Below are 72,089 nucleotides of genomic sequence, written 5' to 3'. Positions count from 1 at the left end.
CAGATGGCTCCAGCAATGGCCGTGCAGCCTTTGTTGTTGATAATCAGCCTACCACCTTTGACACTGCTTATCCATCAGCACAGCTTGTAGAATTGTTTGCTATAACACAAGTCTTTATGACATTTTTTGATAAACCTATTAATATTTATACAGACAGTGCTTACATTGCCCATTCTGTGCCCCTATTGGAAATTTCACCCGCCATTAAGGCTTCCTCCAATGCAGCCTTTTTGTTTAACCAGCTTCAACAACTAATTCAGGCTAGAAAACATCCATTTTTCTTAGGACACATTAGAGCACATTCTGATCTTCCCGGTCCCCTATCACGGGGTAATGCTCAGGCTGATGCAGCCACTCGGTCCCTTTTCCCAGTTCTTATTGGATCCATCCAAGAGGCCACAGATTTACAAAAACTTCACCACTTAAATTCTCAGAGCCTTCGGTTACTCTGTAAAATTACCAGGCAACAAGCAAGGGAAATTGTAAAAGCGTGTCCTGCTTGCGTTGTCTCCCTTCCTATTCAACATCTGGGTGTTAACCCTCGAGGATTACTGCCCAATCAGATTTGGCAGATGGATGTTACTCACTTTCCTGAATTTGGGAAAACAAAGTACATACATGTTTCCATAGATACCTTTAGTGGCTTTATTTTTGCATCACCGCATTGCGGAGAAGCTACCGAGGATGTCATTTCTCATCTTGTCTCAGCCTTTTCCATAATGGGAAAGCCAGCACATATTAAGACAGATAATGGCCCTGCATATACCAGTACCAAGTTCAAACAGTTTTGTGCCACTCTTCAAATCTCTCATACTACTGGAATTCCATATAACCCTCAAGGTCAAGGCATTGTGGAACGTGCACACCTCACCTTAAAAACCTGGCTTACCCGTCTTAAGGCCTCTTCCCTTGCATTTACCACTCCCAGGGATCGCCTTAATCATGCATTATTTGCTCTTAACTTTCTTACCCTAGACAATGAAGGACATTCGACCGCAGACAGACATTGGCATCCCTCTTCTAATTCTGCTCGTCCATCTGTTATGTGGCGCGATCCTTTAACAAATAAATGGAAAGGCCCAGATCCCGTCCTCATTTGGGGACGAGGCTCAGCTTGTATTTTAGATCAAGAACAAGCAGCCCCAAGATGGTTACCAGAACGCCTGGTGAAACAGGTCAATGATTTACCACAACCCAGGGACGGAAACCTTCCCCCTGAGGATGAATCTTCCTCTCTTATAGATGCAGCCGACAATCTATGCGAAAAATCCCCTGAATGACAGACCCTGTGACTGCACACCATTGCTTCTCTGGATAATGGCTGCCTGTTCACTGCTCTCCCACAGCCATGCAGGACTTGAGGACCCTGCTGCGGCTCGTGAGTATTTACTGGAGCTCAGAAACAAACCATGTAAGTGTGAGGGAGGATTTATATTGAGTACTGATGAGGCAGATCACAAGCTATCATACGTTGGTAATCTCCCGAAACAACGCCAAGAGATAGATTGCGGCAGTCACATCGCAGTTTGGGAAACGCATACTCAGTGGTCTTGTATCACTAAACCACAAATTATTCCCCCAGTTAATGGCAAACCTACACCCTGTTCTTGCACAACCTTTCACACTTCCTTCCATAGTTCTTGTTACTCCTCCGCTCAAACCTGTTCCTCAGGGGGTAAAATCTATTTTACTACCACCTTGTTAAGGTCCCATACAGGATCAACTGGAGGGGATTGGTCTAATACCCCTGGAAAATTAAGTGTTGCATCATGTCCTGCAGACTTAGTAGGGCAAACAGTTTGTTGGTCTACTATAGCCCCCCTACATGTATCTGATGGAGGAGGCCCCCAAGATTCTAATAGAGCCAAACAAGTCTATGAGAAAATTCAACAGATGTACGAGGAACTGCATCCTAGTCTCTTATATCACCCACTAGCATTACCTAAACACAGACCTTCTGAGATAGACCCTGCCACTTACGATATTCTTGAAGCCACTTATGCCTTGCTTAATCGGTCTAATTCTCCCTTGACTGCAGATTGTTGGCTTTGCTTGCAGTTAGGATATCCCGCTCCATTAGCTATTCCAATTGATTATAGAAATGACTCAGCTGCTACCCCTACTAGAAAAATTGCTGGAAATGTAACCTATCCTAATACACCATGGTCCAATTTAACCAGTAAAAATTGTCTACCGACTCCACCATTTTTGGTACAGCCATTCACATTTTCCAATACTACTTGCTTTTTCTCACTTGGCTATAATAATACCTGGGATTTAAATGTAGGGATTATGACATTTAGTGATTGCTCTGAGACATTCAAATTTTTACAGCCATTGTGCCCCCCTAATGGCACCGTATTTGTCTGTGGAGGTAATAAGGCTTTCACTCAACTGCCAGCCAACTGGACTGGACTATGTGTCTTAGCTGCCTTGCTCCCAGACGTAGATATTATTCCAGGAGATGAGCCTGTTCCTATACCAACAATTGATCACATTGCAGGACGAGCTAAACGTGCTGTCACCTTTATCCCTTTACTTGCAGGACTTGGAATAACTACAGCAGTGGCCTCAGGTACTGCTGGTTTGGGGGTCTCTCCTACTCAATATACAAAATTATCCAGACAATTGATTTCTGATGTACAGATACTCTCAAGTACCATACAAGATCTTCAAGATCAGGTGGATTCCTTAGCAGAAGTGGTCCTACAAAATAGGAGAGGTTTAGACTTTCTAACTGCTGAACAGGGAGGCATTTGTCTGGCTTTGCAGGAAAAATGCTGTTTCTATGCCAACAAGTCAGGAATTGTTAAGGACAAGATCAAACAGTTGCAGGAAGACTTAGAAAAACGCCGACAAGCACTGGCTGATAATCCACTATGGACTGGATTCAGTGGACTCCTTCCCTATCTCCTTCCCTTCCTAGGTCCCCTCCTTTGCTTGCTGCTTATTGTATCTATAGGTCCTTTGATATTCAACAAGATCATGGCTTTTCTTAAAGCTCAAATTGAGGCTATACAGGCGAAACCTATTCAGGTTCATTACCATCGACTGGAGATGATGGATCGCGATGGTGATCTTAAAAGACCATCACCCCTGTGAGCTGAACTGGACAGCCAATGACGGGTAAGATTCATGAGAGCTCATACCAACCTGAGACAGGAAATGAGGGCCAGAGCCTCATTATCCAATGACGGGTAAGGATGTTGCTCTGCCACGGACAATCTAAGACAGGCGAAGTTCCCGAGGGATTGTCACTCCAGCCCTATACCTGTTCAGGCAAGCTGTGCCCCCGTCTCGCCACATAACCTCTATCACCCCCTTAAAATATGGCTATCGAAAAATGGTCAATAATTTTATATAAGAAAGGGGGAAATGTCAGGGACCAAGAAGTTCTCATTCTGAGAACATTCTGACCTTTACAATAAGCAGCAGCGCCCCTCCCCCCCCCTCCTGGCTGATAATTCTGACAGTATGGCGCCTATGGCGCCCACAGCTTCTCTTCCGGGACTACACTTTCCCGCCGGCGCGAACTTCACCTTCCCGCCAGCGCGAATTTGCACCCTATCAGGAACCCAGCAGAAGAACACAACCAACCAGGCTGCATCTCGTCATACCCCTCATTCCCTCAGCATAAATACCCGTGAGAACAATAAAAATTTGCAGTTTGATCAGAATTCCTGTCTTGCTGTCTCTCCCTGCGTCTCTTGTCCCTTCATTCCTTCTCTCTTAGGTTTGCCGCCCGCGTTGATGTCCCGCGGGTCGGGACAGTTCTTCACCACTCTGAGCCAGATAGTTTTAGTGACAGGTTGCACTGCAGCAGCAGTCTGAGCACTTGGCTTCACTGGATCTGTCTGTGTACCAAGCATTTTCAGGTACAGGGGTCACCTACTCTTGTACTTCTGAGGTTATGGGCACTGGGCTGGACACATGAGGCAGGCAGACTGTTTCAGAGGTAACTGGACCCAACCCTGCAAGCTCAGGAGTCAGTGAGATATTGGAGAGGCACTGCATTGGCATCAACTTTCATTTCACTAATTGAGGGACAGATTGAGGCCCGCGAAGTAGGTTGTCTGCCACCCCTTTATAGGTAGATAAGGGCACACTGACCCGTAGTCTTGGCCAGCATCAAACACTGCTAGAAACTGCTTTTCTAAAGAGGTGTGTCTGTCTAGGTGTCTCTTCCAGACGTCTTACACCTAGAGGAACCTTTTAAGGCCCTTGTTCTTGCCAGAGAGCCCAGCTCTTGCCATCTCCTATGCTAACATCATCAGTTTTCATCGACACTCCTCAGAGAGTGCCCAGAACCTGTGCCTATGCCGTTAAAACTTTGCCTTTTCAAATTCTCTGTGCTGGAAAACATCCCCGGCCCATATGGCTCTGTTTTCAGCCAACATCGTAGATTTAGCTTCTGAGCTGGCTGAGGAGTGAAAGCCCACAGACTCCAGGAGTCCCGCAAAATCGTGTACATCCTTTAACTTGGGGGGGGGGGGGCTTGCACTTCGGTTTGCACTGTGCCTGGGATCCCATAGAGGGGGAGCAGAGGAGAGAGGCTGGAGCTGCTCTTCAGGCTATTGGTCATTTAGTCCCTCCCATAAGACCACCAAGATTACATTAGGTTGCTTGTCCTTTCCTTGGGGGTAGGACACAGATCAAAACATGCCACATCTTCTTTCTACTTATCAGGTTCCTATTTTATTCCCATTTTTCTTTGTTCCTTTTTTTTCTTTAGATTTTTGCGAAAAAGGCACACCCTGTCTGGACGATGCTCAATCTCTCCTAGGTTGGCAAGGGCTTTGCTTGCCCAAATCATGAACATCCTATCCAGCAATTTGAGTGAGAAGGGAGAAAAGAGAACAATACCATTCTTAAAAAAAAAATTTTTTTTTTAGTTGCTGATGGACACAATACCTTTATTTTACTTATTTATTTTTATATGGTGCTGAGGATCGAACCCAGTGCCTCACACACACCAGGCAAGTGCTTTATCAATGAGCCACAACCCCAGCCATACCATTCTTAAGGGGTATTTGTCCTAAGTTTGATTTTTAATCTATCCCTAAACTGACTTCATCAGGTCATTAAAACACCTGGGCATAGGTGGTTTGTTGCATGCTCAATTCCTGCAAAATCCTCTGGACTTCCTCTGTCCTTTTCCTTGGGTATACTAGTCCTGCAATGTCCCTGTCATGCCAAGGTGATCCTGTGAGGGAATGATTTCCTTGCATCTGGCGGGCCCTTAGTCGCCTAAGGGCCAGGTGAGTGGTGGTATTACTTACTTCCTTAGTTTCATTTCCTTGGTCTCCCATGTCCTAGACTCTCCCCGGCAAGTTGTTCAGAAGCTTTTGCACTATCTCGCAACTCTGCAGCAGAGTATTTTCAGCCATTGTTTCTTGAATGGAGGACACCCCTCCTGCCTCTGAATAGTTCATCCTTGGCTTTGCACGGCATTACTGGAAGAGAAGAAAAGCAAGGCTCACAGGTTGGGGTGCCCCATCCTCTCATTTCAACCCCAAGTTCTTCCCCTCCTCCCAGTGGTTCCAATCAGTTGCCATCCCGTTTTGGTCACAAGATGATTGCTCACGCCCGTTTTTCTTCTATTTCTTTCCACTCAGCTGCCCAACGCAGCATGTAGGGGTTTGTAGTTGGGTGTCTGGTCTTTCACTTCCTCCATCAGGTTAGAGGCTGAGAGAGAAGTGGAGAAATGTGTACCTCTTTCAAGTTGTGACTCTTGTACTTCACCTGTTCTTCCTCCAAAGCCAGCTGGACATCAGAGGCCAACTGAACGCTCACTGCAACAGCCACCCCACTGCAGTGGCAAGATGCCATCCTTCCTCCGGTTTGTGACATTTCAGCAAGCAGCTCCTTCAAACCCAGCAGTGTTTTCAGAGCCTCCGGAAGTGTCGAACATGGGGGCCGGGCTTCCCTACGGTCCCACGGCCAGCCTGGGAATCACCCAATGCGGCCGCCCTCCCCTGTTGGTTTCCTTAGTTTGGCTGGCATTCATTCTGGGAAATCCGTGCAGTGCGGTGAGACTGGCGGGAGGCAGAAAGATACCGGTTTGCACAGATTCATTGGGGACTTACAAAGGAGCGGTCAGAGGCGGCAGCAAGACTAGTGGATTCCCACAACCGGGGGCAAAAAGGCACTGCTTACCTAGTGCTTAGGACAAAGGTGACTCATCCAAACTAGGATGGACCAGTTTATCCCAGGATAACGCCAAGGCCCGTTCCTGGCACTGTAGACCAGCGTCTGGTCCAAAAGCTCCACATACCCTCTGAAGGTTTTATTTATTTATGCTGGGAAAACAAACCAGTTACTTATGGGCTGTCCTGCTGGTCACGACCCCAGGTGGCTACGGTCAGGTCAAGCCATAGCCCTGCAATTATGTATTAAGTCGAGTAGTGTATAAATAGAGGTAGGTTTACTCTTTCTTTTCCAAGGCGGATGCCTTTGCTTTCTTCCCTATTTACTCCAGGTGGAAGAACTTCCTGTACAATACAACTAGAAACCACATAAGCAGGCATCCTTGCCTTGTTCCGATCGTTGAAGGAAACGAACCTTTCTTGTGTGTGATATTAGCTGTGGGGTTTTTGTGAGTGCTTTTTGTTGTATTGAGGGAATTTCTATTCCTACTGAAGCCAGAATTGGGGACAGGTAGTTAGTGTAGAAATAGGAAATCGGGTCAGATCAAGAAAATGGAGGCCATAAAGTCATCTGCCCCTGGAAGAATGGAATGTCAAGGATCTCCGGAGCCCATTGATTACCAAATTTACCTGCCCTTGTCAGAGACAACAGGCAGGAAGATGCTAATTAATGCCCCCTGGGCCCTTGCCCATCTGGGTCACCTTGACCGTCCCCCTGCCACATCCGCTTTTCACTTTCTACATCTTACCTGCAAAACCAGGCCTAATCCGGAAGGCAGGAAGGGAGGAGACAAGGGGGAAAGAATGGGAGAATGAAACCCATAAAAAGGACGAGATTTGCTCATCCCACGGATTCCGCCTTTGGGTCCCCTTCTTCCACCCGGGAGAAGTCTGCTTTTCCTTTTCTTTAATAAAGCTGCATTCTCCACTCTACATTTGCCTCGGCGTGCTTCTCCGGCGTTATACTTCAACACCTGAGGAAGCAGGACTCGTCACCGGGTAAAAAGCGGTATCACTACTGTGTTAAATGTTTTTATATTGAAGGTGTTAGATTTGTCAAATGCATTTTCCACTTTGAGATGATCATGTTTCCTTCATTCTATTAAGAAGAAGTTTTACATTGATTTTCTTATGGTGAGCTACCTTGCATTTATGCAGTAAGTTGTATGTGGTCTTGGTGTAGACAATACAGATGCTCCTTGGTTTCATATGGAGTTATGGTCAAATAAACCCACTAAAATGAAAATATCATAAGTTGAAAACCCATTTAACATACTTATAGGAATTGTGCTCAGAACATACACATTGGGCAAAATCAACCAACAATGTCGAGTTTGTAATATACTGTGATTTTTATTGAGTACATACTGTCTTTTGACCATCATGAATTTGAAAAATCATAAGTTGAACCATCACAAATTGGGGACCATCTGTTGCTAGTATTTCATTGAGGTCTTTTGCACCTATATTCATAAAGGATATTGCTCTATGGGTTTTTTGTGAATCGTCTGGCTTTGGTTCAAGTTAAATTATGGAATAAATTAAAAAGTGAATTTTAGAAAAATTGGAGGATAACCGGTATCTATTCTTTCATAAAAGTTGGGTAGAATTCACCAGTGAAGCCAACTCATCTTGAGCTTTCTTTGTTGGAAGGATTTTAATTACATGATGTATCTTTTCAGATTTTCTTTTTCGTTATGAGTCAATTTTGTTAGTGTTTGTCTCTAGGAATTTGTTCATTTCATCTTTGTTATCTAGTTTGTTGGTGTATAGTTGTTCCTTCTGTCCTATTATTGTCCTTTTTATGTCTGTAAGATTGGTCCTAATGAAGCCAGAATTAAGGACAGGTAGTTAGTGTAGAAATAGGGGATCAGGTCAAATCCAGGAAATGAAGCCATGAAGCCATCTGCCTCTGGAAGCTGGAGACTGCCCCTGGGAGAATGGAATGTCAAGGATCTCCGGTGCCCATTGATTACCAAATTAACCTGCCTTTATCAAGGACTGCAAACAAGGAGCTGCTAATTAATGCCCCCTGGGCCCTTATCTGCCTGAATCACCGTGGCCCTCCCCCTGCCCATGGTTTTTCACTTAATGCAAAACCAGGCCTAGGGCTAGGGATATAGCTCTATTGGTTGAGTGTTTGCCTCTCAAGGCCCTGGGTTCAAATCCCCAGCACTGCAAAAAAAAAAAAAAAACAGGTCTAGTCACTAGGCAAGAAGGAGAGATAAGTGGGGAGAGAACTGGAGAACAAAAGAGACCTTAACCTATAAAAGATGTAGGGTGCGCTCACTTCTGGGGACTTTAGAGCATCAGCCATGGCCTCCTTCCCCCAGGAAGAAGTCTGTATTATTACCTTTAAATAAAACCTGCTTAATACCGTTAAACGGTGGTATCACTAATGTTCTCATTTTCATTTAGTTCCTTAAATTGGATAGTTAGGTTCCTGATTTAAAGGCCTTTTCTTTCCAGTACTGGGGTTTGAGCCCAGGGATGCTTTAATATTGAGCTATATTCCTAGGTCTCGCTAAGTTGCTGAGGGTCACGATCAATTTCTAGGCTGACCTTGAACTTGCATTTCTCTTGCCTCAGTCTCCCCAAGTCACTGGGATTACAGGCATGCTGCACCACACCTGGCTAAAACCATCTTTTTAATATAAATATTAAACAACTGTGAATTTCATGCTAAGCACTACATTAGCTGCATCCCATAAGTTTTAGTATTTTGTGTTTTTCTCTTCAGTATTTTGTTTTTGTTTTTAAGAGGAAGAAGAGTTTATTTGGGCTGTGGTTTCAGAGGTTCAGTCCATGGCTGACTGACTCCAAAGCTCTGGGCACAAGGTGAGCGCCAGGCCAGACCAGATGAACCCTGGACACAGTACGAAAGACACAGAGTTGTTCTGAAGTCGCAGGCCGACCAGCCGACAGGAGGAGGGAACACGTGTGAGGTGTTCTTAGGAACCCAGAACTAGAGGTAAGATTCAAACTCAGCATGAGTGCTGAGCTGCACGACTTTATTTCAGCAGGCAGGAAGTCTGGATAAAATCAGAAGGGAATGAAGTGGGACTGGGGATATAGCTCAGTTGGTTGAGCGCTTGCCTTGCAAGCACAAGGCCCTGGGTTCAAATCCCCAGCACTGCAAAAAATAAAAGAGAATGAAAGCCAAGGGGAGCCATCTATGCTTCCTCGTCTCTCCCAAGCCACTCTTGGCCAGCCTCAGTAGAACACCTTGTTTGCAGGGTTTTCCAAGGTCAGAAGTTTTCTGCTTCTCCAGCCAAGGCACCCAAGCAATCCCTTAGAACACCCAGAGCTTCCACAGTGAGAGAGAAGGGCATGGTGGAGGCAGGCAGCTCAGGACCAGGCACCAGGAAGCAGAGAAAACTCCACTCACCCAGGACAAAGCATAAACCCCAAGACACACCCCCCAGTGGCCTACCTCCTCCAGTCACACCCTGCCTTCCTGCAGTTACCACCCGGTCAATCCACATCAGTGGATTAATCCACTGATTAGGTTGTGATTCATGATTCATTTCTCCTCTGAATGTTCTTGTGATATCTCACACATGAGTTTTGGGAGGATATTGTTATATCTAAACCATAAGATTCTGCTCCTGGCCCCCAAAAGCATATGCCCTTCTCACAATTCAAAATAGATCTCGTCCATTTCCAAGAGTCTCCACAGTCTAAACAGTTCCAGCATTGCCCAAAAGCCAAAGTCCAAAATCTCATCTGAAACTCGAAGGCAAACTCTTAGCTCTGGGAGTAAGATCAAAAGCAAATTGCAAATATCCAACATATAATGGTACAGAGCAAACCTTTCCATTCCACAAGAGAGAAATAGGGGCATAGAAGGAAGGGATGGGACCCAAACAAGACCAAAATCCAGTTGGGCAAACACATCCTGAGTTCCATGTGCAGTATCCGGGCACACGGCCTCTCCAGAGGGCTTGTGGCTCTGCTGACTGGCTACAGCCAACATGGCCTCTCTCAGGGCTCGTCTCTGCTCAGTCCCTGAGCTTTCCTCAGACATTCCACATTATTTGCCTCTCTCAGAATCAGGGGCTCCACTGCAGCGTCGGCTTCCTTCTCAGATCTTTGTGCGCTGCCCCCTCGGGGGTTGCCCGCCGGCACACCAACTGCTGCACTTTGCGTGCTCTCCCAGGCTTTCCTTTGAAATCTTGGCGGAAGCTCCATAACCCCCTAACTCCAGCATCCTGCATACCCAGAGAACCAGCACCACTCGGTTGATGCCAAGGTCTGCCACCATCTTGAGCAGTAGCCAAATTGCCTGAGACCATGGCTGCAGCATCCTCTGGGTGCCTGGGCAGCCGAGCAAGAGAAACAACTTCAAGGTCTCCCTGTGCAAGCAGGGTGCCCCCATGGTCTCTTCTCAAAGGAAATCTGATTTACACCCTTGAGCCTGAGATGGTTGTCATCTTGCCAGTTCCTGATTTCCTCAAGCCGTCATTCTTACTGTTCCTGGGTAAAGTACTCAGCATTTCTTTAGCAACTAACATCTAACAACCCCAGCTTCCTTGACCTGAATTTTACTTGCACTTTTCTGACCAAACTGCAAGTATTTCAAATCCTTCTGCTTTGCTCTCTGCCTGATTATCACAGTAAACTTGAAATAAAAGCTGTCAGCAATAACCATGCCACTGCCTGAGTGCTGTGCATTTTCCCTACCAGAGAAATGAGTCCATCATCTTTATTTTTTATTTATTTATTTATTTTTTTTGCGGTGCTGGGGATTGAACCCAGGGCCTTGTGCTTGCAAGGCAAGGACTCTACCAACTGAGCTATCTCCCCAGCCCTCCATCATCTTTAAATCCAGTCTCACAGCACGTCTCAAGGACATGGCAAAACGTTGACAGCCTCCTTGCCAGAATGTGACACAAATGACCACTAGTCCAATTTCCAGTGGAGTCCCCTCCTCTGAAGCCTCATGAGCCCAGACTCCACTCTACACAGTCCTCTTGGCATTCACCAGAATCATCCTTTAAACTCTTCTTCAACATTCCAAAGCTCTTCCAACTTGACTCTCTAAACGTTCTGAAATTCATCCTCTCACAAACCAGCTCTAGAGGCTTCCGAACCACATGGTCAGGGTAGTCACAGCAGTGACCTCACTTTTTTGTTGCTGTGATTGAAAAGACCTGACAAGAACAATGTAGAGGAGGGAAAGTTTACGTGATGCTGAGGATCGAACCCAGGGTCTCACACATGCCAGGCAAGCGCTCTACCACTGAGCCACAACCCCAGCCCTCATTTAAATCTTATCAGTGATTAGCAATTTGCATTTCTTTTTTTTTTTTTTTTTTTTTTTTTTTTTAAATTGAACTCCAACCCGTAATCACTGAGCCACATCCCTGGTCCTATTTTGTATTTTATTAAGTTGCTGAGGCTGGCTTCAGTCACGCTCCTCCTGCCTCAGCCTTCTGAGCTGCTGGAATTACAGGCCTGCACCACTGTGCCCAGCCAGTATTCCTGATGGATTTTCTAACCTCTAGTGATTTTTTCCCTTGATCTTGTAGGAAAGTGGAATCCCCGTGTGTGTGAGACCCCCATGAACTTCATAAACTCAAACTAGCATACACTTGACCTGTTGCACATTGTTAACATGTTTTTAGTTCTAATTATCATACACTAAAAATATTTTGCTTAAAAATGTTTTTAGTTCTGTCTTCCTAGGGTTTTCTGTGGAGTTCAGTTACATCTTTTCCACAGAGCACAAAAGCAAATCCTGAGGCACCTCTTTCCTAATGGGATTTTTTTTTAAAAAGTGGGCAGGGGTGGGGGTGGGGGTAGACATTGTCAATGTGCCCGCTTCTGTTCTTTTTGTAAAGATGTTATCATTGGTCCTATCAGGTCTCTAACTCTCTGGTCTAAATCCAAAGCCACACTTATGATTTGAATTTTTTCTCATTGCTTCATATTTGGGGTTTTGTTTCAATATGCAAAGCAATCCAGAAAATTATATAATGCAGAGACCATGCATGTCATTAGTTCAGTTGGTAATCATGTCATTTAAGTATTTTTTAACTTTTTTTGTAGTTGTAGGTGGACAGTATGCCTTTATTTTATTTATTTATTTTATGTGGTGCTGAGGATTAAACCCAGTGTCTCACTCGTGCTAGGCAAGTGCTCTACCACTGAGCTACAACCCCAGCCCTCATTTAAATCTTATCAGTGATTAGCAATTTGCATTTCTTTTTTTTTTTTTTTTTTTTTTTTTTTTTGCGGTGCTGGGGATTGAACCCAGGGCCTTGTGCTTACAAGGCAAGCACTCTACCAATTGAGCTATCTCCCCAGCCCCAGCAATTTGCATTTCTGTGCATGTCAGAGTAAACGGTATGAGAGGTGTGATGTCAGATGAAACCATAGAACTCTACAATTGTAGTATCAAAGCAGCCAGATATAGAACAGACATAAATGAATGTATCTGTCTTCCAGTAACATTTTATCACACACAAAAAAAGAGTGGTGATGATGGTGGGGGGTGGTTTATTTTGGTTTGGTTTGAGGTTTTTTTCTGTTTTTCTCTCACTTACAAAGTAATTAACCATGGGCTGTATTTAATTTTTAGGCTGTGGTTTGATCTTACTTTACATCCCTATAGTGTTTCCAGGCTGTTGTCCTGTGAGTTATTGGGACTTGTATTAAAGTCACCAATTACCATCGTAGATCTGTTCCATTTCTGCCTTTTGCACGTATGTAGTCCCAGCTCTTGCTGTCCTAGTAGCAGTGCTCCGTGAGTCACCGCAGACACCGAGTTGGAAGCAGCTCTCGTCACTCAGAGTGCTCCGAGGTGAAGTTCCTGTGTGCCTCTGGCCCCGTTCTCATCAGCCAGTACATCGCTTTGTTTTCTGTGTCTTTATCTCTAAAGACATTTAACATTGTTCATTCATAAACACGACCTAATAGCCAACAAGATCATAGCTGAGGCCTGAACAAAGCTCCCGCCGCGTGGGCATTGTGGCATTAGGTGAATCACAGCCTCTGTAAGAACACAACCCGCCTAGGCATGATGGCCTGTGCTGGTAAGTCCACAACTCGAGAAGGCTGAGGCAGGAGGATCACAAGCTTGAGGCCGGCCTTAGCAACAGTAGTGAGGCCCTGTCTGAAAACAAAAACAAAAACAAATCATGCACGAGTGTCAGCCCTGTTGTTCAGGCCATTTGAAAAAGAGATCTTCACCAAAACAGCACAGAAGAGCAGGGGAAAAGCGTGGTGTTAAGTAAACTGAGAGAAAGACCTGTGTTCCTCACGTCACATCTGACGGACGACAGGACTGCACCTCCTTCAGCCTCAGCGGCAGGTGTGTGTCGGCAGCTCCAGGGGTTACCAGCTCCAGCTGTCCTCAGTGGCTGGACGCAACCGTGAATGTTGGTTTTGAGGTTGCAAGTTTAATGAGTTTGTGTGCGTAATCTGTGAATGATGAGATGTCATTATATTTGGACGCTGTTTTCACATGCATATCAGTTTAGATTTGTTCTCTTACTGAAGGACCATTTTTTAAGTTCTTAGGATCTTTTATGACTGTTACCTTAAAGTCTGCTGTTTTCGATATTAATACACCCACCTCACCTTTTGATTAATTATTGCATGATGAACCATTTTTTACTATACACACTCACATTTTTTAAAAAATCACATGTGTTTTTTTTTTTTTTTTTTTTTTTTTTTTTTTACTCTTTTTTAGTTGTCAATGGATCTTTTATTTTCTTTATTTATTTCTATGTGGTGCTGAGAATCGAACCCAGGACCTCACACATGCCAGGCAAGTGCTCAACCACTGAGCCACAACGCCAGCCCTCTTTATTTTTATTTAATTCACAGTTGCCAGAGATTTTTTCTATAAATAGTCAGGCAGTAAATATTTTCAGTTTTGACAGTCATAACATCTCCGATGATATTTCTCGGTACTGTGTTTCAACACAAAAGGAGCCATAGATAATGCAGAATGATCCAGTATGGTAGTGTTCCGGCAAAACTTTATTTATTAAGAGAGAAGTATGAGGGGCTGGGGCTGGGACTCAGTGGTAGAGCACTTGCGTAGCATGTGTGAGGCACTGGGTTTGATTCTCAGCACCACATATGAATAAGTGAATAAAATAAAGGTCTATGAACATCTAAAAAATATTTAAAGAAAGAAGCATGAACTGGGGTTGTGGCTCAGTGGTAGGGCACCTGCTTAGTACGTGAGGCACCATATAAAAATAAATAAATAGAATAAAGGTATTGTGTCCATCTACAACTAAAACAGAAAAAATTAAAGAGAAAGAAGCAAACCAGATTTGGTACATATGCCATAATTTGCTGATCCATGCTCCAGAATGTGCCCACCATAGTGTGTTGGGGTGTGGGATAAAATTAATAGGAAGTTTGTTTACCTTTTTTTGTCTATAGAAATATGAATTTTTTTAAAAAAAATGTCTATTGATAGTTCATTTGTTAACTCATAAACACACAAATTAATGATTATGTTTTTACTGTATGTATTATTTATATTCATTTGTTTTAAGATTTTAAAGTAAACAGTAAGAATTATTTTCATGGACCTGTCTGTTCTAATTCTGGAACTTACAAATGAAACAAAATGTGCTGTTCCAGGCGTCACTGTCGTTCAGGGACGTGACTGTGGAACTCAGCCAGGAGGAGTGGCAGCACATGGGCCCTGCTCAGAGGACCCTGTACAGAGACGTGATGCTGGAGAACTACAGCCACCTCTTCTCCACGGTAAGCAGATGGGCCTGACCCGCCCTTGCCACGCCATGGAGAAGCCCTGCCTTTCCACTTGCTGAGCAATGTGAACACCTATAGCGTCTCATGTTGTTGAGGATTTCCATCAGGAGTTTGAAGGAACTGAACCTTACAAAGACTAGAGAATGATTGTGTTGTCAGCTCCCAATGATGAATTCAGATGGGCACCTTCAGGATGCTGTTCCTGAAGCTGTACCTTCTTCCACTTTTGGAAGCCAGAATGGTCATATATCTGGCCTAAGCCCTCAATTATTCCCTATTCTTAGGGTACTGCATTTTCAAGCCAGAGGTGATCCTCAGGTTAGAGCAAGGAGAAGCACCTTGGTTCTCAGAGGAGGAGATTTCAAACCAGAATGACCCAGGTGAGTTGCTGATCACTTATCAGACAGAACTGTGTGTGGTAGTTAGACTCCAGATGGTCAGTGTACACGTGAACACCTTTTTATCACAAAACTTTGCGGAAAAGATCAAAGTTGTAAAAACAACCAGTCAAAGGGAAATGATTAATAAATCTCACTCCATTAATTTAAAACTTGACTGCCAAGTGCAGTGGTGCACACAAAACTTTGTTTAAAAGAACAAAGATGGGACTGGGGAGATAGCTCAGTTGGTAGAGTGCTTGCCTTGTAAGCACAAGGCCCTCGGTTCCATCCCCAGCACCACCAAAAAAAAAAAAGAACAAAGACATCATTTAAGAGAATAAAAGATGTACCGCAGAATAAGTACATAAGTACATAGTGGAAGTAACCTAGAAAAGGTAAGTTCCCTAAAAAGGTAAAGAACTTCTTTAAATCAGTGTGGGAAAAGGTAGACAACCCAATTGAAAAGTGAGCAAAAAACTTTGATCAGGAACTTTCAAAATGGACAGTAAATTTGTAAATATTTTCAATTTTGTTCATTTTCATGGAGTGTAAAAATAGTCAGTAATATATATGTAAAATAAGAGATACAATATCAGGTAAGAATAACAAGTTTGGTGAAGCCAAGTCTTGGTGGGAATGTGGATTATGAGAGACCATGTATCCCCTGACTGGAAATTAAACTCTTAAAAACACTATGGAATCAGGAGGGTATAGTCTAATCAAGGTAATGTTTTGCATTTGTTAAAACCATGCAGTTCCTTTGCTAACCTGTACCCAGTCAAAAGAGTAAGATTTTATTCTCAAGAGAGCATAACATAATATTAATCTCAATATTGTTTATACTTGCCTAACATTAGGCTCTTCGGCTATAGAATTCAGAAATAGTTGTATATTTTAAGGGAGAATTATTCAGACATATAAACGCTTTTACAGTAATTTGTACAGTAAAAAAGTTTTAAGCAAAGGAAGCCAAAAAATATAGGTATGCTTATATGGTAATGTTGAGAGCAGGGTGGTATCTGTGCTGCTAACTGTCTCAAGGACAAACAGGACTGCTGGGCCCCTGTGCTTACCAAGGTTGTTAAGAGATATTTGTCCAAGGAATGTGCGGTTGCCTGGAGACCTTATCTGTCAAGGATGGGAGCGGGACTTAGCCCCGACTCATCTCCTGCATAGTTCACCCCTTCCCTCCTCCCTTCTTCCACTAGGACCGTTCAGTTCTGGCAGGACCCAATGAGAATCAAATAGGTTGGCGGACCCAACCAGAGGAGGACTAATGTTTAGCTGTTCAAATGTTAACCAATTAAAAGAACACTGTAAAACTACTTGCCTTTCATTATAAAAACCCTGCTAACGAGGGCTCGGGGCCTCTCTTAGCGTCACCGGTTAAGGACGCAGAGGACCAGGCTCGAGCTTGCTAATAAATGACTCTTTGCTGCTTGCATTGATTGTGGTCTCTGGTGGTATTTGCGGGGTCTCGAGCCTTTGGGCACAACAGTAACATTTAGGTAAAGGTCAAAAACAGGTGAAACTAGCTATAGTTTTAGGAACTCATATGCTAGTGGTAAGACTGAAGAAAATCTGAAATTACTACAAGAGTGCTGATCTCTTTTAGCATGAAGAAGTTGGATCTAGGCAGGGTATATAGGGATGGTTGCATAGCCATTCATGTTTTTTTGGATGTGTTTTCTCATCTCAAGAAATCTCAGGTACCCCGATACCTAAAATATATATGCAGATATATGTTGTTTTCATGCTTTAAAATGTGTAAAGAGGTGAGCCAGAAGTGGCAGGTTATTCTTTGCTGAGTAATCAACTGAGGATGCGTTATAAGCTAAGCTGTAAACTTGATTTCATCATAAGAAGTTTAGTGGTGTTACAAATTTTAACTTTGTTAAAGATGGAAAAAAGGGATATCATGTTGGAAGTGTGTAGCCAGTTGAGTATTCTAGCAGTATAATCTAGGAGATTTCAGAACCCAGACTGTAACTTACTTGCTCTCAAACCAGACTATTGCCCTATTGGGCTTACTCAAGAATATATTTATCTTACAGTTTTTCTTGTTACTTTTTAAAATTTTTATATTCTTCTTTGTATTTGTCCCATTCTCTGATATTCCTCCTTGGTGAAGTAACTTTAGTCTTGTTTTCTGATGATATAACTAAATATCATAAATTGGGTCATTTTTTGATGAGGTTTCTAGTCACAGTTTGGAGACTCACGAGTCCCAGCTTAAGGAACTGCTTCTGGTGAGGGAGGCTCTGCAGCGTCCCAGGGAGGCACAGAGTATCTGGACTGGAGGATTGATACAGAAGACAATGAGTGCGTTAAAAACCTGATAACCTTTTTTTTTTTTTTTTGCGGTACTGGGGATTGAACTCAGGGCCTTGTGCTTGCAAGGCAAGCACTCTACCAGCTGAGCTATCTCCCCAGCCCGAACCTGATAACCTTTAAAGGTCCCACCTCATCTCTACTCTCATTAGCTCACAGTGGGGATTAGTTTTCAAAATGAATTTGGCGTAGGGGTTATTCACACCATGGCACCACACTTAAAAACTGTTACCTTTTTCTCACCCTTATCCACCCATTAGGAAAATACCTGTCACATGCCAAATACAGGAATGTACTCATTACCAGTTTCTTATCCCATTTTTCCTATATCAAAAGCATAAAGGTAGAAGACTGGAGGCTGGAGGCACATGTATCCCTACACTTACTTGTGGATTATATTTTCTTGTTTGTTTTTTGGTACCAGGGATGGAATCTGGGGTGGTTTATTACTGAGCTACGTCTCCAACCCTTATTATTTTTTATTTAGAGACAGGGTGTCACTGAGTTGCTGGGATCTTACGAAATTGCTGAGGCTGGCCTTGAACTTAGCCATCATCCTTCCTCAGTCACCCAGGTCATGGGGATTACAGGTGTGCACCATCACACTTGGCAGATTTTGTGAATCTGAGAAGCAAAGAATGAAAAGCAGCATAGGCTACATTGTGAACCCTACTTGAAGAGGTTCATAAGATGTTTTCACTTTTTCTCAGTTTTAGAAGATTACAAAGGTAATGACTTGATCCAAAGGAACAAGAGAATCGAAGACAAACACAGATAATACTCATCAAAAATAAAACATTGGGCTGGGGATGTAGCTCAATTGGTAAAGTGCTTGCCTTGCATGCACAAGGCCCTGGGTTCAATCTCCAGCACCCCCAAATAAATAAATAAATAAATAAATAAAAATAAAACATTGACTAAAGAGGAAGTTTCAGGTGTACATTTTAGCTGTACACAGCTCCAATTTGTTCAACTAAATTGTCCTGCAAATGTAGATCATGGGGAGTGAAATTGGAAAATCCTATGTGTCAGAGAGGACATCTCACTGAACATCAGAGAACTCACACAGGAGTGAAATCATAGAAATATAATGAAAGTAGAAAAACTTTCTCCCAGAAGTCCCACCTCAGCACACAGCAAAGATTTCACAGTGGAGAAGCTGTACATGTGTGATGAATGTGGGAAAATGTTTGTCTGCCAGTCAGCCCTCAGGGATCAGAGCATCCACACAGGAGAGAAACCATCTGAAGGTCCTGAGTGTGGAAGGACTTTCTACTGGCAGTCACACCTCAGGGCAGAGGGGAGAATTCACACAGGGGAGAAAGCCTTTCCCTGTGATGAGTGTGGGAAAAGATTCGTCTGCACGTCAGCCCTCACGGCTGAGCAGAGGATCCACACAGGTGAGGAACTCTGTCAATGCAGTGAGTGTGGGGAAACTTTTGGCCAGAAATCAAACTTCAAAATGCATCAAAAAACTCAGAGTAGGGAGAGATCTTACCAATGTAATGAATGTGAAAAATCCTTCTTGCAAAAGGACCATCTCATTCAACGTCAGAAAACTCACACAGGGGAGAGACCATTTCAATGTAACAAGTGTGGGAAAAGTACACAGAAAGCAATCCTTACTGATCAGAGAATTCATACAGGGGCTAAAACTTATCAGTGTCATGAATGCGAAAAATCTGGTGAAAACTGTATCTCACTCAACATCAGAAAAACTCGTATAGGAGAGAAACCTTTTAAATGTAATGCATGTGGGAAAATCTTTGCCTGGACATCAACCCTCAGAAGGCACCAGAGAATTCATATTGAGGAAAGAATGGATGCCAAGGCAGCCATTAGCAATCACAGAATTCATACAGAGAGGAAACCCTTCAAGTGTAGTAAGTGTGAGAGAACATTTGACCAGAGATTAACCCTCAGAATACATCAGAAACACTCTCCGTGGTGAGAAATCTTACAAGTGCTATTTATATAGCAAAGTATAAGGATTATATGCCAAATTATATATCGCAGATTTAAGCGTGGGGAGCCCTGCTGATAGGTGCCTCACAAAAAGATCACTTTTTTGACACCATAATACTCATGGGGGAAAGCCTTCCCCTTCTCTGAATCACAGATTGCACATGCTGCTATGCAGAGTAAGGTTATTCCTCACTGAAAATAAAGGACAGCTGACATTTCCTGTTTACTTGTACCTTTATCTGGAAACGCGCATGTCTTTCCATGGATAAGAGCCAAGGAAAACAGGGTATTTCATAATAAAGGACATTCCTGTCAAGACCTGCAAAAATTGAGAAATACAGTCTCAGTCCACATGAGAAACACCATTTCCAGCAGTTACTTCCCAAGACTTGGTTCCCATGGGAAACCTGTGCCCATATTGCCAGGGAGGACAACTGCAGCTGAGTGGCCACAGGCCTCGGGAAGTAGGGCTCAAGTTTGACCAGTGGTGACTGCCTCTAGAGGGCGAGACTAGGCAGCAGGAAGCACAGGTGGCATGTTCTGGGGGGAACACTGAGGAAAGAGCCACGTACAGGAGTCGATCGAGGGTGTTGGGCAAGCCATGGGCTCCTTCCAGGGGTGAGGACAGCCACTACCCTCGAGTTGACTCAGTAGCCCCAGAGAAGTTGGGTAGCCTTGGCCACTGGAACATTCGGCTCCAGTTCAGCAAATCTATTCTCATTCATTCATTTCTCTCTTCTGTCAGTCTCTCTCTCCTTCTCTCCTCTCCCCTCTCCCCTTTCCCCTCTCCTCCCTCCTCTCTCTCTCTCTCTCTCTCTCTCTCCCCCACCCCTCTCTGTCTCTCTCATGAACAAACAGGCACCAGTGCTTCTCTGGCCAGGTCTTGCTCCTTCATTCCTACTAGCATGGAGATTACTGTTTGCTCGATTAATTTCATCCTCCTGGCTCCATCTCTCTTCCCTATACCTCTGTCCCTTCCTTCTCCTTCCACTCACCTAAGTCTGTTGCCTGGGGGTACAAGGACCATAGCAAGGTAGACAAGTAGCTGGGTTGGGGTAAAGAGAGGGAGAGGTTGCAGGACTTTCTACCCTGGGTAAGGAGGTGAGCTGGACTCCTTCCCCCAGCACTGTGCTATCTGCAGACTCCCAGCTGCAGCAAATGAGAAACAGGGCACATCCTATGCCAGGACCGCCCCTCCCCAGCAGAGTTCCACCTTGTGCATCCTAACCTGCTGCCTCCTCCCTCTGATGTATGGCAGAGTCTCAGTCCCCTCCTTGATACTGCTGTCCTACTGGCCTTACTGCTCATAGTGATGCTACCCCAGACTACTCAGGGACCTCTGATGCATGCTGTTGGCTTACAGAAGGCACGTGTCCATGTTTAAAACGGTGTGTTAAAGTGCTGTGCAGGTGGGCTTCCCCCACTCCCCAGCCTTCCTCTCCCCTGTAAAATCATAGAAACTTCTACCTAATATGGAATCAGTTTGGTCAAAGAAAGCATTCTAGAGCCTAGAGATCATCTGACGAGCTATAGCTATACTGATTCTCGGCCATCTCCGCTTGTAGCTGCAGGTTGCCCAACCTTTCAGAACTGTGCAGAGACTGCGCTCGACTGAGAGCCTCATGGACTTACCTTGCTTGCACCAGCCATATCTTTCAGAACAATTTGGGTAACTGATTTCTGCCTTCCTAAACCTCAGCCCTTTGTTCCTTATTCAGAGCCCTCTTGGTTTCACTCAAACCCGTTTCTACATTAAAATTCCTAAGCTCCAGATAAGGCTCTTTTGCCTATTACAGCTTCGATATAGTTGCTGGCCAACACCCAACTCAGGAAATATGCAGTCCACCCCTTCCCCAACGGTTATGGCCGGGCAGGCTTGACCCTTGCAGAACATGAAGTCTGTGATGTTAGACCACCATCGTCACTCACAGTTTGGGGCAACTGCATTACACTCCTTATTGGCCCGTCTTGATCCAGAGCTGCAGTATCTCTGCTGCTCCTCTTTGTCCCTGAAATGAGCTCTCTGGGGCAGCTGGCCGCTGGTGCCGCTGTCTTACAGTCTCCCTGCTGGAGAGACCTTAAATCCCATCACCAGCCCTCTACTCAGACCTAAATTTGGGCTGGGAAGAGCCAAATTTTTGATAAAAAGAAATAGTTCTTCTGTTACATCTTCCTAGTCCTACATTAGAGCAGCTTTTCCAGCTCAAACGCTTTTCAGGTTTCTTACTAGGTAAACCCGTTTTGTTTTTAATTTCTGTTGTTTGCTTGTTTGTTTGTGTTTTTTTTGTTTTTTTGTTTTTTTTTTTTTTCAGTTTAAGAATGTAAGACAAACAGGGAAAAATCAAAGGAAGTTAATTCTAGACTAGATCTCCATAAACAGTCAGTGAACTAAACATTGTCTCAAAACCTGGAATGCACAATCACCCCTTGATTTGAAAACAAGATTCCTTTCTGCAGCATTTTGTTTTCCAAAGTAATAACAGTCTTTAGCTAAATGTCAGGATTCCAGATACGGAAACACTGATAACTAGAGTTGGTTTGTTTGTTCGTTTGTTTTGCTTTGTTTTGTTGGTCTCTCCTGTTTTATATGCCTTACATTTTCATTGACATTCCTTGTCAGCCCTCAAGAGGTCAAGCAATGAGCAGGTGAAGTCTGAAATAAAGAAGGTAGACACAGTATTGGTCATTTTGACTAATCATAATTGCTGCCTCTTGTGCCAGCTGAATGTGCGTTTTCCATTTTCAGAGGAAAGGGAAGTATCTGAAAGTGAACTGCTTTTCTCACCTGTGAGACACCCACTAATTACTGAGAAAATGGCTAGCCATTGTTGAATTTAACACCTTCCTGCTGAATGGGAGATTCCAGAGGTGATCATTAAATGCCCTGCTAGTCAGCTGAGTGGTTGACAGTAGGGTATGCCAGTTTCTGGTGGCCTCTGTGCAGAAAGGCTTTAAGATTTTTTACTCAGAATCTGAAAGGACCACATGTGACTTTAGCAGACATTTCTCCAGAGTGCTGTCGGGCTCCAGAGGTACCCAGCTTCTAACATGGAGGAATTCTCGCTCTGGTATTAATGCAAAAATGTCTTTGTTCATACACCTTCCTCTGGAGATACAGTTTTCTATAGTCTGAACTGTCAAAATGGCATTCTTCCAAATTTTGTTTGGAATATAGCTATACCTATTTTTAATTTGAGGCCCTAGGTCGTACACACAAATATCAGCAGTGAGATACACACTGTGCTGCTCACTGCAGCCAGAGTCAGCATCATTCTCTGCCCTAATGGGGTCCTGTTCCTTTTCCCTGTGTACTTCTGCTCTCCAGTGTCCAGAGACATCTGTTCGCTGGGACTGTAGTCCACACTGATGGCTGTATTCACACTTACTCAGAAAACAACATTTGTTGCTGAGATTCATATTGACTTTGGATACGACAAATATCACTAAGATAATAAACCAGGAATCTAATAAAGAACTACTTTTAAATGATTATTATCTATGGAATCAATGGGAGCTTTGCCATCTGGACTTCTCCTATAGCTATCCCTTTTGATTATCAATTAATAGTCATAGATTTAAAAGATTGTTCTTTTCACTATACCATTACATCCAGATGATTGTAAAAGATTTGCTTTCAGCATCCCGGTGTTGTGCCCAAAGGCTCAAGACCACGATCAATGCAAGCAACAAAGAGTCATTTATTAGCAAGCTCGAGCCTGGTCCTCTGCGTCCTTAACCAGTGACGCTAAGAGAGGCCCCGAGCCCTCATTAGCAGGGTTTTTATAATAAAAGGCAAGCAGTTTTACAGTGTTCTTTTAATTGGTTAACATTTGAACAGCTAAACATTAGTCCTCCTCTGGTTGGGTCCGGCCAATCTATTTGATTCTCATTGGGTCCTGCCAGAACTGAACGGTCCTAGTGGAAGGTGGAAGAAGGGAGGAGGGAAGGGGTGAACTATGCAGGAGATGAGTCGGGGCTAAGCCCCGCTCCCGTCCTTGACAGATAAGGTCTCCAGGCAACCGCACATTCCTCGGACAAATATCTCTTAACAACCTTGGTAAGCACAGGGGCCCAGCAGTCCTGTTTGTCCTTGAGACAGTTAGCAGCACAGATACCACCCTGCTCTCAACATTCCCCCCCTTTCCAAGAACATTTAGAGAGCCAATCTTGGGTCTCTATTGTTTTAATTCTTGCTGCTTAATGGGCTGATATTGGGCCTTCAGCACCATTAGCTGTACTGTATTTATTCTATCTTTGACAAAAGCAATTAACTTATTGATTACACAAGGTCCTATAGTTAAAGCTAGTAACAACAATATTAGGGGTCCCACTGTAGCGGACACCAGAGTAGTTAACCAAAGGGAAAAATTGAACCAGGATTCAAACCAGCTCTGACTAGCTTCCCATTCTTTCTTTCTGTTTGTTAGTCCTTCTCTGACTTTTGCCATGGATTCCCTCACTACTCCAGAATGATTAGCATAAAACCAACATTCTTCTCCCAGAGCTGCACATAGACCTCCTTGCTTACAGTCTTTAAAGGCAGGTAAATTTGGTAATAAATGAGCTTAGGAGATCTTTAACATTTCACTCTCCCAGGGGCAGTCTCCAACTTCCAGAAGCAGATGGCCCTCATGGCCTTTACTTCCTTAATTTGACCCGATCCCATATTTCTATACTAACTGCCTGTCCCCAATTCTGACTTCATTTACCCCTCTAATACTAGGAACTCCTTCACTGCTATAGGGAAAATGGACGATGACCAATCTGGCTTCTTCAAGCTGGAAGTGGGCAGCGTGGGGCAAGCAGTTTGGAGTTCCCTTTTTAGAAATCGGGTCAACTGAGGGGTCCAAGGTAGAAGTCTGGTTGGGGAAGAGCAGGCTGTAAAGGCATCTGGAGTTGGTTGCTTCTATGAGAGAAGAACAAAAAGACATGAGTAATGAAATGAGATTGATACAATATAAATGTTGTGGAATCTGGAACATGCTAATGAATATCATAAAGATGACAGAAGTCAATAATTCCTCACCAGGGGATGGAAGAACTGAGAAGTTGTTCCCATAACAAGGCCTAGCAAAGGCTGGAGGGGACAAGGCCTTTATTCGGGGACTTTAACATTCTCCAGGTTATCAGGAATGTAAACACAATATTTAACTCTTAATGTCATCTGATTTTTATACAATATCCCTTTATTGGTATAGCCTGTGTTAAGTAGAGATCTCTATATTTCTGTTACTTAGGGCTAGATAATCATACTAGCAAACATAGATAAAGCCTACCTGTGACTGTAGGCCTTAAACTGACTAAAATCTTCTGACTCTGGCAGTTTTCCTTGATAGTTATCAGGCACATTTGCCTAAGAATCTTTCTTTTGTAGCTTCCACTCTTAATTTTAGTGGGTTAACATAAGTGTACATCTTAAGTTACTTTTAACTATTATTTCTTTTAAATGCCCAAGAATGGTTATATTTTGGTTTTAACTGTTTTGCTGGGTGTCCAAGATCAAGCTGGTCAAATTGACCTGGTTCCTGTCTTGTTAAAGAGTCAGCTGAGTTTCCACAGGGGCCACTCATAGAGAACTTAAGAGCAGCTTCTTAGCTCCATTAGTGCCATTGGTTAGGCAGGGTCTTCTCGATGAGGTGGCTTTCTTTGAAAGCATTAGGGGTGTCTCCCTTTTTCCATGACCTCCTCTGCAGCAGATGCACTGAGCGATTCTCATCCTCTAGTCTCAACAATCTCCTTGATCAGGAGGTTGTGTGACCCAGAGTTGCAGCAGCGCTCCTTAGAGAAGTCCTCTTATTCCCTGGGTTCAGGCTGACTTTGAGGGCAAGATACTGTTTTTTTCTTGGCCTCTGTATTTAATTCCAATTTCTAAGTTTGATCTTAATCATCCAGCAAGCCAGTCTCACCAGTCATACAGTAAGAGTACTGGGCTTTAACTTTAATGTTCATAACTTTACAGTCATTTACCCTTTTATTAAAGTACTACCACATACTATCTGTTTTGAAGGTGATGGCCTATTATCACAAGTTACCTAGGTTGTATGTTCTGGAAGCAGCTCCTTCTGCAAAACAGTAACAGGCAACAGTTTTACAAAATGAAATTAGCAAGAGTAAAAACATATTTAGCTTGTATAATAGTTATCTTGAATTTTGGCTGAGTTCTACATTATATACCCTGTTTGAGATCACAGTGATCTTTACAACAAACATCAAACTTTTGAGCACAACTTTAAATGAGTTAAAGTCTGGCTTACTTTGGAGTCATTCTAACATGTAGCAGGGTGAGGCAGAGCCTTATCTCAGGTAAGATAGGGCTCTTCACAAGTCTTAAGTAAAATGTTCTAATCCTAAAGCTAATTTTTGCCCCTTTTGCCATGACCAGCATGACCAAATTTTCAATTTCAGTGAGGGTCAAAGGAGTATTAGAAAATAAAGGTTTATAAACACAGATTTTGAAGATTAAGCTGAGATCAGATGGAGCTCTGTTCTCTGATGGAAATGCAGATCTAAAGAGTTATGTTAGCAACATTTATACATGTCTTATTATTAGGTTAAAGACTATGTAAGCATTATTCTTTGTTTTCAGGAGAGTTACAGAGACTGGAACATCTACATAACTTTTTCCCACAACTGCAAAGTGCAATGTTAGGAACTCCGTGTAGCTCTCAAAGAAGTCCACTGTCCAAAGTTACTGTAAGGTGGGCAGGAACTAGAGAAGGGAATTGATGAAACACTGGTTATCTAGCAAAACAATTTCTTTCTGCCCAAGAGCTGTGTGCCTGAGATCAATGTAAGAGCTGATAGGACTCCTGTACAGAGCCTCCCCAGGGAGGCTACTGCCACAGCAGTTAGGCATCTTGTGCTCCTACACAGGAACACTCCCAGGCACCAGGCATGTTACAGTCATGAAGTCAGGGACCCCAATCTCAGTCATTGTTGTTCCATTTTTGCTATTGTGCATTATACTCTTTCTTAAATGTCATTTTAAGAAGTTTACATATATTGATTCCTGAGTCCATATGAACATTAGTTAACACAGTCTAACATTATATCCAAAATAGGAATCAATCAAAGAAAGGCTGAGAGAGCTTTTACCTTTTCTTTTGTGTAGCAAAATGCTTTCACCTTCTACAATATGAACCTTTAAACAAATCAGGCTGTCACTAACTCTTAGATATACATTTACATTTAAATTTTTATCTCAGTGAAATAAGTAACCAATTTTACATATACCTTACTGATAATATGTCCCATAATAGAACATTAAATGATAGAAATAAATCCCCAATAAAATGTACTCTTTAAGTTTAATATTACCAGTACAGACAAGTTTATTCTGGAGAATAGCAGCTTGACAAATTTCCTGCTTTAAAAACTTGTATTCCTGGAAAATATGAATACATTTAATATACAAGGAGTGACCATTTCACAATTACCTTGACACTTTAATCTTACTAAATTCAATTTTTAAAGAAAAATTTAGACTCTGTAACATAGTACAATACTCTTAACAGTTGTTTAACCATAATTGTATAAACCCCAATTTTTAAGACTAATTGTTTTAAAGAATAAAACTTAATAGACACAAAGTTAAGAGTAAATTAGTGTTTCTAAGAAATCCTTGTTATTTTACCATGTCATTTTACCATATAGATTAAACTTTGGCTTATATCAGAACATTAGTATTTCACCTTAGGAAAAACCTTAAATAGCTTTAGCTGTCTCACATACATACAACCAACTTAATTACACACAGACTTGTTGAAACTTGCCCTTTACTTACACACAGACTTTCTTAGCACTTACTTAGACCCTCATGTATTCCATCACACAGGCACTTTCTTACCCAGAAACATTTTCTTTTCCTTTTTATTAAATATATTTCCAAACCCAGAACCTTTTATTTTCTCTTTCCTATGTGTTGACCCCTTTTTGTCCACATTCTGAAACAATTCTTATGAAATTTTTGAATTTAGACAAATTACTCCGATTTAACAAGATAAAATACTTTGTGGTTTATAGTACTCTAACTGAAACACAGTGAAAGGGGAGATGGTAACTCTAAATCCAAATCTAAGAGCTCCTTGGAGCTTTGCAGAATTGGAGGGGGAGCAGGGGGAAGTGGTAAGGGAGCAGATGGAACGTTCACCCTCCGAGTTGAGGTTTTATCTGTTAGAACATAACTCTTTTTTTTTTTTTTTTTTGGTACTGGGGATTGAACTCAGGGCCTTGTGCTTGCGAAGCAGGCACTCTACCAGCTGAGCTATCTCCCCAGCCCAGAACATAACTCTTAATAACCTTGTTTTTAGTAATGACACAAAGCAATTTTAAACCCTTTTTAATTTATCAACCTATGAAAACACCAATAATGTTTAAGTATGTTACCCCATGTAATTTAAGGAGTTAAAAGTACTTGATGTTATTTAACAATGAGCATTTTAACTTTGCAAATTAATAAGATGTCACCAACAAACACATTTGAGTAATCCCATACATGTTAACTCTAATTCACTTATTCTGTAAAAACCAAGATATCAGACAAGTGTCCTGAACAGTATTTGCTGTCTCTTTCCTGTTGAAGAAAAGTCCTAGAAACAATTGATATTAGACACTGTTTAACATCAACATTCCATTAGTTTGACTACCTAGAGACTTGTGAGTTATTTCTAAAGACATTTTACTTTTATTAGTTTACCCAATTTAAATCGAACCCTTTTAAATCACGTGAATAAAAGTATTTGGATCCATTTTTAAATTTTAATTTTAGGAGTGCTCAGTTTTGATACAGACAAAACATGACATTAGCACGACATACAAATAATACAAAATCAAAGGCCTTGTAACTTTATAGGTGAATCTCCATTGCAATGTAACAGATGTTCAAAAACTCTAGTTGAATAAAAATAGAACTGATCAAAAAGAAAAAAAAATCATTAACCTAGGTATGCAGGATCAAAATTATGAGCTCAAAAATACAGCATTAGAGAAAAACAAAACAAAACAAAACAAGAATCCTAGAGAATGAGTTAGTTCTGTGTAGCAGCCCAGGAGTTTAAAACGGACACCTTTTTTTTTTCTTTTCTTCAGGTCACCCCCCTTTCCCGCTGGGACTGCTGCAGTTTACATTCCAATGCAGGCTTTAGCAAGGCCAGGCAGTGGGGAGGGAGGGCTCACCTAGGGCTTTTTAACCCTTTTTCTTCCTGGTTGAGAAATCAGGTTAGGTTTGAATGCAGAAAATCACAAAACATTATTTCTTACTACTTTTGAGGAATGGAGCTGCTGAGCTCTCTGCCTAGGGGGATTGGAGTAAACAAATCTCTCAGGAACAAGGAGAAGGACTGTAAAGTACCCTGCAATGAGTATCCCTAAGCCTAAGATCAGATTAACACAATGAAGAATTTAATAGAAGGCAAGAGTAAAGACCATATAGTACAATACACAAACAGACAGACACGTAGCACGCTAAATCAAAAATTGGCTAGCTGGTACTTTGTCAACAAAAACAAACAATTTCCGATTTTATCAAAGAGTTGCCCAGATGCAACACAATGCCCAAATGGGACAAAGAGTTACCCAGATGCGACAAAGTCGCCCAATTGCAGCACAGAAGCTTTCCAGATGTTAGAGTCACCCAAATGTGACAGAGTCGCCCAGATGCAGCACAGATGCTGCACAGATGCAGCACAGAAGCTTTCCAGATGTGAGAGTCACCAGATGTGATGGAGTCACCCAAATGCAGCACAGAAGCTGCCCAGATGCAGCACAGAAGCTTTCCAGATGTGACAGAGTCACCAGATGCGACAAAGTCGCCCGACGGGTCGAGGGGACGTCTCCCGAGACCCTGCTGGGGTTCTATTGCGCGTCCGCCAGGACTATGCCAGCCCAGAACCAGAACCTGCAGGCAATCCAGACCAGAAAACACACGGCAATGCCTTACTCACCGGCCGAATGACTCTATGATCAGGTGTCTAGGTGGGCTTGGGGCATCCCGGACAAGCCCCCATATGTTGTGCCCAAAAGCTCGAGACTCCGCAAAGACCACCAGAGACCACGATCAATGCAAGCAGCAAAGAGTCATTTATTAGCAAGCTCGAGCCTGGTCCTCTGCGTCCTTAACCAGTGACGCTAAGAGAGGCCCCCAGCCCTCGTTAGCAGGGTTTTTATAATGAAAGGCAAGCAGTTTTACAGTGTTCTTTTAATTGGTTAACATTTGAACAGCTAAACATTAGTCCTCCTCTGGTTGGGTCTGGCCAATCTATTTGATTCTCATTGGGTCCTGCCAGAACTGAACGGTCCTAGTGGAAGAAGGGAGGAGGGAAGGGGTGAACTATGCAGGAGATGAGTCGGGGCTAAGCCCCGCTCCCGTCCTTGACGGATAAGGTCTCCAGGCAACTGCACATTCCTCGGACAAATATCTCTTAACAACCTTGGTAAGCACAGGGGCCCAGCAGTCCTGTTTGTCCTTGAGACAGTTAGCAGCACAGATACCACCCTGCTCTCAACACCGGCTATCATTAAAGAACCTGTGAAGAGATTTTGCTGAAAAATGCTACCTTGAGGTGTGACCAGTAGCCCACATTACATCAGACTTTTTTAGCACAAGCCATCACTCCATACGAGCACAGTTCACTGATGCATATGGACGGTATTCTTTCGGCTCATGCTAATTCATATATGCTCTTAAAGGTTTTTTCTCAATTAGAAACTTTCTGCAATGGATTTATGTATAGCACCTGAGAAAGTACAAAAGGCCTCCACTTTTTGATATTTGGGCAATTTAATCAAAGGGTGCATAATTCACCCACAGAATCTACAGATCAGAGCTGATGGTCTACACTCTTAATGACTTTCAAAACTACTGGGTGATATTAACTGACCAAGCTTAAAATTATCCACTGCAGATGTGAGTCTTACACATTTTACAGGGTGATCCTTTTCCAACTTCTCACCAGCTTATGGCAGAGGCAAGGGCTGCCTTGACGAAGGTTGAAACTGCCATTAAGACCACACAGCCTGGGGCTGGGGAGATAGCTCAGTCGGTAGGGTGCTTGCCTTGTAAGCACAAGGCCCTGGGTTCGATCCCCAGTACCCAGGAGGAAAAAAAAAAAAAAAAAAGACCACAGCTTACCAGAATTAATCCACAAGAATCTGCATATTTGTTAACATTTCCTCCTACTCATACCCCACAGGAGCAGCATGGCAGTCTCTAGGAGTTAGCAGCATGGCAGTCTCTAGGAGTTATTGAGTGGCGTCACCTAGCTCACTCTCCTCAAAGACCTTTAGCTCCACTTCATGATCTTATTGCTCAATTAGTTATTAAAGATAGGACATGAGTCTTACAATTGGTTGGGTCAGAGCCCTCTATTGTAACCTCTTTTTGTACCCAACAGCATACTTGGCTCTGGCAATCTTCCAATACTTGGCAAATAATTCTTGCCAATTTTCCTGGTCAAGAAAGTCATTATCCTCATGATAAGATTGTTCAATTTGCTCTTGTAACCTCATTTAGTTTTCTAAAAATTGTACATGCTCAGCCAATAGCCAAAGCAGTGACAGTATTTACTGATGACTCAAGTTCAAGAAAAGCAGGTTTTTATAGCCATGCTCATATGGAGATAATCCAGACATCATATACTTCTGCACAACAAACAAAAACTCAAGCTCTTATTTGTGCTTTACTTCATTTTACTAATGAGTCAGTTAATATTTATAGGGATAGTGCCTATACTGTTGGAGCTGCTAAACATTGAAACAGCTACTATTGGAAATACACCATCAAAAGAATTATTCCATTTGTTCCATACTTTAGAAAAGACAGTTCAAATGAGTCACTATCCTCGTTTCATTGGTCAGATCAGAGCACATTCTAATCTGCCTGATCCTTTGGCATCAAGTAATACGATCAATAAACTTGTTGCTGTTTGTCAACAAATATCTTTATATATGATTGTGTGCAAGCTTCACATTCTTTACATCATCAGAATGCTTCTAGATTACATTAAAAATTTTTAGATTACTTAGGAACAGGCTCATCAAATTATTCTCCAATGTCCACAATGTGTTGTACATATTCCATCTTCACCAACGGGTTAATCCCCAGTCTGCTACCTAATCAGTTTGGCAAAAATTCTATGTTCATGTTATTATTGATACATATTCTCAATTTATCTTTGCCACCACTCATGTAAAAGATACTCAACATGTTATGTCTCATTGCCTAGTCACTTTTACAATATTAAGCTATAGCCTTCACAGATTAAAACTGATAATGCTACAGTTTATACTCATTCTTTTTTTTTTTTTTTGGGGGTGCTGGGGATTGAACCCAGGGCCTGCTGCTTGCAAGGCAAGCACTCTACCGACCGAGCTATCTCCCCAGCCATATGCTCATTCTTTTCAACAGTTTCGCCACCAATTTTGTATTGAACACAAAACAGGCTTTCCTTATAATCTTCAAGTCAAGTCATTATCTATTAAGCTACAAATACAAAAACAAAAAGGGGAAAATAAAACCCACAAAATAACCTTACTCATGCTGTGTTTGTTTTAAAATTTAAAATTGTGATTCTGAGAATCACACCACAGCCGAGAGACATATGTATTCCACTGCAACAGGTCTATCGGACCTAGTTCAGTGGAAAGTTTTATAAACAGGACAGTGGAAAGAACCAGATCCAGTAATAATGTGGGGTAAATACCATACTTATACTTTCCCAGAAGGTGCAGTTTGTCCTACTTGGGTACCTGAACATGCCATCAAACATGAAGTGTCGGGGTTTCGGCCGGACCCCTGGCCCTAGGTGTGGCAAGGCTAAGATGGCGCCTGGCAGTGAGCCAGAGCAGTTAACTTTTGCACAAACAACTGACATTATTTTGAGGAAGTTCCAGGGATTGGCTAAGCTCCCTGATGGACAGTACAGGTCCACTATATGCCTGCCTTCGCTGCCTGTATATGTTAATGCTCTCCCCTCGTGCTCAAAGGCTGATTGGTTACAAGTACTGTATATATTGGAGTGTAAGTTCCTCAAAGAGGGAACAAAGAAAGAGAACAAAGAAAGAACTATGAGGAAGAAGCGCGCAAAATAAAGAGCTCAAAAGAACCAGGCCTGTGTCGTATCTCTCTGCGGGCAGGGAGTGCGATAGATGGTACCGGGACCCGGGAATCTACAGATAAAGTAAAAGGTAATTATTTATTTTCATTTATGACCTTGAGTCCGTCATTGGTATTTCATTTATGACCTTGAGTCCGTCATTGGTAGTTCATTTATGACCTTGAGTCCGTCATTGGTATTTCATTTATGACCTTGAGTCCGTCATTGGTAGTTCATTTATGACCTTGAGTCCGTCATTGGTAGCCGGCAGTGAAGGGTAAAGAACCCAGAAAAAAAAAAAATTAAAACTTCATAGATAGATGCAGTGGTACCAGATTGTTTGTGTGGTGTGTGTTATTTTTGTGTTTGTTGTGTGGCTTGTTTGTGTGCTTGGAGCTCTTAGTGCTGTAAGATTTAATCATAGGAACAGAACTGTCTGGGACTGGAATGAAGCAGCCTCTTAGGGAGTTGTTGGGGAATCACGGAATGCCGCTGAAGGCAGAACAGCTTGAGCATTCCTTGATACCATAAAAAAGGTCTCTCCGTGGTTTTTAGATAAAGGGTTGTTAAATATATTCCTCAGTGGAAGCACCTGGGAGAGGATCTACGCATAACAAAAAAGCAAAAGCTGTTACCTGTTGGAACTTTAGCCATTTGGTCCCTGATTAAATCTTGCTTACAACATAAAGATAAACAAAATCTAAAGGGACCCCTGGAAGAGGGAAGTCAGGTTTTAGAAGAGATTAAAGAGAAACGGTTCTGTTCTCAGAACTCAGAAAGAAATAATAACTCAGAAGGGGAAGATTCAAAAGAGGAACTTTCAGGGGAGGAGCTAGAAAGGACATTTGGGAAGCTAACAATGCAGTCTAAGCGCCCTATTAATGATGACATTGACACCGGTGAAGACTCGAGACCTGTGGGCAATAGTTAAAAAAACACTCTTTTGTGGAGCCTCTGACTGAGGGCAGTCAGGTTTTGGAGAAAATATAAGAGAAAAGGTCTAAAACATCAAAAAGGGCGTCAATAAGATCAGGGACAAACAAAAATAAAAATGAAAGTGGGTGTAAGGAACAACTTGTTAGAAAGAGGGAAATCAGTTTAGGGGAGGGTCCCCCTAGGCAGAGAGCTCAGCAGCTCCATTCCTTAAAAGTAGTAAAAAGTAATGTTTTGTGATTTTCTGCATTCAAACCTAACCTGATTTCTCAACCAGGAAAAAAAGGGTTAAAAAGTCCTAGGTGATCCTCCCTCCCCCTGCCACAATGGAATGTAACTACAGCGTCTCAAGGAGAAAAGGGGGGTAACCTAAAGATAAGAAGAAAAGAAGAAAAAAAGTGTCCGTTTTAAATTCCTGGGCCGCTGCATAAAACTGACTTATTCTTCAGGATTCTTGTTTTGTTTTGTTTTTTTTTCTTTAATGCTGTATTTTTGAGCTCATAATTTTAATCCTACATACCTAGGTTAATGATTTTATTTTTGATCAGTTCTATTTTTTATTCAACTGAAGTTTTTTAAACAGCTGTTTCATTGCAATGAACATTCACCTATAAGTTACAAGGCCTTTAATTTTGTGTTATATGTTATGTTGTGCTGTCTAATGTCATGTTTTGTCTGCGTCAAAACTGAGAGCTCTTAAATTAAAATTTAAAAATGGATCCAAATACTTTTATTCACGTGATTTAAAAGGGTTCAATTCAAATTGAGTAAACTAGTAAAAGTAAAATATTTTTAAAAATAACTTACAAGTCTCCAGGTGGTCAAACTAATGAAATGTTAATGTTAAACAATGTCTAATATCAATTGCTTCTAGGACTTTTCTTCAGCAGGAAAGAGGCAACGGATCCTGTTCAGGACACTTGTCTGATATCTTGGTTTTTATAAAATAAATAAATTGGAGTTAACATGTATGGGATTACTCAAATGTGTTTGTAGAGACGTCTGGTTAATTTACAAAGTTAAAATGCTAATTGTTAAATAACATCAAGTACTCTTAACTCCTCAAATTCCATGGGGTATCATACTTAAACATTATTGGTGTTTTCATAGGTTGGTAAATAAAAGGGTTTAAACTTGCTTTGTGTCATCACTAAACTAAAAACAAGGTTACTAAGAGTTATATCCTAACAAGTGGAATTCTATATATAAAGGGTCCCAAAAGTTTCAACTGTGTTTCAATTAAGAGTACTATAAACAACAAAATATTTAATCTTATTAAAATAGGGTGATTTATCTAAATTCAGAAATTTCATAAGAGTTGTTTCAGAATGTGAACAAAAAGGGGTCAACAAATAGGGAAGAGAAAATAAAAGGTTCTGGGTTTAAAAATGTATTTAATAAAAAAGAAAAGAAAATGTTTCTGGATAAAAAAGTCTGTGTGTAACAAAGGGCAAGTTTCAACAAGTCTGTGTGTAACTAAGTTGGTTGTGTGTATGTAAAACAGCTAAAGCTATTTAAGGTTTTTCCTAAGGTGAAATACTAATGTTCTGATATAAGCCAAAGTTTAATCTACATGGTAAAATGACATGGTAAAATGACAAGGATTTCTTAGAAACACCAATTCATTCTTAACTTTGTGTCTCTTAAGTTTTATTAAAAATAGGGGTTTATACAATTATGGTTAAGCAACTGTTAAAAATTTGTACTACGTTATAAAGTCTAAATTTTTCTTTAAAAACTAAAATTGGTAAGAACCAATTCCTCACTAAAATTAAAATAACTCTAACCACAGATGTACCTTATAACCCACAAAAACAAGGTATTGTTGAACATACACATCTCACCCTCAAAAATGCTCTTTATAAACAAAAAGGGGGAATAGAGGAGACCTTCAGGTCCCCTAAAGATAAACTTTCTCTTTGTCTCTTTGTTTGGGGTTTTTTAACTCTGGGAAATAAGGGTAACTCGGTGCTTTACTGGAGCTGCGGCTCAGTTTGTGTGTTTCCACGGAATAAACTAACTTACTACCTCTTTTTAGTCTCTTAGGAGGAACAGTTCAACTATGTAACAAAACAACTGCTTCTTTCAATTGTACTTTAGATTTGTGCTAAAATGCTTCTAGGTTCCTGCTGGCAGACTTAATGTGTGTTCCTACCTTCCTACCAGTCCCAGTCTCTGTTACAGATGCAAAATTGCCAGTGTTGCTATCAAGAAACAGGAGAGAATTTGACATCACAGCGGCTATGGTCACTGCAATAGTGGTTTCTGCAACAGCAGCACTAGCAACTGCCATACCTACAGCAACAGCAGTCAATCACTTGGCCGAAAATATAGCTGCAGCCTTACAGACTAAAGAGACCCTAAACCAACATCTAACAGCAGGCATACTCCTTATGAACCAGCGAGTGGACTTACTTCAAGAACAAATGGACATTTTACAGGAACTGTTAAACGTGGGATGTATTTATCATCTGGCGGGACTGTGCGTTACACCTGTAGCTTACCATAACTTCAGCTATGCAGCAAACTTGTCTAGAATCTTGTCTGCTCAGCTACAAACAAACTGGTCTTACGAATTTGATAATCTTACTGCTATTCTTAGATCTCAAATTGTTAGCCTCAATGCTACTAGAGTTAATGTAGCCCCTATGTCCGAAGTGCTAAGTTGGCTATCCTCCTCTTTCAGTTTTGTAAAACAATGGGCAGGTATGGGAGCCTTTTGTATGTTCATGGTTGTTGCTGTTGTCTTCCTCACACGCTTTATCATGCGCATGTGCCGAGATCAAGTTAGAGATCGTATCATCTTCCATCAGGCCATAGCTGCCCTAGAGGCCGGCAGTTCCCCACAAGTATGGCTCACGAGGCTGGATCGCTAGCCAGACGGGTAAGGAAGGAGGTGACCACTGTACCGACCTAAGACAGGAGCTGTAGCATGCTCTACAGTTATCCGATGACGGGTAAGGACAGTGGTTGACCACTCCGCCTAAGACAGGCACGGTCCCGAGCTTTCCTTTTCTTTTTAAAAGAGAAAAGGGGGAACTGTCGGGGTTTCGGCCGGACCCCTGGCCCTAGGTGTGGCAAGGCTAAGATGGCGCCTGGCAGTGAGCCAGAGCAGTTAACTTTTGCACAAACAACTGACATTATTTTGAGGAAGTTCCAGGGATTGGCTAAGCTCCCTGATGGACAGTACAGGTCCACTATATGCCTGCCTTCGCTGCCTGTATATGTTAATGCTCTCCCCTCGTGCTCAAAGGCTGATTGGTTACAAGTACTGTATATATTGGAGTGTAAGTTCCTCAAAGAGGGAACAAAGAAAGAGAACAAAGAAAGAACTATGAGGAAGAAGCGCGCAAAATAAAGAGCTCAAAAGAACCAGGCCTGTGTCGTATCTCTCTGCGGGCAGGGAGTGCGATAATGAAGTACCTGAAGCCAAAGTTCAGAGGACTGAAGATCGAACCAGAGATGTCAATCCTAACCCCCAGGTGAACTAGCAGTTAACAGAGGAGAAGGAAGAGGAAGAATGAAGGAACCAAACACCCAACCTGCCATCATGGAGCCAACTGAAGAATCTGACACAACAGGCTCAAGGGATGGTGCAAAGAGGAATTAAGTCTCCAACCACAATATTAGTGGTCATGCTAACTGTATTGAGCTGTCAAGTAAGTGGAGTCCATGGGGAAACTTACTGGACCTACTTCCCAGATCCACGTTTATTACACCTGGAAAATCAGTTCCAGTACTTACTAATGATACTCATATGATGGGAAGTTTTACAGATACTCACATTATACCCATCCATGTGACTGTATCTAATTATACTGGGTACAGTGGAAACTTACCTATATGCTGGTCCCATGATAAACATTCTGGCTGTCTAAAGATAACCTTTGAGGAAAAGGCAGCAAATGGGGCACATAGACCAGCCAGTCATACTGACCCATGGGACTTAAGATCATATGTCTTGTCAGTCACTAATACGGGATTTTGTCATAACAAGTCAGTCATTTCTGCAGAACATCCACCAATCCAATACTTCATTACCTTAATGGTTCTGCAATAGAATTTGGCACGTTTCCTAAATAGATGGAATATGCAAATGTCTTACCAGTACAACATAAAATTTCTAGAAATGGTGGCTACATTTTGGATTGGTCTCAAAAGATTTGATAAAAGACAACTATATAAGGATGCCATAACCTTTAGTTGCTAATATTCTGACTTTCAGTGAAGGTGGTATTCAGATAGACCTTTAGCGTTTAATTGCCACCTCAGATCTTCTCCACTATACAGATGGCCCTATGCCTGACTTTGTAGGCAGAAATTACAGAGAGGGCTCCTGCAAGCCTGTGTTTAATCTCCTTACACTTTAATTACTGGAAATGTAAGAGTTAAGAGAAAAGACAATAAATATCTTGTAACTTGTAGAAGATGCAACCTAACTATCTGCATCTCTAGTTGATCACATACTTCATAAATTGAATGGCTTTAATCCTAGAAATATGTTGAAACATTCTGCATAGTATATTATTAGAATATATTTACTACTAATTCTTTTTCGTACCATGATAACAGGTTGCCATACCCTCAGGACCAAGATCCAGGACCTCAAAGTAGCTGCCCATCATTTATTTACACTTAAAAAATGAAAAAGGAAAAAATGTGAGACACAGTCTGTGGCCTGCAAATAAAACCAGGCTTGGTCGAGCCATTAGACATGGGAATCTAGCTCTCAGGAACCAGTAGTTATGAAAGATTGTTCCAGATTGCCTGGAGTATGTGGTTTCCATGCAGTTGGTTCATCACTGGGGTTTGCAGGTCCTGGGGGTGGGAATAACTCGCTAGAGCAAAATTACCTGCTTAACTCCAACCCATCCTGTTTCTTACAGAAGAAGCTCCTCCTGGTCCCCCCGTGATCTGTACCACAATAAATAAAGAAAACATGGGCTCCTCCATTTTATTAGAGCAAGACCCGAATGGCTCAACATGTCACACTCCCATTTACAAAGATAATTCTGTGTACTGTGTTTATGATAAATAAATTTCATAGTGATTATTTCACAGCCAGTCCACCCCTCCCATAGGAACCCTTTTCCTTGCCTACATGGGATGTGTAGCAATAAAACCCCACTGGCTACCACTCCCATATATGTAGCTATGCAGTGAGCATCCCACACCCACTGCTGTCTGCAGGATGCATGCCCAGAGTACAAGTGTCCCTGTATAACCTGCAGAGACACTGGGTCTTTTGATTGCCATGGTATGCACTGTTCCTAAAGTCTTCAACCACAGCCAAAAAAGCTATAGGAAGATACCCAGCTTGAATCAAAACCATCATTGAATGACACCTTCAGAAAAGCTACTTTCTAAGAATACTGCACCACAAAACTGGTAGAACTGATCCACCAGATAGGCAGAAATCTCACCAAACTTTAAGACGATAACCTTCAAAATTCCAGCAACAGATTCCAAAGAAGTCAAAATGGACAAAATCAGAATTTGAGGGTTGGGAATGTAGTTAAGTGGTAGGGCATTTTCCTAGCATACACAAGGCCCAGAGCAATCCCCAGCATTAACAAAAAATTAAAAATTCCATTGAGAACAATTACTGTGAAAACCTAAAGCAATAAAAAATAGATAAGCCGTTATTTAGGGACAGAATGCAGGATATGAATGAGAAAATCAAAGATCAAGATTTTTGAAAAAGAAACAAACATCTTAGAGATGAACTCAAAGGCTTAACAACAGACTAGATCAAGCAGGAGAAAAAAAAATAAATGAATTTGAAGGCAGGTTTCTTGAAATAGCCTACTCAGACAATAAAGACATTATTTACAGATGAACAACTTGCTTTAAAGAAGAAAGAAAAAGAAGCTTGCAAAAGTAGAATAATCCTTGGAAAAATCTGGAAGTGATAAAATAATATGAGGCAAACTTCAAATTCCAGACCAGTCTAAGGAAGCAGTGCTGCTGCTGAATCCTTTTGGTGCTGTGAAACAAGAACAGAGGGGGCTGGGGAGATAGCTCAGTCGGTAGAGTGCTTGCCTTTGTAAGCACAAGGCCCTGGGTTCGATCCCCAGCACCCCCCCCCCAAAAAAAAAAAAGAACAGAGAAAATGAAGAGTTGAATAAACAAGTAGAAGATGGCCAGCAGAGAAAAACAGAGGGAAAATTATATTTTCAAAGGGTGAGGAACATGACAGATGGCCCTTGCATTTGGATTCACTGAAGAGCCATCCTGGTTCTCAATCTCAGCACACAAATAACCGAGTACTTCTGTTTCTGCTGACACTCAGGAGCTGGTTGAAGTCACTAGTGTATATACATCTATAACTGGAAGCCAGGTTGAACCTTCAGAACAGGAGCACACAGCAAAACCCACTGGGGATGTGACTGAGGCAAACAATCAGAAAACAAACTTCCTTCGTTCTAAGACTGCTCTCTTGGACCCAGCACAGATTGAGGAATGAGACAGATGGTGGCAGAAACATCAGAAGCAATCAGTGCTCATGTAGAAGAGAAGCCCAGGAAGAAGAAGCTGAAAGGAGAGCAGAGATGGAAGGAAGAACAAGAGGGAAAGCATTGCTTAGCGTGGGAATGAGAAGATGCAGAAACAATATGAAGACATACTTAAAACAAAAAGAAGAAATCATGACTCAAGACGAATGAGTTATTCCAAACAACAGAGAGCACAGCAGCTGGCACAGAGACTAAAGCAAGAACAAAGAATCTGAGAATTGGCTAAAAGGGGACATGACACTTCTAGATCGATGAAAAATCTTGGCGTTAATACATTGCAGATGGACCATAATGCAACCATTAACATTTCAAAATCAAGTCATGACTCAGATGAAGCTAGTGATAAAGTGAACAATTTTATGATAACAGTGATAAAATAGTCAATTCTATTACTCCCCAGAAGGATACTGGGTGCAGACAGATGACTTAGCTACAGGCATATTCGCCAGTGCAGGATCATACTGTGAATATGTAAAGGGGAGGGAAATCAGAAGTTGTTCATCTCTTGAGATTTCTGCAGGATTAAATGCACAATTTAAGACAGACGAGCAAGAATTAGATAAGGATAACGCCAACTTAGAAAAAGAAAAGTTTGTATAATGATCAGTGTAATGAGTTAATAAGACCAGAGAAACAAAGCACATGAAGAGATGTCCTAGAAGGCCTGAATGGAATATAAATAAGCCTCTCAAAAAGTATGTTCCAGCATCAAAAATGTACACCATACAGCTTCAAAGGTGGAGAGAAGAAAAAAGGTAAGAAGGCAGATGGAACTACTTCATTTGGTAGAGAGAAATAATCCTGAACACCTCTCTCTCAATAGAGGCACTTCATCAGAACTTCATTCATCTCAACAAGAAGCAATCACAGAGCAGGTGGCATCTAGTCAAAAAGGAAGAACTTCTGGAAATTCACTGAAAAAGGAAAGGTTTCAATCATCACTAGTTCCAGCAGTGAAAAACAGAACCCAGCAAACCCAGACTAATACATTCTACTTACCACTCGAAAACAGCAGCTGTGAAGGAGAATCTGATTGCAAGAGGTGGTCAAACAATTATCAGCTGGATGTCTGAACCAACCCATTTTATTCCCTGTGTCTGAACAAATGAGATCTGTTACCTTGATCCAGATGCACCATTTGGGGAGCCTCAATACCAGAATTCTCAAAATTATGACCTAGACTTACCACTATGTCAAGGATCCACTTCTCAATCCTAAATTGTTGAAAAATAGGGATTGACAACAAGCAGTCCTTAAGGGACTTTGGAACTGAGTCAGGACCTTCTCCAAAAGCAAAAGAAGTTGGAGACTAATCTCATGCCTTTAAACTGCAAATCAAGAGAATTTTAGTTCTTCATTTTAAACCAATGATAACGTGCTCATTGCTCACTGTATTTTTCAAGTACCCTATTTTTCAAATGCTCGTTAAAAACTTGTACATTATGTAGTAAAATGTCGATTTTTTAAAAAATGTTTTAGATGTTGATAGACCTTTATTTTATTCATTTATTTATATGTGGTGCTGAGAATTGAACCCAGGACCTCACACATGCAAGATAAGTGCTCTGCCACTGGACCACAACCCCATTCCAAAATGCTGTATTTTTTAATACAGTAAAAGCATACAATACAGACAGGCATGGTGGTGCACACCTGCAATCCCAGCAGCTCAGGAGGCTGAGGGGAGGATTCCAGGTGTGGGGCTAGCCTCAGCAACTTAGACCCTGTTTCAAAATAAATGTAAAGGTCTGGGAATGTGACTCAGCACCCCTGAGTTCAATCCATGATACAAAATATATGTACACATAAAGATTTTTTTAAATCTAGAGAAAACCTCAAATTGCATTTAAGGTTATTGCCATTAGACTAACAGAGGATTTCTCAGCACAAAGCCTAGAAACCAGGAGGGAATGCAGCAGCATATTTTCAAGTACTGAAGGAAAATAATTGCCAACTAACATTACTATACCCAGCCAGGCAATCCTTCAGAAAGGATTGAGAAACAACTTGCCAGAACAAGCAAAAATGGAATTCATGAACAGCAGACCAGCCTTACAAAAAGTGTTTAAGGGAGTCCTACATCCAGAAATGAAAGATAACACCATCATGAAGGCATGCGAAAGTATAAATCCCAATAGAAGGGTAGATTCACAAAAGAAATAGGAAAAAAACAAACATCAGTACAGTAAGCCAACAAACCACAGACATAACCAAGAGAGGAAAAGAGAACAAATATTCAAAACAACTAGAAGAAAATAAAGTAACCAGAATAGATCATGACTTGTCAAAAACCATGAATGTAAACAAACTAAAGTCTCCAATTAAAGGATACAGACTGACTCAAAGGTTATAAGAACAAGACTCAACAATATGCTGCCTACAAGAAACTTACTTCACCAGTAAAGACACAGTATAAAAGGATGGAAAATGATATTACAAGCAAATACAAACAAAATAAGCAGGAGTAGCTATATTCACATCTGACAAAACATTTTAAGACAAAAACTAACAAAAAGAAGGTTACTATATTATAACTAAATCAATTCAGTAAGAAGTTACAACGATTTTATACAACAAGCACTATTAGACTGAATTGGAGAATCTATAATACAATGCTAAGGGGAGATTTCATCACCCACTTTCATCAATGGACAACTCATCCAAAAGTATCAATGAAGAGATATGAGTAAAACTACTGTAGATCGAATAGATTTAGAGAACAGTCCACTGTACAGCTGCAGAATAAACATTACTTGCATCAGCACATATACCTTTCTCTTTAATAGAACATAGAGTAGGCTGTAAAAAACAGAAATTTTAAGTGAAATATCCTGTATCTTTTCTGATCACAATAATAAAACTAGAAATCAACAAAAAATTTTAGAAACTACAAATATGTGGAAACCGAACAACATGATTTTTAACTGGGTTGGAAGGCAAGTTAAAATTTTTTTCAAAGCAAATGAAAATTCTTGGGGGAATGTGACCAAAGCAGTACTAAGGAGAAATTTATAGCCTGCATCAAGAAATAGGAAGGTTTGAAATACACCTAATGATACCTCTTACGAACCTCGCAAAGCAAGAACCAACCCAATCTCAAAATTAGAAGGAAAGAAATAAACAAGATAGAGACTAAAAAGAGAAAAATCAATGAAACAAAAAAATTGGGTCTTTGAAATGATTAACAAAATTGAAAAATCTTAAGTTAGATTATCAAAGGAAAAAAAACCCACATAAAATTAGAGTTGAAAAAAGGTGTTACAACTGATGCCACAGAAATACAAAAGATTATTAGTGATTATTATTTTCTAAAACTATATGCTAACAAATTGGAGAACCAAGAAGAAATGGACAAATTTCTGGATACAGGATCCATCAACATTGAACCATGAGAACATTTAAAAACCCAGGTAGACCAATAACAAGTAGTAAGACTGAATCGATAATCAAAAAAAAAAAAAAAGAAAAAAGAAAAAAGGTCTTCCAGCCAAGAAAAGCACAGAACCAGATGGCTTCACTGCTGAATTGTACCAAACTTTTCAAGGAGAAACACCAGTGCTTCTCAAAGTATTTAATAAAATCAAAAGGGAGAAAACACTTCCAAATTGATTCTGTAAGGCCAGCATTATCCTGTTACCAAAACCAAACAAGGTCACAACAGAAAATTAAAAGCATAGGCCACTTGCCCTGATGGACATAGATACAAAAATTCTCAACAAAATACTAGCAAATCTACTTCAACAGCATATCAAATTTTTATTTACTTTTATCACATTGGTTTCATTCCAGGGATACAAGAAAAGTTCAACATACATAAGTCAATAAATGATATGTATCACATCCATAGAATGAAGGATAAAAATCATACAATCATCCTAAAAGTTGTGATAAGGCATTTGATAAAATTTAACATCCCTTCATGATAAAAACCTACAGGAATTGGGTATAAGAAGACTCACCTCCACATAATAAAAGCTGTATAAAACAAAACCACTGACAACATCATTCTGAATGAAGAAAAGCTGTAAGATCAGGAGCAAGACAAGTATGTTAGCTTTCTGTTGCTGTGACAAGTACCTGATACAAATTCATTTAAAGGAGAAAAGATTTGTTTTGGCTTATAAGTTTTACCCATGATCACCTAGATCCATCCTTTTATGCCTGGGGCCATACAGTGAATTTTGGGGGAGTGCATAATGGACATCTGTTCACCTCATGGCTGCTGGGAAGCAAAGAATGAGAAGGGGTGGCCAAGGTCCCAGCAGCCCTTCAGGGTACCTTCCCCCAACTAGGCCCCAGTAGCACACAGGCTGGGGACCAAATCCTTAACATGTGGACCTCTGGGGGACATTTAAGATCTGAACTATAGCAACACGCATGCCCACTCTCACTGCTGTCATTCAGCACAGCAGCAGACGTTTTTACCTAGAGCAATTAGTCAAAGAGAAGGAAAAGACGCAAGTAGAGGGAGCAAGTCCAGTTATCCCTGCTTGCAACTGATAAGATTCTATATTTAAAAAGTCTTCACCAGAAGACTATTAGAACTGATAATGAATAAAGCAGCAGGATAGTAAACCAACATACAAAAATCAGTAGCTTTTCTATACAGCAACAACAAATTTGCCAAAAAAGAAAGGAAAGCAATTTCATTCACAATCACTAGGGGAAAAACAGTAAATGTCAGGTATGGACGTGCATGTATGAAATCCCAGCTGCTTGGGAGTCTTGAGGCAGGAGAATGGCAAGTTAAGGTCCAGTCTGAGCAACATACACCCTGTCTCAAAATAAAATATAGAAAGGACTAGAATGTAGCTCAGTATTAGACCACTTGCCTAGCATGTATGCATAGTACCTTGGATTCAATACCTAGTGTAATACAGTGTATGTAGGAATAAATTTAACCAAGGAAGTGAAAGATTTCTACAGTGAGAATTGTAAAACATTAATGAAAGAAATTGAAGACACACCAAAAAATGGAAAGACCTCCTATGTTCATGGATTGGAAGAATTAATATTGTTAAAATGTCCGTGCTGGGCTGGGGATATAGCTCAGTTGCTAGAATGCTTGCCTTGCAAGCACAAGGCCCTAGGATCGATCCCTAGCACCACAAAAAAAAAAAAAAAAAAGTCCATGCTGCAGAAGTGATCTACACATTCAATGCAATTCATATCAAAATAACATTCTTCACAGAACTTGAATATATAATCCTAAAATTCTTCTGGAAGCACAAAATATTCCAAATAGCTGAAGCAGTCTTGAGTGAAAAGCACACAGCTTGAGACATTACAATCCCTGATTTTAAGGCATACTACTAAGTCATAGTAACAAAAACAGCAAGGTTTTTACATAAAAACTGATACACACAGACCAATGGAAAAGAATGGAGATCCCAGAAATAAACCCACACATCTTCAGGCACCTTATGTGCTCCTAACTGAGATAAAATCAAATGTAATTCCATTGAGAATCTTAAGGAACTTTAGTGTGGGGAGACTTAAAATTCTAAATATATATATATGTATATATATATATATATATATATATTTTTTTTTTTTTTTTGGTACTGGGGATCGAATCCAGGGCCTGTGCACGCAAGACAAGCACTCTACCAACTGAGCTATCTCCCCAGCCCTTAAAATTCTAAATATTTTAAGAAACAATTCAAAATTTGGTGAAAAATTAATAAAGAACTTGCTGTACAAAAGTAGATTTACAGCCAGGCATAGTGGTGCACACCTATAATCCCAGCGGCTTAGAGGCAGAGGCGGGAGAATTGCCAGCCTTAACAAAAGCAAGGCCCTAAGCAACTCAGTGAGACCCTGTCTCTAAATAAAAATACAAAATAGGGCTGGGGATGTGGCTCAGTGGTCAAATGCCCCCTGACTCTCCCCCTGCAAAAAAGATTTATGAAAGTAGATTTATTAAACATCAAGATCAAAACAAGTATAAAAAGACAAAATATCAAAGTATTTTTATAAAAGACAAAATATCAGAGACATGATAAAAGGACACAGGACCAATCTGAAAGGACTTCAAATGGACTATGACACTGTTCACCAAATGATCCAATGTAATATCAACACTGGGGACTGGCTAACCTCTTGTGCCCACTGGTCTGGTGCAGTGATTGCCCACATTTCCGTTGTGTTGCTACACAACGTACACGACCTGAACAGAACCGTGAGGAAACATCAGACCATCCCGTGATCACCTGATGAGTCATAAAGAGCAGTTGTGACTGCTAGTTACCCAGGATGGTGTCAGTGATACCGCCGTTTACCGGTGACGAGTTCTGCTCCTTCTAATGTTGAAGATTGAACACTAGAGAAGCACGCCAAGGCAAGCATATTAAGCAGGTTTATTTAAAGGGAGTAATACAGACTTCTCCCTTCTCCCAGCAGGGAGAAGGGGGCCATGGCTGATGTTCTAAAAGTTCCAAGAAGTGAGCACACCCTGCATCTTTTATAGGTTAAAGTCTCTTTTGTTCTCCAGTTCTCTCCCCCCTTATCTCTCTCCTTCCTGCCTACGTGACTAGGCCTGGTTTTGCATAAGTGAGAAGCCATGGGCAGGGGGAGGGCCAAGGTGATTCAGGCAGGTAAGAGCCCAGGGGGCATTAATTAGCAGCTCCTTGCTTGCAGTCCTTGATAAAGGCAGGTAAATTTGGTCATCAATGGGCTCCGGAGATCCTTGACATTCCATTCTTTCAGGGTCAGTCTCCAACTTCCAGAGGCAGATGGCTTCATGGCTTCATTTCCTCTATTTGACCCAATTTCCTATTTCTACACTAACTACCTGTCCTTAATTCTGGCTTCATCAGGGGTCCTCCTGTGTGACTTTTCTGATACATACCCACTTGTCACTTTTCACAGAAGTCATGATCATAACTGGTATCAGCTGAGGGTCCCTCAGGGCATGTCAGTGACAAGCAGACCCAAACCGCTATTACTGGTCAGCAGGACCCAAGTTCATTCCTTCATTGAAGTCAGGCTTCTGGAGGAAGAGGAAGATCATCCAACACAATAATCCTGGCACCGTGGCCCCTTCAGCCCGGTACTCTTCCATCTGCAGTGTAGGAAGAAGGGACACGGTGAGGACGTGGAACAATGATGTCTTTGGTGAAATTTGTCATTGACACACTTCACTCCCTAATGCTGTGGAACGTCAACATCAGGTAATTCACATACGAAAACTTAACAATGGAGGGAAAACCTTAAAAGTACATGGACAGTCTCTTAGTCACTAAAGATAAGTCTAGTACTTACTGCCCACCCAGAAAAGAGATGTTACCCCATTTTAATAAAAGAGTGGTTGGGAAATTTGGACTAGTAGAACTGGAGACAAAGGGAAGTGTTTCTTGGTCAGCACAGTATATGCCATGGAGTCTCCTTTTAATTACATTTATTGTTGGATTGGTATATCACATTGTGTGTTAACTTACATGTAAGGGAGGTTTCCCAGATCCATTACCTTAAGCATTTTGTTTTGTTTTGTTGTTTTTTTGCTGGGGGTGGGGTTCCTTCTTCTTACATTTTCTGCTGTGTTGAGAAAGGTAGCTTTGGGCTGAGGTTAAGATATATTCACAACATTCTAGTTCTCTTCTTTGTGTGACTTCTTGTTAAGCGGGATTCAGTCTCTAACAGAAAGCCATCCCAATTTCATTCAGGGTTTCTCCGTGGTGTAAGTTTACATAGGGTTAAATTCGTACAGCTAATTTACCACATAAATTTTCTTCATAATGTTTCTTTCCTGGGTGAATTCCATGGTATCCAGTAAGTGCAACATCCTCTTTAGTGGCTTTAACAGACCATACACGTACAATACTTTCCTAGGGTTTCCCTCCAGTGTAAGTCCTCCAAGGTTGGTGAGGAGCATCCATGTTCTTAGGAGGTTTCAGCCCCGCTGGGTTCTCCAGTCCTTTCTTAGCATTGACTAGTGACCGGAAGTTCTCCTGCGCTCCATCACCTTCACGGTTTCTACCCTGTGAGTTCTCTGTCCTCAGAGGCATGACATTGACCTGAAAACATCCCTAGATCCGTGACATTTCTAGAGCTGTTCACACGTGTGTGTTCTCTGATGGAGCACAAGGTTTGATGTCTGGCTGAAAGTTTTCCCGTATTAATTATATTCATATGTTTAATTGCTTGTGGGTTTTCTGATACTAATTGACTTCTGGTGGAAATCTTCATCCATCACATACGTTGGGTTTCTTCCTTGTGTGATTTATACAAAGCCTTTCTCATCTGAAAACCCTCTGAACATCTTCCCACATTCATGATATTTGTAGGATTTCTCACTTTTGTGAGTTCTGTTTTCTCAGGTCAGACTTGGCTGTTGAAAGTTTTTTCGTACACATTATACTCTCCTGTGTGATTGTCTCATGAGTTTAGGTTTGAGGGTTAAACCATGACAAAAGCTTTTCTACATTAGTTATATTCACATTCCTCCTTTCTGCATGATGTACTGTGAAAAAACATGTATGTGCGTGTTTAAGTTCCTAGGGTTTACTCCCTCTGTGAATTGTGTGGTGTTTTGAGGCTTTTCCACATTCACTCATTCGTAAGGTTTCTTACCTGTTGATGTCTTTGATCACTGTAAGGTGTGATTTGTACCTGGATGTTCTCCTGGCTCATTACGGCCATAGGCTTCTCCCCTGTATGCATGCACTGATGACTTCTCAGAACTGACTTCCAGAAAAATATTTTCCCGCATTCAGCACATTCCTACGGTTTTGCTTCTGCGTAACTTCTCTGATGTCCTCAGAGTGTGACATGGAGGTGACCCTCTCCCACATTCAGTGCATGCAAAGGGTTTCTCCCCTGTGTGAGTATCTCTCCGATAAGATTTTCCATAATCAATTCATTCAGAAGTTTTCCCATGTATGTTTTTGGATGTCCTGTGAGGGATAATTTCTGGGGGAATGTTGCCCACATTGGTCACATCCACAGGTTTCCTCACTGCTGTGAGTTCTTTGACGTGCAGTGAGGGATGACCTCCTGGAAGGGGATTTTTGACATCCATTGCAATCAGACTTTTGCCCTTTTGTGAGCTCGCTGCTGCACACAGAAGGCTGGCTGAGAACTAAAGGTGTCCTTACCATGTTGTCCTCACAGCTGCCTCTCCTGGGTGAGGGCTCTGGTACATTGTGAGCACTGAATTTCAAGTGAAGTCTCCCCACACAGAGGAGGTTGCTCTGCTGTGTGGAAGTTCCTTGATCCTCCTCAGCGTGCCTCTGGCAGCCTTCTAATGAGAAGCATTTCCACCTTCATTATACTCAAACAACTGTCCCAAAGTCAGTGGTCATGTTGAATAAGTTCCTTCATAGAATGAAAAGAGGTATCATATGATTTCCCTCCAGTACTGGTTCTTTCATTTCTAATATTGAAATGTGACATATTATACTCATCAGCCCTCTTTTTTGAATAATTATGTGGGGCCAACATGTAGAGTACCAGGTGTGTAGGCCCTACCATGTTTTATTTAGCATTATGTTTCTTGAAGAAAAAACATCTGTACCTAAGTTACCTGGTTTTCCTGAAACTTTCTCATGCTTTGTAGTCAGCGTTTTGCTGTTGATGAATGAAAGTTGACGGATAATTCATCTTGGTTTTCTTGGCTCTTCCGTAAGAGATCAGATTGGCAGACTTCTAAAAATGAGAAAGTTAAAAATTCCTCGTGAAATACATTTTGTACTATACTTTATTGTAATATAAATTTGACACTGGCTTCTCAGTGAGTTAACAATAGAGCAAGTACATGTTAACTGTTCACTTTTTCCACATACCTCGATGTGTTGGAAAAAGAACATGGAAATGAACAGCATAGATAGTTGGCATTTTAAACAGATTTTTCAAAATTGGGTAAAGAAGTGAATATAAAAGGGAAAAAAAAAACAACAATGAGCTGGGAATAGGAGTTGAAAGAGAGTGGGAACCTAGGAAGAGGAAAATCTTAGAATAGGATGAATTCAACAATGACAAAAAATGGGCCAGATTTTGAGGGATACATCAGACGGGGGGCTTATGGGGATTCAGTGCTTAAATTACCAAGTGTAAATCACAATGTTAGATACTCATCCGTCTACATGCTTCCCTCTGGAATTTCCCTTTAAAAATTTTTTTTTGTCATTGTAGATGAACAGCATGCCTTTATTTTGTTTATTTTTATGTGGTGCTGAGGATCGAACCCAGTGCCTCACCTGCACTGCAAAAAAAAAAAAAGTTAGACCTTTTCTGAAAACCTAAGATGATCCTAAGACCATTGCCCCTGAAAGCAACAGACAAAAGAAGAGACTGCTCATTGGGAAACCAAGTTTTACTTACACTAACTATGTATACGAGGTGTTCAAGCTGTTATTCCAGTTTACAAGCCCACAGTATTTTCTTCAATGCGCTAATCTAATTATTTTCCCCTTAATTGGCTTATTTCAAAAAACAATCTTGTACTCACATTCTTTTCTAGTTTACCCTGCATTTCAACTTCAAGACTGTTCAGGATTGAGATATCCTTGAATTCAGGGCTGGGGATATAGCTCTGTTGGTAGAATGCTTGCCTTGCACGCACATAGGCCCTGGGTTCAATCCCCAGCACCACCAAAAAAAAAAAAAAAGATATCCTTGCTACCCCGCCATCTTTTCCCATGCTTCTCTCTCTCCTACTCACTTTCTCTATCCTCCTCGCTTTTCCACTCTCTCTAGCATGCGCCCTTTCTGGTTCCCTTTCTTTTCCTCTCATTTTCTCTCTTATCCTGCAGGGAGACACTTTGTTTGCTTAATAAACTCCCTTATGTGATTTCCCATGTCCGGCGTGGTTTTCATGGGATTCCTTACACTGATAAATCTGAGTGACATATCTGAAATCTTTCTGACTTGATTGCAAGAATTGGGGTTTGAGGAGCAGGTCTCTGCACTGCCTGTTTCTTGGATGGCCCCAGCTCTGTAACATAAGGACTTAATGAGACCTTGTCTGAAAATAAAACTTAAAAAGGGGCTAAGGATGTGGCTCAGTGGTTAAGCAATCCTGGGTTCAGTCCCCGGTACAGAAAAGAAAAAAAGAGAAAGGTAGAGGTCTAATGTTGAAAGGTGCTATTGAAGCCAGAATTAAGGACAGGTAGTTAGTGTAGAAATAGAAAATCGGGTCAATTCGAGAAAATGAAGCCATGAAGCCATCTGCCTTTGGAAGTTGGAGACTGCCCCTGGAAGAATGGAATATCAAAGATCTCCGGAGCCCATTGATTACCAAATTTACCTGCCTTTATCAAGGACTGCAAGCAAGGAGATGCTAATTAATGCCCCCTGGGCCCTTACCCGCCTGAATCACCTTGGCCCTCCCCCTGCCCTTGGCTTCTCACTTATGCAAAACCGGGCCTAGTCACGTAGGCAGGAAGGAGAGAGAGATAAGGGGGGAGAGAACTGGAGAACAAAAGAGACTTTAACCTATAAAAGATGCAGGGTGTGCTCACTTCTTGGGACTTTAGAACATCAGCCATGGCCCCCTTCTCCCTGCCGGGAGAAGTCTGTATTATTCCCTTTAAATAAACCTGCTTAATATGCTTGCCTTGGCGTGCTTCTCTAGTGCTTAATCTTCAACATTAGAAGAAGCAGAACTCGTCACCGGTAAACGGCGGTATCACTATCTCCAGCTCACAATCAAAATTTCTGATAGATGACCCCTGTTCTCCTCACACTTTTAAAATACCCTGCCAGGGCCCCCTGCAAGGTCACTTGGCAACTCAGGGCACCTAGGGGAGATCTTGATCAGAAATTGTATCTTGACTTAAAAGAGATCTGTGCTTAAATATTTCTAAACCCACTGCAGGTTTCTCAAACTAGGACACATGCGCTCAGTCACATAAATCTTCATGTGATTTATCTTCACGTGAATCTTTAAAGCCAGAGGACACAGGATCTGCCTCTCCTGTACTTGGTGGCAGAGTCACATTGGTCACACCAGACTAGCACTTGACCCTAAAGGGCTTCAACTAGACAAATGCTATAGATACAGGATCATATTTTCTGAACCTCAAATCTGGTTTCAAGGAGTAATGAAGGAGTGGGAATGGGGCTCAGTGGCATGCGTGAGGCCCTGGGTTAGATCCCCAGCACAGCAAAAACCAAAAATAAATAAACAAGGGTTAAGGAAGTTATGAATACAAAAGATTTAAGTGTTCTGTGGTCCAGCTGACTTCCAGAGGCAGATGGCTTCATGGCTTCATTTCCTCGATTTGACCCGATCCCCTATTTCTGCACTAACTACCTGTCCTTAATTCTGGCTTCACAGCCCTGGAAATCTTGGACAAAGCATTCAACAATGAGAAACCCCAGTGATAAATCAACTTCCATGTTCAGGGCCAATTGGGTTTCATATAGGCTGCAGAATCCCTGGCTATCAGTGATACCGCCGTTTACCGGTGTCGAGTTCTGCTCCTTCTAATGTTGAAGATTGAACACTAGAGAAGCACGCCAAGGCAGGCATATTAAGCAGGTTTTATTTAAAGGTAATAATATAGACTTCTCCCGGCAGGAAGAAGGGGGCCATGGCTGATGTTCTAAAGTCCCAAGAAGTGAGTGCACCCTACATCTTTTATAGGTTAAAGTCTCTTTTGTTCTCCAGTTCTCTCCCCCCTTATCTCTCTCCTTCCTGCCTACGTGACTAGGCCTGGTTTTGCATTACTGAGAAACCATGGGCAGGGGGAGGGCCAAGGTGATTCAGGCAGGTAAGGGCCCAGGGGGCATTAATTAGCAGCTCCTTGCTTGCAGTCCTTGATAAAGGCAGGTAAATTTGGTAATCAATGGGCTCCGGAGATCCTTAACATTCCATTCTTCCAGGGGCAGTCTCCAACTTCCAAAGGCAGATGGCTTCATGGCTTCATTTCCTCGAATTGACCCGATTTCCTATTTCTACACTAACTACCTGTCCTTAATTCTGGCTTCACCAGCCTGACACAGGAAGTGTGGGATTGTAAGAAACAAAGTTTGATCAGAATACGGTATTTAGCTTTAAATGTAAAACGACTTGGAGTTTAAAAAAGGCTGCTGGAGAGGAGTGCAGAATCAAAATTTACAAGCAGGTAACCCTGGAGTGTAGAAAGTCACAGCCCCTTGACAAACGGGAGGTGAGAAGGAAGGGTACCAACCTGACCAACAGAGAGAAACTGTGTGTGCCAAAAGGCACTCAACCCACCACAATAGAACAAAGGGAGCTGGGGACAACTAAAGGTATATTTCTTCAAAGTAAGAGACAATAAGCGACCTTTGGGAGGACTGTACACCCATAGCAATCAATGAGGAACCGGGGAGAGGGTGTAACCAAAAGCTTGGTCCTTGTCCCAATGCCACTTCAATGAGGACATGGTTTTGAGAAAAAGGAAAAAAAGAGGTTTTATTGCTTTGCTAGCAAAGGAGAAACACAGGGGACTCCTGTCCCTGAGGCTGTGATTCTGCCCATCAGGAGGAACAGGGGAGTTTTAAAGGAGCTCTTCCAAGGCTACATTCCAGGTGTGCCTTAACAGGGTCCCAGGGCACCCTGATGGTGTGTTAGGATTCACTTGTTAATTTGGGAGATATTCACTTCCTAGATCCTCTGGCAGTTAGCTCCTTCCTGCCGAGCACAGATAGCTCTGGATAATCTTGCACCCCGCCCCCAGGTTAGGGAGGGGGAGAGGGAGAGAAAAGAAACCCTGTCCCTTTTAAAATAAGCCTCAGAGCTATATTCAAAAGGTGAAGAGGACCACTGTTACAAGCAGGAGACAACCCTTGTGCTCTGGGGGATAAAAATGCTGGTTGTATCCAGGGTCCCAGGCTACCAGGCACCTGATCTTGCAAGATTGTTAGGAAGTGCTTTTTGCTATGCCTTGGGTCTTTTAGTCCATTCTTTGGATTTGGACGGGAGAGTTTCTCACAGGAATTAATACAAAACAGAGGCTGAGGGTGAGCATGCAGCTCAGGGGTAGGGCTCTTGCTGGTATGCAGGAGGCCTGGTTTCCATCCCAGGACCACAGAAAACAAAAGCCCCATGCTAAGCCATGGAACTCCCTCGCCATGGCCACCCTTGGCCTGGGTGGATGATCTCACCTGAAGAGTCCTGCGGTCTTAGCTACAAACCTTTTGAATATAACACGTGGACTCCTGAGATACAAGAATAGATATGCCTACTGTTTGAAAGCAGAAGGGAATGGTCTAAAGTGACAAAAGTGTTTCCTATTTCACGAGATGTGGCTGACAGTGACTGAGTCAGAGCGCCCCTGGCAGTGACAGGTGAAGTAACGGGACGGCCTGACCCAGGAGCGGGTGCGAGGGTTCACGGTCAACTTCATCCTAAAACGGAAGTTCTTCATCGCATCGTCCGCTAAGAGCCGTCCTGCTGCGTCACACTGCATGTTGACGGCGTCCGCCCCCCAAGAGCCCCTCACTTAGGCGGGGTGGGTCAAAACGGGGCAGTGTACTTGGTAAAAAGCACGACTGTCCTGCAGGGAAAGCCCCTTTCGCTCGCTCGGCAACTGGTTTTCTTGAATAAAACTAACGCGGATCCACACAGTTATGCACTCGGGCCGCCAGCTTCCTACTAGGAGCAGCTCAGTTTGAAACGCGCCGCTGGCGGCGTGCCAACCGGACCAGCCCGCTGGCCCGCCGCTCCCTGCCGCCAGGCACAGCCCTGCAGGGTTCCCGCGCCGCCCACTCCGCTCAGGAGGTGTCTGGCGCCTCGCTCCGCCCCGGACAGGCTCCGCTCCGTGTCGCGCCCCGCCCCTCTCGGTTCCTGCCCCGCCCCGCCCCGCGAGTCACATCCTGCTCAGACACTGCCCCGCCCCCCTCAGGCACTGTCCGGCGCCTCGCTCCGCCCCAGTCAGGTTCCGCCCCGCGCCTCGGCCCGCCCCTCTCGACATTGCCCCGCCCCCCGTATCTTATCTCGCTCAGAAACTGCCCCGCCCCTCTCAGACCCTGCCCGGCGTCTCGCTCCGCCCCATATCGCGCCCCGCCCCTCTGGATCGCGGCCCCGCCCCGCGTGCCTAATCCCGCTCAGACACTGCCCCACCTTCTCAGGCACTATCTTGCGCCCCGCTCCGCCCGGGGCAGGCTCCGCCCCATGTCGCGTCCCGCCCCTCTCGGGCGCTGCCCCGCCTCGCGTGTCTCGTCCTACTTAGACACTGCCCCGCCCCTCTTGGACCCGGTCCCGCGCCTCGCTCCGCCCCACATCGCGCCCCGCCCCTCCGGGTCACGGCCCCGCCCCGCCTGTCTCCTCCTACTTAGACACTGCCTCGCCCCCCGCTTAGGCACTGTCCGGCGACTCGCTCCGCCCCGTCAGTCTGCCCCGTCAGGCTCCGCCCCGCATCTCGCCCCGCCCCGCGTGCCTCCTCCGGCTCAGACGCTGCCCCTCCTCACACGCCCCCCTCGGACCCTGCCCCGCCCCGTGCGTCCTCCCTACGCGGCTTCAGCCGGGAGCACGGCGCTCCGCCGGCCCCGCCCCGCCGGGTCCGCTCTGGGCCCGCCGCCTGGTCCGCTCGCCGGCGCCGGCTGGAGCCGACCCCTGGCCCTCGGACGCTGGTCGTGATGGCCGCGCCAGTTACGCAGCAGGTCAGCGGCGGCGGCGCCCGGTCCCTGAGCCCGGCGCTGACCGGCCCTGAGAGCGGGCAGCCCCTGGCGCCCTCTGTGGCCGAGTTGCCGGTGCTGGACGCCTCGGGGCGGAGGCTGCCCTTCGGCGCGCTGTTCCGGGAGCGCCGCGCCGTGGTGGTCTTCGTGCGGGTGAGCGCGGGCGGCCGGGCGACCCGAGGAGGACCGTCGGCCGGCCGGGAGGGGGGCTTCGCGGCCGCCCGGGCAGGCGGGCCCCGGGGGTCGGGGCCTGAGAGGGCGTCCGGGCCTGGCCTTCCCGTGCCCTCCGCGGCAGCCTCAGGCGCGGGGGCCGCTGCCGCTGGCTTCCCTCACAGGGCGGGAGCCTGACCAGCTGGACCTCCCGCGCGCCTCGGTGGTGCGTGGACACGTCCACGTGCCGCGGGCCGAGCCCCCTCCGGCCCCGAGGAGCTCGCCTCGCTAACTTGCACCGTTGCCGTGTTGGTTTCAGCATTTCCTGTGTTACATCTGCAAAGAATACGTAGAAGATCTGGCCAAGATCCCCAGGAGTTTCTTACAAGTAAGTTTTCCGAGAGCGGGTGGCAGTGCCCTGCTTCCGACGGCTTGTGAGTGGCGCCTGTCGCTCACGATTGCTGTGGGATGCGGCGTGCAGAGCGCAGGGCCTGCAGCGCGGGCTCCCCCAATGCCAAATCGGCATTCTTTCGAGGGAGCAAAGGAGTCGGAGATGTTTTGTCCTAATTCGTTTGTTGCCATCCCCTTGTAAATCGTGCTAATAATTTTCATGTTACCTACTGATGTGCCTGTTCTTAAATGTTGGGTGATAATGCTCAAACACAAGTGCTGGAAATTGATATTTTTGTCCCTTTATTTTGTGTTACACTCCAAATAGTTGTTCATTGTAGGCAAATTCTGATAGATCTTAAAGGTGTCAATTCGTATTTGTTACTAGACTGAAATTTCACCACTTTTTCTTGAGGTATGCATAGGTGTGGCCCTAGGTAAGATTTTTAAGTGAAGGTATTGGATAGGCTTTGTAAAACTAAGGTCTGTTTTAGTAGACCTTATCCACTGGGATGAGAAAAATAAAATTGACTCATTAATAAGACTACTGTGTGTGTTGGGGTGTGTGGGGGTATGTCATGGGTTTTATTTATTTTTGTTTTGTTTTTGCAGTGCTAGGGATTCATCTGCGTTTCCCCCAATCCCTGCCTTTTAAATTTTGAGAGGAGTCTCCTCAAGTTTCCAGGCTGTCTTCAAAATTGCAGTCCTCCTGCTTCAGCCACCTAAGTAGCTGGGATTATAGGCTTGTGTCACCATGCCTGAGGAGTAGGTCATTTTGAAAATGTTTTTAAAATATTTTTTTAGGGCTGGGATGTAACTCAGTGGTAAAGCGTCTGCTTTGCATTTGCAAAGCCCTGGGTTCAACCCCCAGTTCCAAAACAACAACAACAAAAAAAGACAAAAAATATATATATTTATTTTTTAGTTGTAGATAGACACGATACCTTTATTTTATTTATTTTTATGTGGTGCTGAGGATCAAACCCAGTGCCTCACACATCCTAGGCAGGCGTTCTACCACTGAGCCACAACCCCAGCCCTGAAAGGTTTTTCGATTGTTCCTCTGCCTGCCCTTTTAGTCTCCGTGTGTGTGTGTGTGTGTGTGTGTGGTTTTTTTTCCCCCAAGTGCTGGGCATCAAACCCATGCTAGGCGAGTACTCTCCCACTGAGCACGTTCCCAACCCATCTTTTTTTTTTTTTTTTTTCCATTTTTTTTTTTTTTTTTTTATTATTGTAAACAAATGGGATACATGTTGTTTCTCTGTTTGTACATGGAGTCAAGGCATACCATTTGTGTAATCATAAATTTACATAGGGTAATGTTGTTTGATTCATTCTGTTATTTTTTCCCCTTCCCCCCACCCCTCCCACCCCTCTTTTCCCTCTATACAGTCCTTCCTTCCTCCATTCTTGCCCCCCTCCCTAACCCTAACTCTAACCCTAACACTAACCCCTCCCACCCCCCATTATGTGTCATCATACACTTATTAGCGATATCATTCGTCCATTGGTTTTTTGAGATTGGTTTATCTCACTTAGCATGATATTCTCCAGTTTCATCCATTTGCCTCCAAATGTCATAATTTTATCATTCTTTATGGCTGAGTAATATTCCATTGTATATATATACCACATTTTCTTTATCCATTCATCAATTGAAGGACATCTAGGTTGGTTCCACAATCTGGCTATTGTGAACTGAGCAGCTATGAACATTGATGTGGCTGTATCTCCTGTAGTATGCTGATTGTAAGTCCTTTGGGTATAGGCCAAGGAGTGGGATAGCTGGGTCAAGTGGTGGTTCCATTCCAAGTTTTCTAAGGAATCTCCACACTGCTTTCCAGAGTGGCTGCACTAATTTGCAGCCCCACCAGCAATGTAAGAGTGTACCGTTCCCCAACCCATCTTTGTCCATTTTTTTAAAAATAGTTTTTTAGTTGTCAATGGACCTTTATTTTTAATTTATTTATATGTGGTGCTGAGGATTGAACCCAGGGCCTCACACGTGCTAGGCAAGCATTCAGCCACTGAGCCACAATCCCAGTCCAACCTTTGTTCTTTTTTTTTTTTTTGGGTGCTGGGAATCGAACCCAGGGCCTTGTGCTTACAAGGCAAGCACTCTACCGACTGAGCTAAATCCCCAGCCCCTCTTTGTCCATTTTTTAATGGGATAATTTGTTTTCTTGCTGTTTAGTTGTTTGAGCTCCTTATATTTTTTGGATTTTAGTCCCCTATCAGATGCAAAGTTTATCATTTCTCCCAAGATGCAGGCTTTCTCTTCACTCTTTAATTATTTCCTTTGCTGTGCAGAAGCTTTATGATATAACCTTATATGCGTTGCTTTTGTTGCTTGTGTTTTAGGGTCATATCCAAGAAATCATTGCCCAAGCCAATGTCATGAGCTTTCCCTGTGTTTTCTTCTAGTAGTTTTATAATTTTAGTCTTTCATTTAAGTCTTGGAATTTTACTTAGCAAAAGAATAATCTGAGTTAATCAGATATTTTAGAATAAGTTTCTTTACTTTGCATACAATCTTGCTGTTCCATTCTTCTAGAAACCTATAGGTGGCATTAGAATGAAACAAAAGAGTTCGATTAGGGGAAGATGTATGAAACATAATTTCTGTTAATATGCACATATTTTTTTCTCCTAAAGGAAGCGAATGTTACCCTTATAGTGATTGGACAGTCATCCTACCATCATATTGAGGTAAATATCTACCAAATTGGGGAACTCAGAAGTAAATCTATTTTAGATGTAAGTGCTATGCATCTGGACCTGGGATTACATCTGTAATCTAGCTATTCAGGATGCTGACGCAGGAGGATGGGCAACATAGCAATTAAATTTAAAAAGCCTGCCTAGTGGCACACACCTATAATCTCAGCAGCTTGGGAGATTGAGGCAGGAAGATCACAAATTCATATCCTCAACAATTTAGTGAGGCCTGGAGCAACTCAGGCAAAACCCTGTCGCTAAATAAAATATTAAAAAGGATTGGGGGGCTGGGGTTGTGGCTTAGTGATAGAGCACTTAGCTGGCATGTGTGAGGCCCTAGGTTCGATCCTCAGCACCACAAAGGAGGAAGGAAAGGAAAGGAAGGAAGGAGAGTCCTTGACAACTAAAAAATTAAAATAAATAAATGTGTATAATTAGAAAAGAAAAAAACAGATTGGGGATATGAATCAGTGGTTAAGTACCCCTGGTTCAATCCCCAGTACCAAAAAAAATAAGTTGTAAAAATTATTTGAACCAGTGAGTGTAGGCTAAATTGACTAAAGTTAGATTATCGTTATTTTTTTCTCTTTTGTTCTTATAAAAATTCCAACTATTCTCTCTTCAGCCTTTCTGTAACTGACTGGGTATTCCATGAAATCTATGTTGATCCTGAGAGAGAAATTTATAAAAGACTGGAATGAAAAGAGGTGAAGAAATTGCCTCCTCAGGTAAGACAGTGAGTCTCAAATAAGGCGGTGGCATATTTTTACAATTGTGTATGTATCCATAGGGAAGCAATGGTAGGTTCCAGGCTGCTTTATGTGATTCTGGTAAGTGGTTCAGATATACCACAGTCTGAAAGACTTGGTTTCTGAATGTAATGATATGTTAGCTTTCTGTTGCTGTGACAAAATTCCTGAGCTACTTAGCTTACAGGAGGAAAGATCTGTGTTGGCCCATGGTTTCAGAGGTTTTAGTCCATGGTTGTCGGCTTCCTTGCTTTTGGGCCTGTGGTAAGATAGCACAAGGACATCATGGCGGGGAGCGTGCAGTGGAGGAAACCTCTTCCTCTCATACAGCCAGGACGCAAAAAGAGAGGAAATGGCCAGGTTCCCGATATCCTTTCAAGGGCACCCCCCCCAACGATCTAACTTCCTTCCGTTAGAACCCACTCCTACTTTCCACAACCTGCCAACACTGCAGGCTGGCTCTCAAGCCTTCAGCACGTGGACCTCTAGGGGGCACTTACAGACCCTAGCAAATGACATGGAAGACTGTTGGCAAAGTACTTTGAAAGAAAAAAGGAAGTTGCAGAACAGTATTTTCAATATGATTGCATTTTTTGTGGAAACAAAAATTTTCACAAAGCTCTGTAGTATGAAAGTGTGCATGTGTATGTGTGTGTGAGGAAAATGGTTTTTAAGAGAGATTACACCCTTTTGCCCCAAGAATGGAAGTGAGAAAATTGACTTTTGTAATTTTTGCAAGTGTATTTTACTTTTGAAATGAAAAGAAAAATAGTATGAAGTACACATATTTTCATATCTGAGCACCATGCTTGGGACACTCCATGTCATTTAAGTGAAGAGAAACCTGCTTATCCTTTGAAACGCATCACAGAGAGGGTTATAGTTCTCCAGGTGGAGGAACTGCTTCCTCCTTGGGCTGTGACAGCCCCTGTACTCCACGGTGACTCCATGGTGTGCTCTTTCTGCACCAGAGATGGCCAGGGGGCACTGGATAGCTGGTTGAAGAGTGACACGTCTTTGTGTCATGGTTCCACATCCCACTGTGACCACAATTCTTGTGACTAATGGAGCCTGGTAACTTCAGTCAAGCTGAGTGTGTGTGTTTGGGGGTAGGAAGAACTTGGTTTCTGAAATGCAGAATAAGGGAACTCGAGCTCAGGTTGTTTGTTCTCATGTATCTTCCCCTCTAGCAGTGCAGATCTGGAGTATTGCAGTTTCCTCCATAGGCTTATAGTGACCCTATAGGTTTTCAAAATCTTTTCTTTAAGGGGGAGATTAATATTAGCAGTGCCCAGTACAGACAATATGCAACCCTAAGCCAAAGAGCCCCTATGAAGACGTTAACAATATTATCATAATAAACAGAATGAGTTCAATTATTATGTACAGTATAACAAATAGATTTGCAAGGAGGGTCTGCAGTTTCTAATGGAGGACAAAGAGGATGGGGAGAGGTGTAGGATGTAGCTGTTAATGGGATAAGAAAAGAGTATGTAGAAGTTCTAGATCGTAGAAAGAGGGAAAGTGTAATCAAAAGAGGCTGGTTGTTAGTATGAGAAAAGGGAGAAAGAGACTCTGAGGAAACAGGTAAACAAAAGGAAAATAGCGAGGAAAGTAAAGAAATAAAAAAAATTTTCAAAAAAGGGGGAAAAAAACAAAAGAAAAAAAGAAAAAAAAAATCTCCACTATAACAGTCATATAGTATTCACACCTCCCAGTCTTCAGTAGCCTGCTGTATGAGAGGTACCTGACAATGAGCTTCCAGTCTCCTGCAGGTGTCTCAGGATGAGATTTGCCCCACCTAAAGATGGGTGCTACTGCTTCCAGGATAATCCAAGATGGCTGCTCTGGCTTCCAAATGTGTTGGCAAATGGGGAGCTGCAGCTGGGAATGGGTGTGGTCAGCTGGAGGTCCTGGAGGCATGTGGGGTTAGCCTGGTTGAGGGATCCTGGAGGTGGGGAGTGGTCAGTCAGGCTGAGGGCTTCTGGAGATGGGGCTCCATCAGTCCAGGCAGGGGTCCTACAGGTCCTGGCTGTTTTCCCTCAAAATGGTGACAACCATGTGTAACCAACCTGCAGGTACTGTGACAGTGAACTTCCAGGCAACAGTAGGCAGCTGACAATCCACTGGTGGTCTGCTGGCTGCTGGCAGAGGATCGGCAGGTGAACCTGGGGCGTGTGGGTGATGGGTAGGTGAAAGGCAGGCACTCAGGTTGTTCGTTCTCAACAAATACTATTTTGAGCTCTTTTCTCTGACAACCAGCTGTGGTGATGCTCCCTGGGGAACAGCGATGACAGCCGGGCCCTGCCTTGCAGAGATTGCAGTATAGTGTCAGGGCTCCTGGTGGAGGACAGTGCTCTAGGGGCCCACGTGGGGATCAGGAGGTGGACAGGGTCTGGATAGGGAGAAGTCTCCGCAGCTTCTAAAGGAGCTGGCTGGTGGAGTGAGCGGGGGAGAGCGCTGTGCACACGGAAGCATGTGCAGACCCATAGAGGCGTGACTCATCTGGAAGAGTGCAGGTCCCTGCCTCCAGTTGGGGAATTAGCGTGAGCCAAGAGGTGGGTCAGGCTGATTCATGTTGAGTGTGGAGTGACGTTCCAAGGATTGTGGATCTATTCTGAAAGCACTGGGGGAGTCGTGCAAGGGTTTGAAACAGCAAAGTGAGACAGTCACACTGTGGAGGAGGAATTGGAACCAGCCAAACCAGAGCCAGTGATGTCAGTGACAAGGGTCTAGTCATCAACTAGGAGGAAATGGGAGGCCTCCAGAGGAGATGGAGAGGAGTGATGGACCTGGGAGCATTTATGAGGTCGAAGTGCCCTGATTCCTTTGTGGTGTTTTAATTTATTTTTTTACTTTTAATTTTATTTATTTATTTTTTGATACCAAAGATTGAACCCAGGGGCTCTTAACCACTGAGCCACATTCCCCAGCCCTTTTTATATTTTATTAGAGACAAGGTCTCACTGAGTTACTTAGGACTCACTAATTACTGAGGCTGGCTTTGAACTTGCAAGCCTCCTGCCTCAGCCTCCCAAGCCATCGTTTTTATTTTATTTCTGTTCGTGGTACTGGGGATTGAGCCCGAGGGGCACACTACCACTGAACTACATCCCTAGCCCTTTTTTGTATTTTATTCTGAGACAGGGTCTCCTTAAGTGCCCAGGTTGGCCTTGAATTTTTGATCCTTCTGCCTCAATCCCCGCCAAAGCTGGAATTACAGGTTTGCACCACCATACCCAGCTAACTGGTGAGTTTAAAGAAAGCAGCCTAAGCTAGGCACACACCTGTAATCCCAATTGCTGGCCAGTCTCAGCAACCTAGGGAGATCCTGTCTCAAAATAAAAAATTATAAAGGGCTGGGTATGTAGCTAACTCAGTGGTAGAGAATTCCTAGGATCAATCCTCAGTACTGCAAAAAAAGAGAGAGAGAGAGAGGGGGGAAGAGGACAGAAATAAGTAAGGAAGAAACATAACCTTTGTTAAAACTGATAATGAGTTAACATAAACTTGAATGCTTGATTGATCTTCCTCCCTCTGCCTTTGTCTCCCTCCCTCTGTCCTTACCCCCTGCTTCCCCAAGCAGCATAGAAATTGCAGCAGCAGAGATTGTGAACCTTTCTTTCTGGCACACTATTTTCGTGTGCTATAACGGAGTCACAGCAATGTGTAAGGTCTGTTATTATTTAGCACTTTAGATATAACTGTGAGTTTCACTTTAGTAACACCTCATTCATTGCCACAATAAAGGTATGGAATTGCAAAGAAAACAGGTGAATTCTAACCAAATATATTCTTCTAATTATAAGAGGGTATATTCAAATGTTTTAATCTGCTTTAACTTAAATACACATTATATAATATGTATGATGTTTATACATAAAATATATAACCATTATATTATAGGTTATATGAAATTATATAATATGCATTTGGGGGTGCGGGGATCAAATCTAGGGGTGCCCTACCACTGATCTACATCCCAGCTTTTTTTTTTTTTGGAAACGGGGTCTTCCTCAGTTATGGTCTTGAAAACTTGGCAATTCTGCCTTAGCCTCCAGAGTTGCTGGGATTACATGCATGCACCGCTTTCCTGGAATGTTTGCTCTATGTGTTAAGAGTTCTGTCTCGCCAAACAGAAAATATTAGATTTTCATAAAATACTTTTTAAAAAAATTCATCTTATATAAAGTATAAGGATAAATATCAGAATTGTTATTAGAATAGTCTTATTGAAAATTAAGACACTTAAAATGTATCATACAATTATAACTTAAAATTAACAGTACCCATTATATAAAGACAAAGATAAGAAAATAAGGCCATTAAATGCAAGGGAGTAATTGTTTTGTACAAGTCTGAAAAAAAAAGAGTTTCACACATAAGAACTAAATTCCAACTAGCAAAATAAGTTGTGCTTGATGGCAAAGGTGGTTCAGTTCTAGGCTTTGGTATCTCCCTTAATTGCTTTTCTGAAATTTCTGAAATATTAATTGATCCCTTCTGTAGACAGGAGATCATCTGGATTTCTGAACACTTATTTTAGATGTAGAATCCATAAAGCAAATGCAGTCTTTTACTCATGTCTCTGAGTCAGTGCCCTGTGCTTGTTTCCTGGTAAGATGAATGTCACAACCATAGTGTAAACATGAAAGAAAAAAAGAGCTGGGAGAAGAGGGGAAATGGTAAATATCTGGAACTAGTAGGCAGCCAGGTGGTCAAGCACTCATAATCAGCATGATGTTGCTCTATGTGTATTTTGGTTTTCATCCACAGTTCCTGGCTCATATCTGCCTCAAGGCAGGTCATAGGAACCAAAAATTTACCCTGATCTTTCCAGCCCTGCTGTCTTGGAGCTGGCCAAAGAAGTTCTTTTTCTACCTGACCCGTTAGAAGATCATGAACCCCATTTCGGAAGGGGTCCTGCCTGGTACCCGTAGGAAGGGGTACCTGCACATAGGTCAGGAAGAATCTGGACAGGCTGTGCTGGGCTTTCCCACTCGCCTGTCAGCACAGGATCCTAGTCACATTTCTACAGGGTTGTCCATGCTTCAGGCATGTCTGTACAGTAAAGTCCCCATAAAAACTACAATGACAGGCTCAGGAGAGCTTCAGATAGCCACACACATGCAGGTTACTAGAAGGTAGGGTGTGCCCAGAGAGATCAAGGAGGCCCTGTGCCCTTCCCCCACTACCTGTCCTGAGTATCTCTTCACCTGTGTCCTCTGTAACATTCTGTATGACAAACTGGTAAGCGTAAGGAAGCGTCCTGGCGTCTTGTAAGCCACCCAAGTTCACTGATGGAACCTGAGCAGGGCCCAAAGGAACCTTAGTTTGTAGCCAGGCAGTCACAAGCTCAGGGCAAATGGTCTGGGCCCGACTTGGGAACTGCACCCTCAACCCGTGGGACCTGTCTTCCCCGGACAGTGCAGTACCTCGTCGCATTGCGGGACTCCCGCTAGTGTTGCTGCAGGATGGCTCCCCTGGTGTGGGGAGGAGCTCCCACCAGTTGCTGTCACAGTGAACTGTGTTGTGAGAGCAGAGAGAAGCCGAGTTCAAGTCTGAGTTTGTTTTTTCTACTCGTCATCAAGTAAAAGCTAAAGGCAAGACATAAAGGAGTTACCAGAAAAGTCAGTGATAGGAGTCGTAAGAGACCGAGTCTCTGCTCAGAGTGGACATGGACATCAGTCCACGTGGGAAGAGTAGACTGCCCGACGGGCAAGGAAAAGTGGGGGGCAGCTGCCACTAGAGCAGACCAGCTCTGGTGGGGACATAGCAGAGGGTGTCCTTGTTTGAACTTTGAAGAAGGGCGTTCCTGTTCCAGGCCTTCCTCGGAGCAGCTCCTGGGGCCAGCCCTTCCTGGTCCTCCTTTCTCCTGGGCTCCTGCTCTCTTGATTCCACCCAAGCCTGGCACCAGTACAGACTGAACGTGGAAGCCGCTCACGGGCTTCTCAGGAGCTCTGCTGGCAGCAAGCTTTGCACTCACTGGTTAGAGCAGAGTCACACACCATACCCACCCCGCTGCAAGGAAGACTGGAAGAGGTAGGTTAGCTAGGGCCCAGGAAGAGGAAATGGACTTTTGACGGACAGTTAGTCGTCCTATGCCACGGTGTGGCCAGACAGGACCGAGGCTGCCCTTAGCAGGTGAGAGCCTGCACAGTCTGAATGGGAGTCGAGGTGGATGCACTACCAGCTTGAGAGCTCTGCGGCTGACTTTTTCTTTCTTTTTTTGCCATGCTGGGGATCAGACCACTAGTCTATTGCTCCACCACTGAGCTGTGTTCCACCCCTGCGGCTGACATTTTTCTATGGCAGAAAATGATATGGGTCTATCATCACTTCTTCTTTTAGAGCAGTTCTCACTTAGGACATTACCCCGCTGCCAAGGGGGCATTTGGCATTTTCCAGAGACACTGCTGGTTGTTCAGCTTGGCAAACAGTGCTAGTCGCGTGTGCTGAGTGTAGAAAGGCAGGATGCTGCTGAGCACCTGACAGCACACAGGACAAAGGACCTCTGGGTCAGAATGTCAATACTGAAACCGTTCTTTGAAGAAAAGGAAAAATGACAAGTAAAAAATAAAGTGACATGTGACACAAGAAAGCAGATGTCTTGTGGAAGTACCAAGGTCATCTCCTTAATATTTCACGGAGTGTATAATCACCACGTCTAAAGACAGTCTTCACATTCCAGGACAGAGCCCCCACATAAAGTCCAGTCTGCTCTCAGGAAGCCTTCGGAGCCTGTGGCGGGCAGTGACTGGCCCTCTTTTTGACTTCCAAGGAGACCCAGCCCAGCAAGGTGGAACCCTCATCGTAGGTCCAGGTAAGCATGAATGCCCAGGTCCAGCCATGTACTTCCTGTGCCTCTTACAAGTTCCAAGGCCACCTGTTTTCTCTGTAAAACAGGCAGCATATAAAAGGAGGCACCTTGACCTCACAGCCAGGATGCTGTACTCTCATGGGGCATATTTGGTTTGCAGAGGTTTCTGTGTCTTTGATGTCTGAGTGTTTGATGAGCACACCCATCATTCCATAGCCCAGGGACTGCAGGGCTTGGGACAGGGACATCAGCCGTGAGATGCTGATTGTTCCTGGCAGTTACATGCTTTAACAAGCTCAGTGGAAGCCAGGGGTGTAACTGTGAGAGAGCACATGATTAGCATGCAGGAGGCTCTGGGTTCAGTACCCACCACAAAAGAAAGAAATAGCTCAGTGGAGGTGAACATTTCAGAGTAGGAGGAAGCCCTTCACACTTTCTGTCAGTGAAAAACTGTCTAGTAACATATAGCTAACGAAACTGCAGGACTTGTGCAGTGTCCAAAGCAAGTCTGTGCCAGGGCAGCTCATGCACTAAGAACTACCACAAGCCAGTTGTGGTGGTGCACGCCCGTAACCCCAGCAGCTTTGAAGGCTGAAGGAGGAAGTTGCCTCAGCAACTTAGGAAGGCCCTAAGCACTGTAGTGAGACCCTGTCTCAAAATAAATAGAGCTGGGGATGTGGCTCAGTGGTTTAGCACCTCTGGGTTCAATCCCTGGTATCATTTACAAATAAATGAACAAATTATCATAATCCACATGCTTTAATGACTTTATGGCCCCTCGGTAGGGCCATCTGAGATTTCTTTGGCTCCACTGTGCTCAGTGTTGACAGTCAAATCTCTCTGGTGTTCAGTCATTGCAGTGAGGGACAAGCACATACATGGCAGTGTCAAGAAGCTCAGTCTGGGCTGGGTGTGGTAGTGCACTCCTGTAGTCCCAGCAATTCAAGGAGGCCCTAAGCAGCATAGCAAGGCCCTGTCTCAAGATAAAACATAAAAAGGGCTGGGAATGTGGCTCAGTGGTTAAGCACCCCTGGGTTCAATCCCTAGTACCTCAATCATTATATCGAAAACCTGTTGCTCTGGGTTCTTCTTCCTCTTTGAAACTGTTCGTGTTAGTGACTGTAGCTTCAGGGAGTTAGAAAATCAACTTTTACTTTATAATTCAAGATTTTTAACAGGAAAGCATTGAAGGAGATTTTGACTGCATATTACTCTCTGGCTTTTGCAGCTGGAACACTGACTGCCATCTTCCCATTCCACTTAGATTATTTTATAAAGAAGCCCTTGGGGCTGGGGGTTGTAGCTCAGTGATGGAGGGTATGCTTCCTGGGTTTAGTCCCTAGCACCAAAATATAAACAGATAAGCCCTGTTTCATGCATGTGAGTTCTGTAAATTTGCCCAGAATGCCATGAAACTGTTTTGTTGTTGTTGTTGGTTTTGTTTGATGTTTTGTCAGTGCGGAGGCGGAACCCAGGGCCTCCCACATGCGAGGCAAGCCCTCTACCACTGAGTATCCCCAGCCCAGAGCTGTATTTTTGAATGACTGGGTTCCATCTGCCGACCTAGAAGGGGTTATTTTTTGAGTTCCTCAAGTCCATGTCTCTGAATCGAGTGGATCCACCCTCAGTAGTGTAAGAATGAAGAACCCATGGAGTTTGTCTTTTGTGTGCCAAGATTGGGACATACTTAACAAGGAGAACTTTTTTTGGGGGGGGGGGGGGCGGTGCTGGGGATCAAACCCAGGACCTTGTGCTTGCCTTGCAAGCACTCTACCAACTGAGCTATCTCCCCAAGCCCATAAGGAAAAAATTATATTGCCCACTGGAAAAAAAATAAAGCTCTTGTAAGTAGAAGAGCTAGACGTATTACGTGCACACATTGGTGTCATGGATGATCTGGTACTTCATTTTGCCTTGTTTGATAATGAACAATTTGTGAGATTAAACCTAAGAACTACAGATGAGTGTGTGCTACAGAAAACCTTGCCATTAATCTGATGTTTTAAGTTAAAATTTCAGTTTTGAGTCCAAGAATCAAAGTGAACAATACCTAGACTATAGCTCACGACTATTTGAGCAGATAGGATTGTGGATGTAAGTGTATTGCAATGGAAGGTCTTATTTTTTTTAACTGGGGATTGAACTCAGGAGCACTTTACCAACTGAACCTCATCCCCAGCCCTTTTTTTTAAACTTACTTATTTTTAATTTTTTTTTAGTTGGAGATGAACAAAATAATACCTTTATTTGTTTTTATGTGGTGTTGAGGATCGAAGCCAGTGCCTCACACATGCTAGGCAAGCGCTCTACCATTGAGAGCTACAACCACCGCCTCTATTTTTCATTTTGAAACAGGGTCTCGCTAAGTTACTTATGGCCTCCCTAAATCGCTAAGGCTGGCTTTCAACTTGTGATCCTCTGCCTCAGCCTCCTGAGCTGCTGGGATTACAGGCATGCACCACCATACCCATCTTACAATGAATGTTTTTTTTTTTTTTTTTACAATGAATGGTCTTAAAGGCTTATTTTTGAATGTCTTTCGGGCTATGTTTATAAAACAGATCACCTGTTAAATCAGTATTTGGGTATGAATTTTTAGAAGTAAGTGTCTTGTTCCATTATGGCATATGTTTAAGAAACAGATGTGATTTTCCAGCTTGATATCTATGTTAGTTCAGTATTCTGTGTGTCTGACAGGACATTTTATTTAATTATATTCAATAAAACCTAACAGGTTATAATTTAAGAATCTTTCTCCTTCGATCTCATAAAACCACTCTTATTTAACCATAATTCTTGTCCTGCTTTATTACCATAATTAAAAATTATTATGGCATTGTACGGAGAATATAATGTACTCCAGGTAATTAATTTTTCCCTTTGGCCTAATTAAAAGTCGAAGAGCTTTCTTGATTCTAATAAGAAATAAATCAAGTGAACAACACTTAACCTGCAGACCTCAGCCTTTTGTTCTTATTCTCTTCTAGGTAACAACATCCATTTTATGCACCGTGATAGGAATAGGTTGGATCACAAACCCATAAACTCTGTCTTACAGCTTGTAGGAGTTCCGCAGGTGAACTTCACAAGCAGACCTTCAGTTATCCATGTGTGACTTGCCAGTGGTCCTGGGAACGTGCCTGCAGGGCCAGGGCGCAGCACCCTTGTGCTGTGTCTGCCGCTGGCCCCTCCCAGCCCCTGAGGGGTGATGAGAGCTGGTTCCTTCCAGTTGGATCCATGCTGAGGCTTCAGTTGTCAAAAATGTGATTTATATTTTAAATTTTGTAGCTTTTTGCAAAATAACACAAGGTAAATCTACCTTGGGCTACAAACAGTAGCTCAGTGGTAGTGCGCCTGCCTAGCAAGTACAAGCCCTGGGTTTACCCAGAACTGCAAAAATAACAATAAAAAAACACATACATACAACATACTTCTAAATATATAAGATAAAACTTTAAAAGTCATAAAATTAAATAACATGGTACAGTCATTCAATAAAAGATGGTTTCAGCAATTAAATTATATAAAGGGATGGAAGATAATTCAAGACCATTTTATTCAGTGATAAAAGCAGGGTATCAAATTCCATAAGCAGTGTAACCACTTTTTTTTATATGTATGTGTTTATATTTTGTATGCTTAGGAAAAAAACAGAAAGTAAACACACCAGAATATTGCCAGTACTGTAAGATGACAGCTGTTTTTGTTTTCCTTTCCAAACTTCTCTTTATTTTCTACGTATTCTCTAAAGAGCATGACTGACTTTTTTTTTTTTTCTTTTTCTTTTGACTAGGCAAAGATCTTTTTTTTCCTGTGGTGCTGGGGATTGAACCCAGGGCCTTGTGCTTACAAGGCAAGCACTCTACCAACTGAGCTATATCCCCAGCCCGCTAGGCAAAGATCTTTAAACGTTATAGGACAAATGCCTGTCACATCACACCTCCTCATAGGTGCAGATTACCAGCCTGAGGCCCGCTAGTACCCATGCTGTTGTTCCCCTGACGAAGTGCAGACCAAGCCTCTGACACAGCCGCACGGGCTGCCTGTTGCACTCCCTGTTTCTGGTAGGGAGATGCAAGTGAAGGAGAAAAATATTTTAGGGTCTTTGGGGTCTTTGTTTTTCTGTTTTAATGTGCAACTGGGTACCAAGCCCAGAGCCTCGCACATACAAGGCAAGTGCTCTGCCACTGAGCTGTGTACCCCCAGCCTATTTAAGATATTTAAATCATGCCTTTAAAATATGGTCAGGGCTGGTGAGATAGCTCAGTGGTAGCATGCCTTGCAGGCATGAGGCTCTGGGTTCAACCCCCAGCACTACACTGAAATGCCTATGTACATATATATATGTGTATGTATATATACATACACACGCACATATGTATATTGTATGTATATACATGTGTTTTATATATGTATATATATATAATCAGTATACTTTTTGAAATTTTAAGAATGAATTTTTGAAACTTGATAACAAATCTACTCCACAGTTTGGTTGTATATTGCTAGACAATGGCTATTTCTCACCCCCAGATTGCTCTTATTTAGAGAACTATTTTCATCTTTTATTTTTCTAGAATCTTAATATGTTTTTTGGGAAGCATCCCAGAAATACTGATGAAAGATGCAGTTAAATGAAAATGTTGGTAATTAGCAAGTGTAATACTGCTTTGAACTTAAAATATTTTTTATAAGGCATATGAAATTATAAAAAATATATTTAATGTACCCAAATATCTGTATTTTCACATCTGTATACATAAGCAGTCATGTTTTAATCAATAAAAATTAAATTCTCATAAAATTTAAAATTAAACTTTTCATTCTATTTTTAATACTAAAGAGTAGCAATTGAGAGCCCTTTGCCAATATTAGACTTAAAACTGCTGAATCATAAGCTTACAGGAGAATCTGTGTGGTTGTACATGTACACCACATCTTTCTAAGGTAAATAAGTATCCTTTATGTGGCTTCAGGGAGGTAAGTTACATAAGTAGAGTGCAGGGGTAAATTGTCCACCCAAATATAAAATTTATATAAAATTACCACCTGGGTATGGTGCCATGTTCCCAAGGTCCCAGCTACTTGGGAGTTTGAGGCAGGAGGATTACTTGAACCCAGGAGATGGAGACCAGCCTGAGCAACAAAGAAACTCCCATCTCTTAAAAAAAAAAAAAAAAAATATATATATATATATATATATATATATAGATATATATATATTTGTGTATGTGTCTATACACACGTGCATGTGTATGTATATAATATAAAACTACATATAACACTTTCTGTGAACTACGTAAGCATACTTCCATATCCACTTATAATATTGAACTCAAAATTCTGAAAAACCTCCTTGTGATAAGTGCATAGAAATATTGGATAAAAGAATAATATCATAACATTTTGTGGTACTGATGATTCACCAGGCATATCCAAGTGCTTTATGTACATTGTGTGGAACTGGTATAATTTATTACCATTGCTATTGCCATTTTACAAAGAAACACCTTTTTTAAGTTGAACTTACAAGAAAGTGAGGAAAATTCCACCAAGGCCAAAAGCATTCGTAGAAAC

General features: G+C 42.7%; 2 protein-coding genes and 1 pseudogene across 2 annotated transcripts; all 3 read left to right on the top strand.

Moving 5' to 3' along the window:
* Positions 1-18,689: 18,689 nt before the first annotated feature.
* On the top strand, positions 18,690-19,550 carry LOC124965751 (zinc finger protein 41-like). Its single transcript, XM_047526907.1, has one exon. It carries the CDS (start codon positions 18,690-18,692, stop codon positions 19,548-19,550), a length of 861 nt encoding a protein of 286 aa, XP_047382863.1.
* Positions 19,551-39,428: 19,878 nt separating this feature from the next.
* Positions 39,429-41,466, top strand: LOC124965663 (coiled-coil domain-containing protein 66-like; annotated as a pseudogene).
* Positions 41,467-55,475: 14,009 nt separating this feature from the next.
* Positions 55,476-70,115, top strand: Prxl2c (peroxiredoxin like 2C). The gene is given in 8 exon segments (XM_053743305.1): positions 55,476-55,838; positions 56,155-56,223; positions 58,881-58,934; positions 59,569-59,591; positions 59,593-59,633; positions 59,636-59,671; positions 66,384-66,515; positions 69,500-70,115. Coding segments are annotated over 8 exon segments (675 nt in total). The 5' UTR covers positions 55,476-55,646; the 3' UTR covers positions 69,628-70,115.
* Positions 70,116-72,089: the final 1,974 nt, after the last annotated feature.

This window comes from Sciurus carolinensis, chromosome 15 (genome assembly GCF_902686445.1).
Source record: "Sciurus carolinensis chromosome 15, mSciCar1.2, whole genome shotgun sequence".
Lineage (NCBI taxonomy): Eukaryota > Metazoa > Chordata > Mammalia > Rodentia > Sciuridae > Sciurus > Sciurus carolinensis.
This window is presented reverse-complemented; position numbering and strand designations above follow the sequence as displayed.

What these genes read in the sequence shown, in the direction of transcription:
- LOC124965751 (XM_047526907.1), top strand. Translation starts at nt 18,690, where the DNA reads ATGAAAGTAGAAAAACTTTCTCCCAGAAGTCCCACCTCAGCACACAGC.